The sequence below is a fragment of the Serinus canaria genome, chromosome 2 (assembly GCF_022539315.1).
Source record: "Serinus canaria isolate serCan28SL12 chromosome 2, serCan2020, whole genome shotgun sequence".
NCBI lineage: Eukaryota > Metazoa > Chordata > Aves > Passeriformes > Fringillidae > Serinus > Serinus canaria.
The window spans coordinates 48,092,564-48,153,511 of NC_066315.1; the positions used below are offsets into that span (position 1 = coordinate 48,092,564).

Sequence of the window (60,948 nt, forward strand, 5' to 3'; positions counted from 1 at the left end):
AAATGTATAGCAAAGTACTAGGCAACACCCTTGCTCTTTATCTTGGTGTGGCAGATGGCAGAAATTTTGAGTCTCTTTCCTAGTGCTCTAAGAGCTGGTGTGGTGGGGAATGGAGGAGTTTGCATACTTTATTTTGTAATTTTCATAACTACATTCGTACACCAGGGTTTCTGACTGTACACATACTCAGCATCAGTGTGAAATACTTAAAGGCCTAAACACCAAAGCAGTTGAATTGTTGGATTTGTAACCACCACAAATAAGTACTCTGAGAATTAGAACATTTATTTCAGTTTTCTGACATGGACTTCTGTAACTGTTTTCAGCCTGTCATCTGAGCATGGTATGTGCATGTGCACAGGTAGTGTGTGTTCATACCCTTTGCTGTGTTCATCCTGCCTTGTTGCAAGAGGATGGGTTACAGTGGCTTGCAAGCCTGTATGGTCGTTCTGTGTTGCTTGGTCTATGGAAATAGTTGCAATTTCTTTGGAAAGAGATTGGTAGGAGATTCTTCCTAGAGCCCATCTTCTGGTTAGGCCACACACAGACTTTCATGGTTTAAAGGTGTAGTTGCTAGTGATTTAAATAATGGTCATATCTAGACATTTAGAAATTACTTCCAATGGTCTTCTGAACAACTGGTTTTTAAACTGTCATATGTAAACCAGTGCTGAAACTTTGGCAAACAATTGACAGAATTCAACATTATGCAAATGTCAAAATTCTCAAATAAATAGTAGTGATACCCTAAAGTAGTATTCATTAGGTCTTGTGGAAGTAAATCCTTGCAATTCTCTCTTATGAAGGGGTTAGAAGATCTTCACTGAAGCTACATTACATGAGTCCAGTGCTATATATCTCTCTGTACTGTTCATTATAGAATTAGCTGGTCTTGTACTACATTAATAGTAGTCATGGGCAGGCTCTGTATATGTAGAAGAGCCCTTGAACACAGAGTATCTTGACAAGATGCTAAAGGTGAGTAATTGAGGTGCCTAATTTCTATGGAGAAAGTTGGTTACTCATGGTTTACAAAGCAAAAGAGCACTGAGCTGAAAGGTGCTGGTGATCTAAAATGGTGTTTCAGATGTCAGAAGATGTGCAGAAAGGGAACTGCTGAATATCACTGGAGCTTTGACTGGGGAAGTCTGGGTGAAGGAGTGTCTGAAGTGTGGAGCATGGAAACCTTTCAAGCACTTCCCTGTCAAAAGAATAGATCAGAGTTCTTCACTTTCACCAGGAGACAGAAAATTTTGCTTTGGGGGAATATGTGATGATGGATACTTATGTAACAGCTAAGTGGCTGGAATGCTTCTCTAGGCTGCTGAGACGGCCAGGTTTCAAACTCAGCCCTTCCAGGAGGATGCTCTGAGCCATCAGATGCCAGATTGTCTAGAAAACATTCACTGCAGCTGCTGCTGAAGGTGCCTAATTCAGGATATTTTGGAGCCAGAGAGAGGGTGGAAGTGGAACCCATTCAGGAAGAGAATAAATGCATTTGAGTTGCAGGTGTCAACACAGCAGTCCTACACGTGAAAGAGATCCACCAGATCTTGGAGAGGGACCTGTACCTCCAGTACTGGTGGTGCTTGATTTCCAGGGCAGGGTTCCAGTACCCTTTCTTTGATAAATGACTGCTGAATTCATTGTGCAGTGGAACAGTTTCAGTAGGAGAGGTAGAATTACCAGCAGCCCCCCACCCAGGCTCATCACTGTTGAGTGATAGGTGGATGTGGTGTTAAGCCTGGATTTCCTGTTTCCTGGGAAAACACTCTGATTCAGGAGCTAGTCAGCAGTAGGTGTTTTATGCAAGAACCTTTGGGTGTGCTTTACTGAACTGAAGAAGATGATGAGAAAGAGCTGGCTATTTTCTAGATCCTGGTTGGACTTGGGGGTAGGTGACATGCTGAACTACTGTGTTTGTCAAAATATGGCAGTTCTGGGCATATAATAGAGGTACTGGGTCAAACCAAGCATGATGCAGACCAGTATCTTGGGTTTGATACTAGCCATTTGCTAATCCCCCACATTTTCTTCTGAAGCCCTTTCCTTCCCCCAGTCAGCCTGCTGCTGTGGAGGGTCAAGGTCAAACTGACATTACCTTCCAGGTGAGGAATGCTGCCTCATTCCCATACTGATGGCCATCCCCATACTGATGAGGCTGCTCCTGCCCTTGTGTTCCTTAAATGCAGATTGCTCACATAACTCCATTAATTTTGGAATTGGGAGATCTTAGAGCAACTGGTGCTTTGCAATCTTGTATGATAGCCTTTCACTGGAGTAAGTTAGCAGTGCTATTGAATGTATTTGAACCATGATTATTGGGCAGATATAAAGCACTTAAATACTTAGTTTTAACAAATAATGCAGAACCATGTTTTCTACAGTCGCTAGATAGAACATGGTCAAGTTTCCCTAAAAGATGCACTTTGAGCATTTAACAAGGAACTCTTGGCTAGAGACCTGTATAAAGAACAGAAGCTGAAATAAATAAGTGCCAAAAACCAGTAACCAAGTTGCTCTGCTTGTCTCTGTAAATAACATGCCTGGATTACTCACTTTTCCTTGACCCTATCACTTTAAAGCCTCTGTTGTTCAAGCCAGTGTTACTCAGATAAGATTAAACAACAGCTAATAGGAATGAATTTCCTAATGTTACATTCACATTTTGTCACCATTCTTTACTTTTGCTGGAGGAGTCTGATGTTTAAAAAAGGAATAAACTTGTAATACAATGAATTGTACCTGTGAGCTGGGGTATTTTTAGCTCTGCAGCAGTCTGGTTGGAGTATGTTTTGCATTGTGAATTAAAATTGGGTTACTGTTTTTTACTGATCAGTAAATATTGACATGGAGTGGGGATTTTTTTTTATTTCCGCCACCTGCCTAAGGACATGAGTCCTTCTTTATGGCCTCACCTTGCCCACTTTGTGTTGCCTAGTTCATAAATTGCTAACTCCATCTGTTTTTAGCTGGAGCATCTTTGTGAAGTTCTTGTGGCTTGTGAATAGGCAAGAAAAACATGCTGAACTTCCCCCTTTTGAGGACCTAGGTTAGACAATCCCAGTCTGTCAGGAACTATAGCTCTCGTGAGCAGCTCTCAGGATTGATTGAATCTTGTCCAAGGCTGGGGTCATCACTTGGGACTAATCACCATTCCCCAAATGAAAAACATTTTCTTCTAGGTGTAATGAGTTTTTAATCAGAACTCATCTCCTAGTAATTTATCTGGGCCTCTAATTGGAAACAATGATGCATCTGCTTGTCTGACTGAAGCCTTTTGATTGAAATTGCTAGAGGACAATCTGAAGAAGTTGTGTCCTTATGGAAAAAGGGACACAATCTTAACAGGTTCAAACTTGTAATATGGACCTCCATTCCCATATTCCTTCTAACCAAATTAGGGTGAAAAAGAAGAGAAAATGTCTTTTCTGATGCTTATCTTCCAAATGTTGTCCCAAAATATGGTTCTTTGACCCATGCATGCATGACATCATTCCACATGCAGAGTTGAGGTATTTATTTATATTTCTGCACAAAAACGGGTGCTGGGTGGCAAATCCACAAAACCATCACAATGGCTATCAAAACCTTTCACTATTTATACATTTTAGGAAACAAAGGCATTAATGTTCACTTGCTTCAAGTTACACTATTCTCTTACTAATTAGTATTTTGTCTTCTATTGGTTGAGTCCCTCTCTTCTTATGCTGATTAGTCCACATGTTCAATTTTCTCTCCTGTCAGTGGGTTTCTTGAACTCAGTGGTCATGAACTCCCCCTGTCAGAATTACCTTTTCCCACTCAGAGCTGATTTCAGCAAAGTTGATTGAGTTGGCTTGTTAGTTTTTTCCTTATCGTAGGAGTTTTTCCAAATGTCCTTGTGGCCTGTAAATTCTGGATTCTTTTTTGTCTGTTATAGTAGTACATCCTTCTCCCCTGAGATCATTGAAATGTTCAAGCCCTAAATCTTAACAAGGCAATTCCACCAAAAAGTAACTTGCCTTTCTAATGCCTGTACGTCACTGTCACCCCCATTTTGCAATTTGTTCTGCAGAGATTACTAAAAAATTTACCTGAAAATGTGGAATAAGATTATCTGTCTACCTAGTTTGATTGATAGATAGACCACTATAAGTACTTGGGGGAAAAACAGTTCCTTTAACCATGATAACTGAAAAAAGTCTGAAATCATACAAACCTTTCTCTTTATGAAAACCACAATATCCAGAGTAAGAATGAAGTTGGAAGATTTTTGAAGTTAAGAGGTTTTACCTCAGTGATAAATTAGACAATGTCTCTCTTTTTTGTCTAATTTATTTTGTGTTTTCTCTTTCAGCAGAATCTCAAGTCCAGACCTTGGAATCTGGACTAAAATACTGTCTGAAAGCAGGTTTTGATATTCTGCTTAATTACACATGGTGGACAATTTTGTATTCCATGACCACAAACTTCCCCCCACTCCTCATATTGCCAGATCCACAATTTGGAATTGTTGCACAGTTGTGGACTCGAAGCCATAGGATTTCATTGCGTGTTTATTGAAATTTGATGTTTTCTTATATACCTTTTTTTCCTGAGTCTTTTCAACTGTCTTCAGCCAAACCTAGTTTTCCTCCCAATCCAGGAATACTTGATTTACCACTTTCTTTAAAAGAAACAGAAAATCTGAAGTGACCACTTCCTTCCAGGAGCCAGGTATTAAAGATAAATACCAATTTGCCATAAGACTCAGGATTAAACCTCAAAATCTGGAAATAATGAGGCATAAGACTGAATTGGACTGTTTGTGACAGGGAAGAGGGGAAGAAAAATAGTCTTTATTGTCGGATATCCTCTGTTTCTTTCCGTTCCTAGTAGGTAGGGTGGAGGTGATCAGCAGTTAACACCATGTGGGATTCTACAGCAGCTTTTTAGTCATCATCTAATAAAATGGGCTGTAGAAGCCTCTTCTTACACAGGGGATTAGCTAAGGAGCAATGTCATATTTCAAAATGAAGCACTTGGGCAGTGGGTGTGTGTGGAGGAGAGAGTGGGATCATGCTGTAAAAAGTGCTCACATTTTTAGCCAGACAGCAGTTCTGCAGCAAATAAAATCTCTCTCTCCAACAGATGGAGGAGAGGTGAGTGGGAGGGAAGTTTGGAAGCGCATTTTGTCATTTCTGTTCGCTCACTGCTTCGTCTGCAAGGAAGAGTGCATGAAATACCAGTTGATAAAAGGGTGGATTAAAAAGTGTAGCAGCATCAAGGCGGTAGAGGCGACTCTTCATGGAGCAGCTTCCATCTGGGACTGTCAAAATGCTTTACAAACACTGGACAGCTGAGCTTTGTGATATCCCAGTGGACAGGTATTGATCATTCCTATCTAGAGATGAAGAAATTCAGGAATGGAGAGTGCTGACAAGATTTAGGTGCAAAAGAATACTGGTTTGTAGGGCTGGACTTCATGCTACTGTCATCTTCAGCAGGCTTCCAGTGCAGGATGTCATGCCCTGTATGTTGTTCAGATTTTGATTAGCTGCCTGGATTAGCATGAACAATTCTGCCTGACCCAGCCTCCCCCTGGAATACATTGCAATTTACTTTCCATGATCAGGCTCAATTTACCTGTCATTTTCATTAGAACTGATGAGTTTAAAACTCTCCTGGAAAGCAAATGTACTCATCTGAAAATGGCAGGGAGAGAATCACGAAGTGAGAGTATCTGTACTGTTTCCACCTGCAAAATTTTACTTATTCCTCCCTCAACATTTGTTTTAAGTAGGGGGGAGGGGTAGAGAAAAATAATCTCTGGTAATTTGTTGCAATATAAATTAATTAGCTTTCCACATTTCCTTAAAAAAGCGCTTCTGTTATAAAACAAGGTCAAAACTGTGGTTACATGAAGATATATGCATTTGGGTGAAATGTTTAAACATGAGCTCAGAGAGAGCTGTAGGTTCTGCTGCCCCTGCACTGGAAGGAACTTTATTTGTACCCAGCATAATGCTTCCAAACACATCTTAATCTTATTTATACTTAGGTAAAAGTGGAATAAACCTGGTAAAATTCAGATTACTTTCATTGCCATAAAGAGAAAACAAGCAAAACCAGAGTCAGATTCTTCAGGTGCAAGGGCAGTCGGGTCTCAAAGTACAAGCTGAAGTGTACTTTCTGAACTACTCTGACTTTCTGACCTGTTCATCTAGTCAGAAATCAAAACAGGTATGTTCTCTTGCCAATTGGACTGGACATCAATACTATTGAATAGAAGGCTGCAGGACAATGAGCCTCTTGTTTGCTTTCTCAGGTTCTACAAAGTGTTTATTGCTGTGGCTGGGAAAGGTGTCTCTATACATAGGAGGATTTCCTAAGCTGATGTTCTCTAACTGCTGTTTTTCAGCCTTTGTGAGGTGATTCTGCCTCCATTGCACAGTGGCCTGGTGTTCTGGCTGATTGATTAGGTAACCAAAACATGGATTCATCCCCTGGGTTTATGGTTTTCAACTGTGGTATCTCAGATCACTCAGTCCTGCCTTGCTAAACTGAGGTAACAAAATACATTCTGCCAATGTCTGACTACATTTATCATATAATTCATCATCTGACTATATTTGTTATTGCAAAGTATTTATACCATTGCAAACTATATATATCTTCAGTGCTGACTCATAAAGCAAGGTATTTCACTGAGGCTGAAAGGGAAATGACCCCCCATCTTTTCCAGCTTATTTAATGTCATTTCATTTCTTCGTCGCTCTTTAGGGATCTCTGTCCTACTTTCTGTCACACATATTAGCCTTGGCTGATTGATATGACACGATAAAGAGCCTTGAGCAAAGCCAGCCTTATAAACATTGATATAGAATTATTTTGCTTCATGTATCAGAAAAATATCTTAAGCAGAATGAAAGAGCATTAACTGACCCATTTCCAGAATAAGTTATGAGTAGGTTAACAAAGAAACTAAAATGTATGTTTGCTGGTTTCTTTTTCTGCCTTGGTATGAAAAGACAGAATAAAACAACAGTGGCTTCAAAAAAAGGCATGCAACTGGGCCCACTGTCATGAATATTTTCTACTAAAATATTTAAAAAAGTGTTTACTGCTTATGTCCTGAATATTGCCATGAAAATGTATATTGCTGATTAGAGTTATTTACAAAATCCTTGTAAATCACACCAAGGAAAATGTATGTATTTGCTGTCAGTCACAGAAGTCCAGTCAGTGTAATAGGTGAAATCACTTCCCATGATTTGGTGCGTGGGATTTGCTGAAGGAATAAATTATATGCTTTTTTCTCCATGAAAAGCTTAATACAATACAAGGACCATCAGAACTTGACAAGTTGATTGGGTATTGAAACCTGGGTTGAAGAGAATTCACGACCTAATGACAAACCTTGAAGGGGAGGAGCTAACCTCCTCTGATTCTAGATGTCTTGAAGGACATATGACTACAAAGAAGTCCTTATTCAAATAGTTTTAACTTCAAAATACAATTCAATGAATGTGTTGTTATTATTCAAAGTATTCAATGTAATTATATTTATTTGCTTAAAGTAATTAAGTTTTTGCATATTATATATGATTGATATTTCCATCCAAATTAGCATTACCCAAATCATGAATAGAAAGGAATCCCCTTAGAAACAAAAAGAATTATCTGCCTTTTTCTAATAAAATACAGTTCTAATAGAATACAGTTCTAATAGAATAACAGTTATGTTACCTAATTGTCCTCAGGTGACTTTATGATGCTTGTATACCCAATCATCTGTTCTGTTCATGCTGGATATTAAGTTCTGCACCAGTTTAAGACAGGTTCTGAGAGCCTGTCTTAAAGTGGGGGAAAGAAGCACAGAGTTTGTTATCGGAAACTGCACTTGCTTGTCTGCATCCTGCTCCTGGACTGTATTGTCTGCAGCACAAACAGACAGCAGGACAGAGCTCTCCTTTGCTTTTTAGTTAGTTTTTTTTTAGTTAGCTGAGGCTAGCTGAAGTTCCCCAGACTGTGACTTTTGTTTTTCTTGGAACTAACCATCGCCGCTTTAGACTGAAAATCCAGAAAAACACCAGGAGCTCCCATCTGTGGCCCACGGGGCCCAGGATGTGGCATTTTCCAGTGTAGGAGGGGCTGATAAGAGACTGAGTGAACAGAGCTACACCCTGTGACAAGGTCTTCCTGAATTTGCCATCTCTTCAGAACAGCAAGAGGTTTTATTGTTTAATATTAATTTTTTCATGCTTGTGAATACTTTGCTTGTTAAATAAACAGGTTTTTGTCCACTTTTCTCAAAGGAGATTTTTTCCTCCCGAACTGGGTGGGGAAGGGACCTCTTGAATTTGCTTTCTAGAGGGACCCCTTCAGAAATTTCCTCCCTAAATTTGCCCTAAATCAGAACAGTAATATACTTTCTTCTAGTTACCAAAGAAAAGGTATCAAATTTAGTAAAAACGCCTCACTTACTTGCAAAATAGCATGCCTTAATAATTGCTAAAAGTGAGAATCAATCTTCAGAAAAATAACTAAGTATAACCAATGTGAGATAAGAATAAAACCACATTTTAAATCAGGATGTGTTCTTCGCTGAACTAAATCATGTTAAAATTAGCTTTTCCAGCCTTACCCATATGTTACCTTTCTCTTTGAGCTCTTGTAGGATTTCTGTGCTTTTGATGATAGCTGCATTTGTGAGGAATTTTTTTTTTTAATTTTAGGTTTTCTTTTTGGTATCAATTGAGTAATGAACAATTAATAGATGAACTCAAATGATGTGCCAATCTTAAATGTACATCTTTCTTTCCTTTTCAGTGAAAGTACATTAAGGCAAATGTGTTCAGTAAATGTGTTAGGCACTCAAATGCCTGGTGCTTGGTTCCACAATGAAATCCAAAATCTTCTGTTCAGAAACGTATACAATTCATGTAGAGAATAAAACTCTTCAGGATGCACTTCCAGTGCAGCCATTACACTTATTTTATGAGATCGGCTAAAATGTACAGCTGCCTCAAGCTAGTCATGTGGAAATAATGGAGAGGAAAATGAATCTCTGCCTGAAGGTGCTCTGGTGTCTACATGGGATTCATCTCCCTGAGACACTTCCTAGAGGTCCATCTTGAAGACAACAGCAAAATGGTGGGAGCATTTGTACACAAAATGGTAGCACAGAGAGCCTTTTCTCACCCAGAGTATTCAGATCATCACTATCTGCCACTCTGAGATCATAGCACAAAGCCAAACTGGAGGCAAGGTTCCCTCTTAAGCCTGGTCCTTCCATGTAAACAGTCATTAAGAGACTTCCTGGATGAGAAAGTCAGGGGGTCCAGGGACCAAGATCTTGCTGCCCAGGGTTGGGGTGACAAAGCTTGATCACCTCTCTGTGGTTATGAATTCTGCACTAAACACCTTCTGGATAAAACAAATTTGCTGACAGAACTTAGACATGGTTGAGGCAGGGGGATATGCCTAAGAGAGTGACTTTGGTTTGATGAACTTAAGTATCATTTCTGTGGCTTTCATCTCTTTCATAAATCTACTCCTTGGTCACTCCTCTGAGAGTTTAGAAATAAAAGAACCAGCTCTGCTTTGTTTCTCAGCACACGAATCCAAAGGGAAAATAATTGTTTCCCTTTGGATTTATGCCATGTCATCTAATATTCAGTGAATAAACAAAGCTGCGAGTCATGTGCAATCATCCCCAACCCACTGGAGTTATTAACAGCACCCACTCATGGACTTTTTAACAGAGATTCAGCTTTCCTTCAAATTCTCCCTTGGAAAAGGGGCCATAAAACATCCTAGGCTCAGACAGACTCTAATCTGAAAGAATTCTTATTGAAAACTTTCAGTATTTACCCCAGCATGATTCTCTCTAAATTGTCCTCCTTAGAGGTGCTTGCTGAACATTCAAAACTAATAAGCTGGTAATACTGCCTCCAGAAATATTCTATGCCCTTGCAATATAGTTGCTTGTATAACTAATACAGATATGGGATCGAAACCTTAATTTTTGTTCTAAATAAAATTAATTCACAAAACCACCTTAAGCCCCCCCTCCACCCACCCCACTCCCCCCCCAGTTTAAAATATAAAGCAAGAATTGTTTGGCATTCTGCTGCTCTTTTCCTTATCAGCTCACTGGGGAGGTAATTTTTTGCTACAATCTTGATTTTCAAGTGGAGTTTACATTCACCACAGGACATGAAACACTGACTAAAAAAAAAATAATGGATGTAGATTCCCTACCTCTTTCAGTGGAAAGGACAGGGGAACAGGCAGTCTGCACTTTTTTCAAAACATAATATTAAAAATGGTTCTGCACAGAGTGATTTCAGTTCCTCATCTCCACTTCTTAGGAATTTGTCACACATTGGACGGTATTGATGTATAACCAATGTGTGCATTGGCACATGTATGATCTATGTATGATCTGTATGAAGTAGGTGAAATTTACACATGGAATACCCATTTTCTCTTTAAAGAGTAGAGTCTCTGCATTTGTCCCTAAAATGAGGAAAATTATCCATGAAAGATTCTCTTCTGCACGGTTTAAGCAGACAGACTGGGAGTTTTTACATCTTTAGTTAAGGCTGACTCTCTCTTTTGTTCATATTTGATGGAAAATTCAGCAGATAATTCTAATTCCTCAGATACAAAGATGAAATATTGATCTACATCTGCAGTTTCAGACAAGTGTCTCATGTATGCCACATTTCAGCACCAGTAAGGGAAATGCATCCTTGGAGTGTGTTTCACAGTCCTTCAGCACAGGCATGGGAGGATAAAGCCTGGCTAACAACTCTGATCAAGTTTTCATTGTACACTTCACTCCTTTCTCTACAAAAAACATAAGATAGATGCTGTATTTGTATCTTGTTAAGTAAATAAAACACATAGCTGGTGAGATGTAGGACTTCTCATTCAGATTAGCTGGCACATACTATCCACAGGGCTTTACTGGTGATGTGAAGAAGTTGCCTGGGTAGCAGAGTATCGTACCCAGGCTCCCAGGCTGAGAGCAAGTACAGCACTGCAGGCCTGTTTCTAATAAACATAGAGGGATTAGAAAGTGATTGCTTGCTTTGAGCTGCTTCACTTCTGCTTCCTTGCTTGACAGAGATTTATGGATCATTTAAGGGAGGGAAAAGATATTTGCAGGGGACAATTTAGAAGTGAACTTCAACGTCTGGGGACTTTGCATGTTTTAGACAAACTACTGCTTAACTAGATGAAGTGGTGCAGACAACGGGTGCTCACTGCATTGCTGTGCCTTTGCTTGAACTGAGGTGGCACATGGGCTTTTGGGAAGTGATCTGCAGTGGATCTAAGATGGCTTTAGAGAGACTGAATTTTCTCAGATGGAAATTGCAACCTGTTTTTTTTTTCTCACCTTTTCACCATTAAAATGTCACGTCTCTTTTTCCTTGGTTTAGACAGAGAATGTCAGGAACACTGGAAAATTAGAAAAGTATAAATTAAAGGTTGTAACCATAACAATAAATATCTTTGTACACTTAGTGCTTCATCCATGTTTGCTGCCTGAGAAGACTGAAAAAGTGTTCATGTCAATGCACTATTCCTCATTATTCTGCATGTACAGAAGAATTCATCCCTTTTAGCAGGAGGAAGATTGTCGAGTCTCAGGAATTTTGGTAGAAATATGGTTTTCATCTCTTGCAAAATGGCTAATTTAACACTGTAACAGGTCATCTCTGCAATGGTGCACCTGCATGAACTGTGTCAGTTTGAATCTCCTGTCAAAGCAGGACATCCAAAATAGCATTGGGTACAGCAGTAGAGAATGGGCTGGAACCACAAATCTTAGGGAAGGAGGGACAGAAAATTTTAGCAGAACATCTTATGCCAAGTTCCGTTCCAAGAAATGTCTCTAAGATAGGGACAGCTCTGATCTGCCTGATCCAAGAGGTGGAATGAAGGACTGTGCCCACACCATTTGATGTGTGGCTCTTTATGTGTCTGAAGGATACATGGCAGAGGAAAGGCTATACTAGGCAGAGTCCTCTTATCTGAGTAAGCATGGTTTGGGATGCTCCTCAAGTTTTTCTCCACTTTAACCACATCATGAGGAGAGAGAAAGCCAGAAAAAAAATATCTTTCTGCCATGTGGCTGTGTGCCAAAGCACCATATCCCTCAAAAATCCTAATAACCCATTTAGCGGCCTGTTCCTGCCTTTTACATCTTTCTCCTTTACTTGGGTATGAGTATACTGTCAGCTACATAGAAGCATTTTTAGTAGTTCTGCTTTCTCTGGGGGTCATTAGAGCCAATGGAAAACCTCACACTTTCTCATGAATTTTCACCTTGTCCAGTTATGTGTATCTCTTGCACTCTTGTTTTGAAGGCTAAGTCAGGAAAGCAGTGAAATTATTGCATAAAGAGCTCAAAAGCTTATAAATAATGTATTACATCATATTGGCCTAGGAAGCAAAGAAAGTGCTATCAAAAAAAGGTGACAAGGCTTTTAAGATCCTTTTCTGCTGAGTCAAAATTAATGCAGTGTGTTCATTTTTACTGTGTTTTCCAAAGATTGACAGTGTGTCTATGGTCCCTATGCAAAAGCCAGCGAGATTTAAGTGAGTTTTTCTGTGATTAGGGGGAGTAATCAATCCTGGTTTCCTATGAATTGTCCTTTGCCTCCAGTCTGTTATCTCTTCCTTTATGCTTTCCCTGAATTTGAATAATGTCAGCCCTCCACTATGTGCTGTTGATGTAGCAGCTGTCAATGGTATCCCAGAAAATCAGGGCCAGGGCTAATGTGAGGCTGCCCATGGATGGTTACACATGTTCTACTGACAGTTGTCAGCAGCTGCATATGTGAAGAGCAGCTACATCCTGGTTGCTTTGCTCTTGTGAGGGAAAATAGTTTGACTCCCTGTGTGCTAGGCAGCTTAAAGTTTTCTCAAAATGTATACAAGGCATTTGTATTTCAAATGTCTACTCTCTTGTCAATTTTGGTAGAAATCAGTCAGTGCTGTCAAAATTATTGGGCAAAGAGGAGGAAAGAGACAAATGAGAATATGAAGAGAAAATCACAGCTTCTAAATTCAGGCCTGAAACAGTTAATGCCAGTATTGCATATTTGTCTGCTGCTTCTTTAACTGGTAATGCTGGTATTTTCAAGATACCCTTTCTCATTCAAGAGGGCCAAGCATTTTTTTATGGTAATGCAAATTCTCATATAGCTGTAGCTGAGGCTTCAAAAAAAATAGTTGTTAGATTGTGAGATTAATGAAATATAAAAAGTAACCAGAACAGCTTCTCCTGTTTTGGTTCTCCAGCATATTTCATATCTCATTCATCAAAGTCCAGAAGAAATAGCTAATTCTAACTGGGGCTCCCAAAAGTTATGGCAGCAGTGGCACCAGTTGTCCTAAGCATGCAGAGAAGGAACAGCTGGTGACTGTTTTTACACACAATCTTCCTCTAAATGTTAGAGGGTGCTTTGCAATGTGATATTTTTATTTAGACCTCAGGAATGCCAAGATGTCCTAGCTGAAAGTGGAGCCTGAAGGTACAATTTTTTGGATCTACAATGCTGTAGGAGACAGTCCTGTCCTCAGTTTCCCTCTATCCCTGTCCTCCAAAATATCACAGCTAATTAGGAAGAGGAAAGGCAGGCGCCACAAAATTAGGTGCCTTGTGCCAGGCTCCAGAGCAGATCAGTGTTGTGTGTGCTGAGAATAGAGCTCAGTCTCCTGGTGCCCAATGGCAATCTCTTCCCTGGATTCCCTGGCTGCATCTCAAGGTCCCAGCGAAAGCGCTGCATTCCTAATACGATGTTACAAAACTCAAAAGTTTTAAGGAAACATTATAAAAACTTCGTAAATATAGACAATTCTTCAAAACACTTGAAATACTCTGGGTACAGCTGAGCAGTATTCATTCACTTTAATGCAAGGTTGTGAAAATCTTTATTGAGACAAGGGGGTTGGGAAAGTAATTTGTTTTCAAGGATTCTGCTTCATTGCCTACTTTTCAGATACTCATGATTTGTCATTCAGCCGTGACTTCTCATGAAAATTACATTCCTAATAAGTACATTTGTGTTTACATTGTCATTAGCATAAATGTGTGAACACTCCATGCATTTACCATGCACAGGCTTGTCTTGTCTCTTGGCCTTGTCAAAGTGACAAGTTTTTTTCCCCAACACATTCTGTTCATTAATATACTTTTCTATTTTGTAGAAGGCTTCTTTCTTTGTTACTGACTTGGATCACAAATGGTCTTCATTTCCCTATTCTTCTGAACTAAATAGCCAAATGCAGGTTCCTGTGGATGTGAAAGGGGTTATGAATCATACAAACAAAAACATGTTAACATCTTGTGCGTGCTGTAATCCATTAGAAACTTTCCATGTGGCTTAACCTCATACTTTCTTCCTATTGTAAGTGACAATCATCGATTGTCACCCAGGACCCAGCTCATCAGACTGTCAGGACTGTATGTTGCAATGCATTAATTTAATTTCAGGTGCCACTTTACATTGTCACCTCTTAATATCACTGTGCTATGACAATAATGGATTGAATAACTGGGATTGCAAGGCAGTCTTTTGGGCGTTAGTGTAATAAAAGGGAAGGTAAACTACATGCTCTAAATTCTTCTCCCTGTTGAGTATGAAGCCCTTTGCAGGGACTTTATATTTCCATATAGAGGGAGAGACCTGCCTCTCTTCAGTCTGATCCTATCTTTCCAGATGGTTTGACCTGCCTAATGTGATTGCTTAGGAGTCCCACTGAGGTCTCTGTCCATGAGATTATCACCTGTGTAGGCTTTCCCCATGAATTCTCCTTGGGGAGAAGTTTCAAAAGGCCGAATCCCTGTGTCCCTGGATTCCCTCCATGTCATGTGGGCTTTTTATGGTGAGATGGAGAAGGCCATCAGGAACGCCATTGTGGCTGACTTTGCAAAACTTGGGCAAGAAAAATAAGTTTTGTCCTGGGTAAGAAATGCAAAAGTGATGCTGCAAGCAAGCAGAAAGTAGAGGTGATAGTGCCCTGTTTGCTGTCTGAAATTTTAATTACAGTGGAATGTATTCAAGAGTGATAAGGAAAATTTGGATCCTTTATCCATTTTTCCTAAGAATCATAAGCATTATTAATCAGACTGGAGCTCTCACAAAAGACAATTTTCAGGTATTCTTAAGGAAAGCATAGAAGATGTTTCTTAAAATGATGCTAAAGTCCACATTTTGTATTATTTGGGAAGTTTCTCAGATAAAATCTACAGATAAAATCTTCAAATTCTTTCTTTTCCCACCAACCACAGGCATTGCTTGAGTGAGAAGTCCTTATTTCAAAAGAGAAATGAGCAAGAATTTAAGGAAGATCTACAGCTATATTACTTTGAAGACTGACTGCAGTACCTTGGCTCCTCCTTTTTGCATTTATGAACATGACAGGTTGTGGCCACATTTCCCAAAGATGCAGCAAAGGCTGGGCAACTTGAGTCCTGCTCACCCACTCATGAAAAACAGAAACACATTCCTTGTTCCAGCCTTTTAATTTAGTGCAGAAATGAGGAATTGAATTTATTCATTAAGCCCAGCTCCTGAGCATGGGGAGAGAAACATATATAGCCCCTCAGTTTACCTGAAGAGGTGCCCTGAAAATCAGTGATGCCTCTCTTGCCTTTCCCAGTACAGCCCCTTTGCTCTGGTGTCACTCACAAATGACCTTGGGGTAAAAGATAATGTCAGATTGGTATTCCCATTTCTGGTTTACTGGTCTTTTTTTTCCCAGCCATCTCTATTTTTCTGGTAGTGTTCCATTTCTACAGTAACAATGCAGACATAATTAGTAAGTATGAACTGCCTGCTTCCAAACACTATGAATTGTGTCATTTAAAAATGTATCAGTACAAACACTGTCTCACACTGTTTGCAGATAAATTTTCTGTTGCCTGAGCCATCAGTGGCAGTAAAAACCAGTGTCTCCAAGAAGTTAAGGTTCCCCTTCACTTTACATGAGGCATGAAATAAGCTGATATGTAGCAAATAGAAGTATTCACAGCAGGAAGCAGGTTCAAAACTTCATAGCAAGGAAGGGAGAGTAACTTCTAAGCAAGGAGAGGAGTGTATTTTTAAAGCTATACTGTCAGCCAGGGGATATAGCTTCTAAAACATCCAAAGACAGCTTACATATGTATGTAAATACCTAGGTTATCAAATATTGTAATAACAATGGCAAATATTGAGGCACTTGAAGTCAGGCAGTTGAGGTTTGGATTCTATTTCTGTGACTTTCTATGTGACCCTCATTGAGTGTTTCCATGTTTGAAATGTCTTGCTTTTAATATTCATTTAAGATACCTAAATACAGTTTATGCACCTTCACTGTTTTTCTCCAGCTCTAGGTTTTGATCAGGTCATCTATTAATGAAGTTCCTAAGAGCCTTATTGTGCATTGTGCAAGGTTTCGCTGAATGTTGATGACCTTTGCAATACCTGAATGAAAGACATCATTAAATGTATAATATAAATAAAATATAAAATGTCTCCTTAGAGAAGTGTCCTAATGATAAGCATGCCATTCTTCGAGTCTCAATAGAAGTCATAATTCTGTATGTATTGCTTAGCACAGGTAAAGCTGAAATCTGGAGTGTCAGGGGATGTCAGGCGGTCACAATTTCTACTCATTTGATACCAATGAGTGTCTCTTTAATACATAAACACTTTCCAAAACAAGTAATGGAGAATTATCCTACATCATCAAAACACTGCCATTTATAATACACCTATTATCAATGCCCTTTTCCATTGCAGTTTCTAATTATCTGAATTTGACACTGATTAAGTATTTTCATGACTTAGAAGCTGAAATAAGGGAATATGTTAGAGGAAGATAACAGACCTTACTTTGGTGAGAATACAATGCTCTTTTCTAAATATGCCCTTTAAATAAAAAGTTAATTCTGGAAAGAAGTAGTCAATTATGTTCATTATCTTCTTTCTTGGTTAGGTAATAAGTTGCCAAAGTCTGGTTTTCACTTTGGATATCTGCTGGCCTGTGACTGAGGAAGCTTTGGGTCCTGAGTTTTTTATTTGATCTTGTGAGTTTGTTCAGTGCTGTTGTTATGTAAATGCCTGTAATATCACTGTTCTGGAAAAATTATACATTGTCTTGATTCCACTCTGGTATTAGAATTTGGTTTCTATTGGGAACTCTTTCCTTCATGACATTTAGGGAGGAGCATGGATATAAACTGATTTTTTCTTTTAGATTTATTTTTGAGGATGGAGGGTAAATCCTGTGTTGTTCATATATAGCTTGGCATTTGTTTTTTGTGATTTAAATAATGCCTGTCATTTTTTGGTATTTTACTGATAGCTTTTGATTTCTTATTGAAGAGGTCTGAAATATTAGCTTATGGAGCTCTAACAGCAGCAGACTGTTAGCTACCATCAGCTTCATTTAGATTAATTCCTTCATCTTTTGCCCCTTGTATTTCATATACTCAAGCCATAGAAGATGAGATAAAAATGTGATTTAGAGAGAACTCAGTATTATTTTTAGTCCTCTGTAAAGGTCAGGGTTTTTTTTGTGTCTTTCATTCTTATATTAAATGCACTGGGTTTCATTTTTTTTTTAAAGGAGCCATATTAACTGCTGTCTTATTTACAATCTAGGTATTTTTTGCAAATATGAAATAATCCCTGATAGTTCTGCCAGAAGCAGCCGTGTCAGGTTGCCTGTCACTGCATTTCAGCCTCTGTATTTCAGCCTCTTGTCAGTGGAAGCTGCTTTACACCACATGTGACAAAGCCAAGCAACCATTGGCTCTTGGGTGTTTGGAATATCCCAGTGCCATGGTATATTCATATTAGTCTGGAAATAATGCAGATACTTTTCTTTCTAAATGAAGGAAAAATTACATTAAGCAGTGGGCTCTGAGACTTCAAGACTAATTTGCCACCTCAGGGACTATTAGCAAGTTGGAAAACCACTTGTGTATGAATGACTCTCACATAAAAATGATAGACTAACATTTTTGTTATTGAAACTACATTATGAAACTTATATTTCCATGCTGATTTATTCAATATCCTAGATTAGATTTCTGGACATTTGGAAGACAGCTCTCATCTGACTTTGTAAATAAACTGATTAAGTTTAAAGTAGCTGATTTTTTCTTGTCACAAAGCAATTGTAATTTCTTTTAAATTATGAAAAACAGTGACAAATAAATATATACAGTAGCTCTTGCTACTTCTTCCTCACTTTGCATGGTGTGTGTAGGTGATTTATTACTTTCAAAGCAATGTATTGTGATAGCAGAAGAGATGATCCTATCTGGGGTATAACCAGATGATGCTATCTGGTTAATAGGTCCACCATGAAAAAAATGGGATTTATTTTTAGTGATATATTTTTAAGAATACAACAAGAAACAAACAAAATGCAATTTCCAAGCATGATCACCTAGAGAGAATAATTCCTCAAGAAGATCAGGTGGAAATTTTGTTTTACATATCTCCTTTAATTTAAGTACAGCCCTTGAAAGAGAACAGGTGCCAGCTGAATCCTGGTTCTCAAGGGATGAGAAAAGGGAGACAAAGAGGTGGTTTCTAAGGCAGAAAAAATTTGCTGATTTTAGGACAAGGCCAAAAGAAAGCAGGATTTCTTACATAAAGTGAATGAACATCCCATTTCCAAGGGTGTATTAACATATCTGTTATCAGTAATAGCCATCTGTAGATACTATGTATGAACTTGGTGTGTAAAACACAGAGACATGTATTTGGCAACTTCCTGCTGATTTGTCTGTGAAATTCAACTTTCTTACAGGTTAAAAAGGCATCATTGAAAAGCAAATCTTGTGATTCTTGATTATACCTATTAAGAAATGGCAAGGAAGTAGCAGATAGTTTAACAGAGGAATGGAGTGGTTAAGGTCACTGGCCGGTTAAAAAGTGGATTAAAGGAAAAACCACTTCGCTAACTGATGAAGGCAGAGATGACAATTTTCCAGAGGCAAGTAGAAATGAGGTGTCTTCAGAAGTCAGTATTCACTCTTCAACTGTTTTTCATTTTAAGATAAGAAATGAGGGTACCCCTGATCTAGTGTTTATTTTTGGGTCATGTTGCATTCTTATTTTGGAAGCAAACGGCAGAGTGATACTTAGCTGTTCTTAGGATTTTGCATCCATCAACAGCGAATCCCTTTAACTGATGTTGTTATTGACTTTCACATTGAAAAGGTCACACACAGAAAAGTGGAATGACCTGGTGGAGGAGTCCCAGAGACAGGAACTGAACACAGTCACTGATTTCTTAAGACGGGGTTAATAATTGAGACGCCAACAACTGCAGAAATCAGTTGTAACACTGCTTAAAGGACCAGGTGAAAGATGGGGAATAGCAGAAGACACCTGCCATTGCCTTTACTGCAGCCAGGATTTAACATGAGCATGGCGTGTGTCAGAAGAGGTGTCAGAAGAGGTTTGTGTTGTGACACAACACAAACTGCACATGTGAAAATGACTGAAAAGCAACACCTTAGTTATGCTCCTCCAGGCAGCTCTAATCCTGAAGATCTTTTGTTCAAAACTAAAATGATAATGATGATTGCAGGGCTGTAGCAAGCAACAAGCTCTAGATAAAGGAGTAAGGCAAAAATAAGAAAATAAATATGGGATTTGAAAGTTTTTGAGGTTTTAAACAAATATGAAGATTTCAAAAGATGGTGAAGTTATGCTAACTTTTTGGTATTATAATGTGCTGCAGGGTTTTGACAACCTGAGTTTTGACTTGTTTAAAAGACAGCTTTTGTCTGTGCTTTTATTTTACATAGTTTCACTCACCAAATACTAATTTCTAGCCAAATACTAATTCTCCATGCCAAAGAGTGAGTAAATATATTTCAGCTTTTTACCCATTTCTTTATAACCACAGTGAAAGACATTTCAGAGAAATATTGTTCAAGATCTACTTTTACAAAGGTGTTTGTGTTAGACTCTGTTGCCCTCAAAATGATGAAATACCCTGGAAGTAAAATCATAGAAGACAAGCTATTAAACAGGGCAGCTTGACAATACTTTCAGTAAATGGCAAAAATAAGAGTATAAGAAAAATGTTTAGCATGTTCTGCTTTGTCCTGTTCAAACAGTTTGAGGCCAGAATGACATAACACATCTTTTAGATATCTTGGGCCACTAAATTTTGCATGTAAGTCCAACTTCTTCTTCCCAACTTTGTTGGGATACTGTATTTACCAGTTATTCATACAGGATTTACATATTATTTTCCACAGAGACATCTTGTGTTATTAGGAGATTTCCAAATAATAAAATACAGCTTCCCTCCACAATTTGTGTCAGTGATTATTCACTCCCATCAATAACATTTCTTATTTGAATTTACCCACCTTCAACTTCCAGACATTGACTTTCTTATCCATTTTAACTACAAAGTTGAAGGGTAGTTTGTGGTATTTTCCCCTATGAAGGCATATATGTGCTATTATCAGGTTGCATCTCCTTTTGTAGCATGGTATGGGGACCAAGCTCTATTTACACAACCCTTAAATCAGCTTTGTGGCTCATCACTTCACTTGCATATTTTTCAGGTGTGCTGGCCTTGTGGCCAGCATCCCATGGGCAGTCTGGATGAAATGAACTCCTTTCTCATATTTTACGTAGATGTTGGGCAAGCAGTTATTTATGCATCCAGTGTGCACTTTATTTACATTGCTTAGTGCTTGTCTTTTTCAATCCAAGCAAAATTGAAGTTGTGTTAGGGGAGGTTTAGGTTGGGTATAAGAAAAAGGCTCTTGCCCCAGAGGGTGGTTGGGCACTGAACAGGCTCCCCCGGGAAGTGGTCATAGCACCAGCCTGGCAGAGCTCAAGAGCATTTGGACAATGCTCTCAGGCACATGGTGTGACTCTTGGGGATGGTGATATGCAGGGCCAGGAGTTGGACTTGATGATACCTGAAGTTCCCCCCCAACTCAGCATAGTCTGTGATTCTGTGAATGATTTACCAAGTCTACTTGGCATCTACAGGGCGACAATAAAAGCGTTTTCACTCGTGAGCGGGCTGGGAGCAATGCCCCGCATCCTACCACCTGGGGACACCCGCGGGAATACACGGAGCCCCCCGGGTACGTAACCAACACCCGCGCCCGGCCGGCGGGCGTCCGGCTGGGGGGCAGACGAGGACACCCCGGCGGCTGGGGCCGAGCCGGGCGCTGGGGAAAGGCGGGAGGCGGGCGGGCGCTGAGGCGGCGGGGCGGTGCCGCCGGCGGGGCAGCCCCGGGGAGGGCGGGCAGCCCGGGAAGGGGTGCGGGGGTGTGACCGACGATGGGGCCGGTGCGCGGCGCCGCCTCCCCTCCTTCCCTCCCGCTCACTTCCTGACTGTCCTCGCAGGCGGGAGGCGGCGCAGAGGGAGCGTGCGGTGCTGTGCGGGCATCCCCTGGCCGGAGCGGAGCCGAGCCCCCGCACCATGCCGGCCGCCGCGCCGCCCCCGCTCCACCCCGCGGCGGGCGCCTGCTGCCACTGCCCGGGTGAGTGCCCCTTGCCTCAGCCCCTTCCCCTTCACTCGGCCCTTTCCCCGCGGGCACCCGCCGCGTCGCCCCAGCAGGACCCTGCTCCGTCAGGCCGCCAGCTGGGGCTCGTTTCGGGAGGAGGGGGCGAGCTGGCGGCGCGGCGCCCCGGCTGAGGGGGACGCGGGGCGGAGGCTGCGAAAGTTCCTGCCCAGGTCCTTGCGGGGAGCGGGGAAATATTTCGCGGGCGTTTGGGCTGGAAAATAGGGCTGGAGACTGACGGAGGAAGGAATGTACGAAGCCTCTCGGCCTGAGGGCTTTGGGAGGGGAGAGAGGTCCCCGAAGGTCCGGAGCTGGGGTGGTTATTTTACCGTGCTCCTTTAATTGCCTGCATTTTCAATTGAAGAGGCCCCTTTGCTCCCACAGTTTTGTGTTGTAGGAGAGACTAGCGAAGTGGACTCGCTGGGAAGTGGATTGCTTTGGGAAGCAGAGCAAGGGGCTGCCGCAGCGCGGAGAGCCGGTCCCTGGCGCTGGGAGCGGGTCACGCCGCCCCTGCCCCTGCCCGAGGCTGAGCGGCACCGCGGCAGCCCGTCGGTACCGGGGCAAGCTTTGGAGGCTGAGTGCGAACTCAGCGTTTGCCGCTCGGAAAGGCAGGCACGGTGTCATCTGTGCTTCCGTGGAAATTGAGGATTTGAAGTAACTTGCACTCTTAATAGTCGGCATGAGAGTACTTCGCTGGGAGCAATTGCTTGTGGGCTGCTCAGAGCGTACTGATGGCTCTGCAAAGAAAAGTGAATCGAGTGCAGTGTAAGGGTTTTCAACCATTGCACAACTGTGTGTTAAAACACACTTGAGGCTGATGAATCTTCCCGCAGCTGGGGAATCACAACGGCTGCAGGTATACGGGTTACAGGCGGGGGCTCAGAGTGGGAAGGGCTCTTCTGTCTGATGGAGGTGCTGTGACGTGTGGTAGCCAGACCTCTATTGGGAAGAATGCTGGCTGTGCCTTTGCATCCCCTGGTTTCTGTAGTTATATTAGTTGTGTTTGCTTCTGTTTAACAGCTGAGCAGATATTTATTCGAGAACTACTGCATAACTTTTCCCTGTGCAGCATTATTTTCTGCCTTCCTCAGGGTACATTCAGTATGCAATGTCAGCAGGACTGGACGGGCCACTGGTTTGAGCTAATGGAGCAGTTTTCATGTTGAGAGACACAATATTTGAGAAGAGCCCCATAAACTGAAACTTTTCCTTCACTGAGTACTAAAAGGTGTCCTTTTTCAAAAAAGGACAAACCCAAAGCCCACAAAAAATCCCAATGCCTCGCAATAGTGTAAAAAGTTTCTAGCTCCTTCCTCTGAGCATTAAGATTGAAACCCATCCTGTGTGAGGGTATAAACTGAGAGTTTATCCTTGAACCTGATAATTTGTTATGCATGCTTTTGATATTAACTTTATTGGGACGTGAAAACGTGCATATATGCAACATAAATTGTCTTCCCACCTCCTTGTTTTCTTTTCTTCTAGTCCCTCTTGTTTTGTCTTGATGCTTCTTGTGGTTTTTTTTCCTATGACCTGAATGCAGTTTTGACACTTTGAAATGTTGATAACTCAGCAGACTCCCAAAGCAGTCAGGAAGTGAAATGAAGCTTACAAAACATATTACAGCTGCTTTATGTAGTAGAAGTGCAGTTATTATAGCAACTCATGCTCTTCTCAAGAGGTAACTGAATTTTATATCTCAGGATGCCACCCTTCAGCTCTCCCGATAAAACTGATCCTGCTGAGTGAATCCCTTTCTTGTAGTATAATGGGTGTGGATCTTCTGAAATAGCATGACCTTTTCCATGAAAATTTTTGTAGGCTGTTCAGGCGCATCAGCTGGGAGTTAGCTTCTGATAAATCTCCATCTGTGGCTTATTATCCTGAATTGGTTAATTGCACTTAAACTGTCAGCAAAGATAAGATAGCTTGGTTTAATTCAAGTTACTGGCAGCTGTTCAAACCCCTGAATTTGAGCGATGCTTAAGTTACCTTGTCTAGATTGGGTGTTTAATAATACTCAAGTTTATTACCTTGGGCGTGCTAGCCTGACTTTTGAATGTCTCTTTATCTGGTAGTGTCACTACAAGCTTTGTATCTGTTTTCACTGCTGCTTTTTCTGGTCATGTTCCGCAAAGCGTCACGATTTTGGCACCAGCTGGACTTACAGTGTTTGGTGACTAAGGGAAGTTGTGTGGGATTCATTTCCCCATTTCCAGGATTACCTAGCTTGGTTTGTTTTCTGCAGAAACAACTATAGTTTTGTAAAAATAAGGGAGGTTTGTGGTCCTTCCTTCTCTTTCAACAGCTCTAGGGCGATTTGAGTTGGTTTCTGTCACTGATTTTCTCATTTCCTTTAAGTTAATGATTCCTTGACATTTAACAACATTTGAAATTAGTGTTACATAGTTTCTAATTTTATTTACAAGAAAATCTTTCTTGTAAATATAATTAGAATCACAACAGTATGGTGATTTCAGCTGTCTCAGATCTCACTGAAGCTAATGTGAAACTTTTAATTAGCTTCAATGCAATTTGGATCAAAGCTGAAAATATGGTAGTTGAAGAGGTGAATGTGACATTTCTCTTCATAACAGTATACTGTTTTCCATGTTTTTCTCAATTTCAGGGTATGGGCTCTGTCCTTTTGGAGTGTTCACTAGATTCTAGAAACAATGAGGAAAGAGTGGGAGTTACTGCCTTGATTGATTCTGATGTAAATTTGGAGTTTTGGTAATGCTTGCACATTGTCCATCTTACCTAGCAATAGTTGGCTTTCACTGCAAATGAAAGTCAGGCATGTTTACCATCTTCTCTCTGTTGCTAGCATTGTTTACACAGTCTAATTATTGTAAGAATGCAAAACAATTATGCCACATATTCGTGGAGGAAGCTCTCAGCAGACCTTTTGAAAATACCATCTCCCACTCCATCAATAGTGCTAGCCTGCACATATTCTCCAGGTTTTAGTTTTCTCATCACTCCAAATAATGTAGTTAATGGAAATGCTGGGAAATGTCTGGTGATGTGAAAATCATGATCTGCTTGTCATCATGCTTTTGAGTCTAATTAGCGCTGGCTTACAGTTTTCCTTGAGAAACCCGTCTTCCTTTTTAAGTCCTGTGAAACAATTGGTTTTGCAATGTTGCCTTCAGTATATGAATCTTCTGAAAAAGTGGTTCTGTAATAATGGGGCTGGCAATTCTGCTTTTGTATGTGAGTTAACATCTCTTAAATGTGCTATATTTACAAAGAAAACTTCTGTGTGATTTCCCCTTTTGCAAACCAGATGGAGAATCAGATTCTGGCAGGTCTTTCCTTTAGTTATGCAACGAGGTTATTGGTAGTAAAGGATCTGGAAGCTTAATTAAACTCTCAGTGACACCTCTGCAGGCTCTTATTTTCACTGGGTTTGCTCAGTTGCATCTGATTAGTCATCAAGTTGAGATTTAGGAAGCAATGCGAATAATGTCTCCCTCAAGAAGAAACAGAATCCTGCTCCTTTGACTGAGACATTGTTGGCTAACAGGACTAAAAAGCAGTTGAAAGCTTACTTTGTAATGAAACATGAATAATTAATTTGAAATATATGATACTTCAGGAGTCAAGAACATCAACAGTCAAGAGCTCCCTGTACAGTGAGCCATAAGAAGCGCATGGAGGGCTTTGCCAGATGGATTCTGGCAAATGCCACAGTTGTGTAAGATGTTTTTGTTTCCCTCTGTCAGTTCTATCCCTCTCCTGAATGATCCTTTATGCAAAGTCTGAGGCTGCAGAGGTGACTTCCCTGGTTACTGGGGCAGACCTTAAAGCAGGAAAACTGCAGAAAGCAGCCATGGCTGTTCCCAATAAAATACACAGCCTGTCATCTTTGAAAGAAATTAAATAAATGAGCAGTTTCATAATATTCTTTTTTTGGTTTTATGCAGCTTAAACCAAGCCTCACACCTCCAAAGGCACTGATTCATTTCACGTGCAGTCTTACATTTCACATAGCTCTTTACAGATTATGCATCTGTATACTTCTCTACAAGACTTCTCTTTATGCTTGCTTTTTAATTTGCTACCCTTAAAATGTCAGAAAGAAGATAATGAAAGTGGGGTGCTGCTCCAAAAAAAAAAAAAAAAAGTAAATATGATGGCACTTGTGAGTCATTACCAGTCTCCATGAAATCTTTACCTTCATCTGTTGCTCTGGGTGTGATTCAGCTCAATTTAACACTAACACATGGCAGTAACCATCTGTGTTTGCTGTAAATATTTTATTTTTTAATTACAAATGGCTTGATTTAGAAAACCTGCAGCAGTACAGTGGGGTGGTTGTGGGCCTGCAGGGGAAGAAGATAAGCACCAGGGAAGATAATTTTTGCCCAAGCACAGTTGCAGTGTTGGAAGGAGGAGTGTAACACAGAGAGCAGCCCAGGCTGCCCTGCAGCAGTCCAGTCCCTGATGCTCCCTTCTTGGAGGAGCTGGACAGGAGAACACCTGCACAGACTGCAAAGGGCCTCTGAACATTTAGTGAAGGAGAAGGAGGTGGGGGGGAGTAAGGCAAAGCCAACTCTAAGTTTATCTTTGAGGAGAAATAAGGAAAGGTGGTTGCTAAATGTCACTGATCCATCGTGATTCTCATACAGTAAATATGGTCACATGTCGTGGCATGCTGAGCCTCCCACAAGTGTTTTGCTGTGGGATGACACTCACACTGGGGCTGAGGGTGTCACAGAGGCACCATCCATTCTCAGAATTGAAAAGTCCAGAGCTCCCTTAGCCACAAGAGAGGGTTTTCCAATGTGGGCATCCCTCAGGCTCCCTCTCTCTACTGAAGTCCAGCCAGCTGCAAAGTTTTTCCATCAGACTGTCACTCTAGACAGTCCTTCTCATCTTAGGAAATTCTTTGCTGCAACATCTACCTGATTTTAGCTGCTCTGGTGCTCTTTGTCCTGTAGGGTCTCCCATTAACTCTGTGGTCTGTGTCCCAAAAAGGGAGTGAGATAAATGGCCTGACTACTCTCTGAGTAGTCTCACTTCTTTCTTTCTAGCATGAGAGACTGGGGAAGAAGGAGAACAGACACTTATGGGACTGAAAGATTTGGGGATCTCTGGTTTGCAGTTTGCATAACACAAAGTATGTTTGTTCTTAAAATAAAAAGCAGATGTGCTGAAGATGAGGTGTACAATGCAAAGTTTTAAGTCTTCTTGCTTGCCCTCATGAGGCCGCAGAGTGGGTCCAGAGGTGCATATCTCCCATGGTCCTGCAGTCCAGCTGTAGCTGCTAAGAACATTTTCTTTCTTTGCAGCTGATACTTTGGAAACTCACCTAATGGGAACAGACACATTTAGCTAGGAGAAACTTTAGTTCTGTTGGTGGCGTGTGGGACAGAAGGAACCCAACTTGACATACAGCTGAGTTTGCAGGGCTGACAGTTAAAGGAAAAATAATATTGCATGCGAATTTAAGCATGCTTGATGTGAAATTGTGAAAGATAAAGAACTTGGAATCCCATAATACTAATTTTATATGATCTTTTAGGGCTAAGACTGTATATTTATGAGACAGGGATATTATTCTGATTTTTTTTTTCTTTTTGTATGTGAACCCAAATTAGTTTTTCTTCAGTGAACTTAGAGCCCTGTCTGAACTGCTGAGTGATTTTCATTTTCTACAAATTGGGTTAGACTGGGTCAGTGATTGATCTCCCCTATACTGGTGCATATCAGACATGGAAGTGCTGGCGTTAGTATGACTGGAAAGGCCCATTAGGGTAGCAGAAAGGATGTTTTAGAAATTAAACTTATCCCTCTCTCACCCCCCCCCCTTTTTTTTTCATTGTTTTAGTATTAAAATTGTTTTTGAACGAATCCAGATGATAAATGATATTTAACATGGTTTTGTTTTCCTTCTGCTTTAGTAGTGAATGCAGATAGGAATTAGTGCTAATACCATTATGAGTTTGGTTGTGGGTTTTTTTGTTTTTATTTTTTTTGTTTGTTTGTTTTGTTTTCAAATTCAGTTAATGTAGTTGAATAAAATACACTTTGGTCGTCTAAAAAGCTTTTTTTTAAAAATTTTATTCTGTTACTGTGTTGTGCTTCTTTTGTTTTGTTTTGTAAACCATGGTTATAATACCATATGCTTTACAATAATATTTTATTGCCTAGTATAGTTTATAACTGCCTTACCATCAAATGTATTCTGAGCATGTAAGGCTTATTTGATGTATTTCTTCAATGTATTTAAAAATTTATTTCTATGAGGCCAGGTAGGTAAAATCTAATATTATGCAGGTTACAAAGTCAAGCTTTTATGACTATTGATTAGAACTGCTGCTCCCCCAACTTGTGTTCCTGTGCATTAAGATATATGCATTACTACATTATCAGATGCTGCTTTTTTTTTTTTTATCCCCAGGGACTCTGTCTCCATCAGTGTATGTGATGGACAAAGCTTTCCTAATGAGCCTCTACTCTACTGTTTACCCTGGCTCTTCATGCTTCCTGCTGTGTGTTTTTTGAGCCCTGCTGTTAATACACGCTTATTAGCTTCTGGGCTTTTCTGTCATGGTTGTTTCTAGAGTAACAAATATGAATCAGCAAATCTGTGATACCTCCAAAGGGAAGGCTTGTACTACATTCAGTGGCAGCCAAGATGCAGAAAATAAAGTCAAAAGTACTTTAATCTTGGCAAGAAAGCAACTTGAGATGCCCAGGTCCTGAATTTTGGGATGACTTTATCTATGTGTTGTGTTATATTATCTTGTGGTCTGAAGTACCTCTTCCAGTATATGCCCTTGCTGATGTGAGCACTGAGCAGGTTTGTGGACCAGGTCTCAGAATGTTGTTTTGGCTACCAGACTCTGATTCTCTCTGGAAAGTATAGATTAGGTCGATTGCTTTGAAACTCAACAGAATTGTTTGAGACAAAATCCAGTTCTTCAGGGCTGCAGTGCCTTAAGCAGAGAAACTGATCTTCCTCTATTTTTTCACAAACTTTTCAGCTCTCCTGGTTACATATATTTCTCTACAACACAGTCCTTAATCCAGTTTACCTGAAAAAGAGGGTCCAATGTACCCTGGGGTGGGCATAAGAAAAACTGTGTATGTATCTAAACTGTCTTGTATGCAGGGAGGAAGTGAATTCACAAAAGAAATTATTTGGGTTGGAAGTCAGTCCTAGATCATCTAAGTTCCAAGCCCTCTGCTACAGCCCGGGGAACCTTATACCTTATATCTCTCCTCTTTCATTCCCCCTTGTCCTATCACTCATGCCCTTGTAAAAATCTTTCTACAGCTCTCTCCTAGGTCCCTTTAGGTACTAAAAGGCCATTCTGAGGTATTCCCAGAGCTGCTGCCTTCTCCAGACTGCACAACCCCACCTGTGTCTTCACAGGAGGGGTACTCCAGCCCTTTGATCAACATCATGCCCTCCACTGGAGTTGCTCCAGCAGGTCCACATCCTTCATGTGGTCAAGGGCCCCAGAGCTGTGTGCAGCGCTCCAGGTCTCATGAGAATGGAAAAGTAGGGGAGAACTACCTCCCTTAACTTGCTGGCCTCTCTGCTTTTGATGCGATGCAGGAGGTGAATGATAACTCTTAATTTTCTCCTGTCTCACTGAGGACCTTGCTAATGTTCTCTTAATGTATTCCTGTCTTTCTGTATATGTAGTTTTTCCTGTTATTTAAAAAAATATAAATCAACGTAAGCTAATATGGCAAGTGACAACTAAAGCAGGTAGATGTTCTTTATTGAGAATTGCAGAGGAGCAGACCATGTGAGGATAGTTCTATGGCTGACTTCCAGTCCCATCTCTTTGTCTAAGTTTGCCATTCTACCTGACTTCTTGATCCACTCTTATTCTCGTGTTTTACTGCTTCCCTATTACAGTCTCCATCTGCTTCAACTGTGTCAGTAAAGGCCAGGGGAATTGCTACCAGCAGGTATAAAAGTTTATACGAACTGCTGTGTGTCAGACAGTACCTGACTATAGCGCAATTGGCTTCCTTCTCTGCAGTCTGTCACAATTCCTCTTTGCTCTTATCCTCGCAGTCCAGTTCTTCACTAGGTTTCCTTTTCCATTTTCAATTCCATACCTCTGAGCTGAGTGAGCATTTGGAGCTTGCTCAGGCTGGGACTAACAGCAACTGTCCAACTAACAGCGACAGTAACAAGACATTTGACACTGTCTTGATCCAGCCCTTGTGAAATTTGACTTTCTTTTTTCTACTCAGGGTTTTATCTGGTCAAAACTGATGCAGTGTGTCTGCCTGCAGTGTTGTTGCTGAAATAACCACCAGTCCTGACTCAAACAAAATCTCTGTCCTAAAATGATATAAAACATGGCAGGGGAGGAAAGAGAGGGTATGGCTCTTTAGAGAGAGAGAAGTTCACCAGTAGTGTTTCCAACAGTGGGGCTGTAGATAATGTAAAATTTACTTGCTGTAAAAGGATGCCTGTGATCATGTTTTGTTTTTGTGCATCTGATCTAGTGAACTAAGACTTGCCATGTTACTGCTTCAGTCTTGGGCACTAACAGTGTGCACTAGCCCTGGAAGTTGCAACTTTAAATAATTTACAGCAAGGAGAGGAGATAAAGATGGCAGATTTCTAGAGGACTTGGATTGCATCCTGGAGCCGGCTGCTGATGCACACTGGTAACCTGTGTGAGCTATGTACTCAGCTGCTCCGAATTCAGTGCCAGAGGCATTCTTCATACTCAAGTACTTGAAGATACTTGTTGGTACTGTGAAATGAATCAAATGTTTTCTGTACCAAGTAAGATCATTCTCTTTTTTCCCCCCTATGGTCTTTGTTTTACATGCCTTCAGCAGGAATTTTCTTAAGGAAGAAACAGGCATTTGTACTGCTGTCCTTTCTCTGCCCACTTAAACAGTGTTTTGTTTATCCTGTATTGAGACCAGTGTATCAAAATAGCTCCCAAGATACATGGTTTCTGTCATGTGCAAGTTTAGTTGCTGCTAATATTTTGGGGCATTTTCATAATTGCTTTGTAAGTTGAAGCCTTCTAAAAAAATTGGAGGGCTCAGATAGCACCGTCTTATTTGCAGGAATTCCATGCCTAGATCCTTTTTCACTGCTGCCTTCTGTTTTGTGTTGTAAAACTCCTTGTAGAAATTTAATTCCCGTTCAACCTGTGACTTTATAGCAGAATGGTGAACCATTCAGTTAATTACTGAAACAGTGATCCCCAACAGGAGAGCCAAGAAGAATGCAAGCTGAGGGGCAGTATTTTAATTAATGAACAAAAGCTTATGGACTGGCCAGGGGAAAGGATAAGTTCTGAAAGACAAATGGCAGCAATACATATTTAGTTACAGTGGGTGACCTCTGGCAAATCCTGTTACTCTGCGGTTTTAGCTGATGTAGCCAGGCAATTCCTTAAGATATAGATGTTGATGCTCTGTATACACAAGTTCGGAGCTTAAGTCTTCAGAATTCATTTAATTTTACTCCATGTCCAGAATATGCTCCAAAACACTCCAAGGAAATGTCTTCTAGAGGAATTTTTGTGATTTCTCCCCGTGTTTTCCCACCCTCCCCACCCCCACAGTGGGATGGACTGAGATGATCACAAATGATTTGTACATTTTAAAAATGAGTCACAGAAGCTGTGCTCCCTGGAGTGGGACACATTTTCTCAGTAAGGGAGCATCTGTGCTTTGGTCATAGGTGCTAAATTTCTTGTTTCTGCTGTTTGAGCCCCCAAATCCCAGTTTGTTCCATCCTTCATGTTTCTCTAGAGAGTTGGTGTCAGTGTTTGCCCTACAAGACCATCACGTCTTCATCGTATGGAGCTCTGTATTGCTCCATGTGTTCTAGTTTTTGTTTTCCTGTGCCCGTGTGCACAGTTTAGGTGGTGTGCAGGGTGCCCTTGACCAGCTGTGCTGCCTTGGCCCCGCCCGTCCACAGCAGCAGCCTCAGCATCTTCCTTGGCCATGCTGCACCACTGATAATCCATAACACACTAGAATATATGGATAGATATGTATACACATAAAACCAGACACACTCATCAATCAATCTTAAAATTTCTAAGGAATAATTATATTTAATAATCATTAGCTCTCAGGAGGACAGCAAAAGAAAAAGCACATTTTATTCACAGAGGTATAATTTGCCAGTGCTTGAACTCACTGAAGTGTGTTTCTCATACCACCTCCCTCTTCCTCCTTCTCCCACTTGTATATAAATATGGAAACAAGATTTTGAAGCAATATAAATTGTAGCTATAGGATTTGGGTATGTGTGTGACCTTTGAAGGCTTTCTAGAAATGCTTGTTACCACTTTAGGCATATGCACTTTCCTGACAGATTGAGGCTTGCTTCTTGTGTATCAGTTAAATATAGCATAACTGGAAAATAACAGAAATTATGACTGAAATATTTGTAACAGGCAACTGAAGTGAATTTTTAATTGTATGTAATATGTAGTCATTGTGACCACCACTTTGACAAAATTTGACACTTCCCCTTTTCTTGCAAAATATTAGAAGATTCTGTCATAAAATGATTTAAGCAGTTATTGCCTTTCTCATAATAGAAGAATATGCAATTGTACTCTTATAAGGAACATTGTTACTTGTGGCTTTTGTCAAAGTGTTTTTGGCTAGGAATCAAATTAGTTTAGAAAGAACAAAGCATTCCTGTATTGTTCTTAATAATGACATAAAACTGCTCTTTTTCCATTAGTTACAGAATTAAAAAATAAGCTCGTCTTCTCCTTAACGCTTAGCCAATTTAGTGAAGAAAGGAAACATAATTGATGCCTGGGTAATTGAAACAATCAACACTACAGCCAAGCACTTAAAATCAATGGTTTATTGAAAGATATGATAATAGCAGCATAACAGGAAAGAACATAATCTGTGGGAAAAGTCATTATTGGTGCACCACTCTTTTTATGTTATACCAAGATTATAAGCAGTAAAAATGTCACTCACAGTTCCCGTAAGCAAGATTAAGCTTTGATGACAGTGGGTATGCAAGAACCTGGAAATGTTGATTAAATTCAGAGCTTCCTCAGTTCCTGGTAACTAACATGTTGTGGAGTTGATTTAGATTTCAGAGAACTGTTATTACAGCTGATTTTTTTTCCCTCCATTCACAGCAAGGTTTATTCTGGGTGGAATGTAAATATGTGAATGTTGAGAAATCACTAGCACATACGTAGTCATCTTTTGATAACAAGAGATCATCCTTAAAAAGCAGAATGAAGACAGAAATAACCTGTACAACCACCAAGCATTAGTCACACGTAGCTCTTATATAATGCTTACGTCTTCAGTCAGCATGCTGGCAGCTGGGCTTCTTTGTAATATTTGTTTGCAGAAGAAACACCTATCTCATTTGTCAGGGGAAGAAAATGAAGCCAAGAGTTAAGGGACATGCTGGTGGGCACACAGTGCTTAGCTGGTGAGAATATTACAACCAAGAAGCGTCCATCATCCTGCATCAAGCAGAGGCAACAGCAGAGTGGATTCTATAGTTGTGTCTTTTCCTGTGCTTTCCACACTCAGACCCTAGCCTATTGGGTATTTCTTGAAGCAGAGCAACAGGATGCTCTGCTGCAGCACTTCTGCAGTTTTTCCTTTTGTTTGTTGTTCTAGGAAAAGCGTTGTATTTCTTCTTCACTCTATTATGCCTTGATGGAAAGGACAAATAAAAATATTATTTATATTTAAATAAAAAAATAATATTCCAGCGTGGAATACCCAAAATGGCTTCTCACACTTGAAACCCAAAATGTGGTAGGCATGAGCCTAACACCAAGAGAAACGCTGATACGTGCAGATTTTCCTTTGAGGATTTGGCCACTGCACCGTGACTATGAAATCACAGTAATTGTGAAAATGGACCTGATTTTCTGGGGATAAACCATTGGTGTACAGAAATTTCCTTGTAATGATTCATTAACCATCCTTTTGTCCTGGCCATGTTAGCTTGTATATATTGAATGTTTGTTCCCAGCTGAAGAGCAAGGCTGTTAAATGGAGGTGGAAACACTCTGCAATCTCATTCTGAAAGTACATTTCTTGAGGCTGAAAATAAATGCATTGTAAGCAGGTTTTAATCCTAGCAAGTACAGCAGCTCAGAATACTTTTGGGGGACATGAGCTTATTGTTGATAGGTAGGGAATTGTGTTATAGCTTGGTTTGTCCATAACCATATGTTATGTTTTCAGTTCTTCTGTTTTGCAATTATGTGTAACAAATGGTGCCGTTTTCTTTGATGTTCTAAGATGAAATGTCGCTGTCCCCAGAGAATTCTCAGAACTTTGTATGACTTCACATAATTTTTAGACTAAAAAAATCAACCCAAAATATTGAAAACCATGACTCCAATTATCAAACCAAAATAAGATGGCAAAAGACTAAATTGCATTGCTATTAGATGACCTATAAAATTACAGTAAAAATTATAGCAAAAGTAAGTTTTTTTAAAAAGAATTTATTTAACTTGTTATAGAAGGTCCAGGGAAAATGTAGAGGAGATAGTTATTTATAAAAATGTAAGGTTGCATATAGAGTGCCATCTGGTAGTAATTTTAAAACACAAGTAATTAGTTTATCTTACTTCATGGAGTGTAATTCTGCAACTTGTCGCCACAGGGTTTACAGAGGCCAAAATTGCAATTGGGTTCAGAAAGGAATTGAGTGAGTTTATGGGAGATGTATTAATAAAAGAATACTAAACAATCTGGATGCAATTCTGCTATTCTTTGAGGATTTCTAAAAGATGTGAGGATTTAGAAGAAATATCTATTTTGGTTCAATATTATTATTTTTTTAATGACATTCCCCTGTTACAAAATGAATTTAGATTTTCTCACAAACTGACAATGTCAGAGTTACCTCTATGTGGAGATACTCCTTAGTGGTAGTTAAAAGTTCTTTATAAACCTTGAAGTCACATACATACTCTTACTCTCTGAGGTCACATGCACTGACATATAGAAAACTGTTGCTGCAAGAGGTCTGATGATGCAAAATGATAAATATTCCTGCTTTTTGTTTGCCTTAGGACACCAAGGCTTATTGGACCATTCGCCACGCAACGCAGGCTCAAAAGTAAAAGAGAGGAAACTGCATGGGACTTGTCCTCCTGTTGGTCGTGGAAACTATGAAAAACCATGTTTGGGTGAAAGCAGCCACAGGTCCTCATTTTTCAGTCCCCACAATGGTTTTCACACGATACATTCAGAGCACAGTCCTGTGAAGCCAAGGATAATTACAGTGGTGAAACCCGGGGGACGCACGCTCCGGAGGATAACCTTGCTTCTCAACAGGAGATCAGTCCAGACCTTTGAGCAGCTGATGGCTGACATTTCAGAAGCTCTGGGATTTCCTCGTTGGAAGAATGACCGTGTGAGAAAGCTGTACAATCTGAGAGGCAGAGAGATCCGAAGTGTTTCTGAGTTCTTCAGGGAAGGGGATGCATTCATTGCTATGGGGAAGGAGCCCCTCACTTTGAAGGACCTGGAGGTGGTATTACAAGAACTTTATCCTGAAAATCCTTATGCTGCCACTGCTGCCATTCAGACAAATGAGGAGCAGTCCCAAAAACTGAAGAGCAGGCTGTATGACAAGGCCTCAAAAGTAGACAGTAGCTTTGATGAGACAGAAATGACCAAGAACTGCAGCGATGGCTTGTCTTCCCAGCTGGTAGCTGGACATGAAGGAAAAAGTCAAGCCAAGACAAAACAAGAGGAAAAAATGAGAACCAAAAAAAAGTGGACTAGAGAGAGCTGGGGTGGTGAGCATGGAGTGAAACCTTCTAGGAAAACACGGGAAAGTGAAAGGTACCTTAAGCATGAGAGGAGTTCTGAGGAAGGCTTAGAAGAGAGTTCTGAGGGGGTGCTGAGGTGTGAGAAATGCGAACAGGAAAGGCAGGCCAGAGAAAAGTTGCGGAGGGAAAGGCAGGCTGAGGCCTCATTTGAGAATAGAGACTTGAACACAGGCATGTGTCAGAGGTACCTTGTAGAAAGAAATACAAAAGTCAGGAACAACAGAAAGTCTCCTGACACATGTCTGGAGGGTGAGGAAGTTGGCTGGAAAGATAATTGCGGTAGGAGGATGTGGAAGCCGCTACATAGGATTGTTAATGAAGGGCTGGAGAAGCAAAAAAGGAACACTGAGAAAGAAAGCGATGTGGAGAAGCATGAAAACCATGGGAAGGAAGTAGTAAAAATCAGGAAGAATGCTGTAGAAGGGCTCCAGCTATCTCATGAAGTGAAGGAGGATAATGGAAGTAGCTGTGTAATGAACCAAAGTGGATGGCTAAAGAAAGACACTCTGAGAGATGCTGAGAAAATGTCTAAAACACATAGAGAGGGCAGAGAGGGACAAAGGGCTAAAGAGGAAACTGCCAGGAGAGAGGGGAATGGCACATGTAGAGAGAGTGACATGACTCGACGAGAAAAAACAGGGGAGCGCAGAGTGAATAAAGAAGACAACAAAACTCAGGGATTGGAAAGCACAAGCCGTAGGCACGCCATTAAAAGCAGAACTGACGTGGAAAAACACTATGAGATTGGCAGAACTATTGGGGATGGGAACTTTGCTGTGGTGAAGGAATGTCGCCACTGTGATTCCAATCAGATCTATGCAATGAAAATTGTTGATAAATCCAAGCTGATGGGGAAGGAGGACATGATGGAAAGTGAAATCCTCATTATTCGGAGTCTCTCTCATCCCAATATAGTAAGCTTAATTGAGGTGTATGAGACAGAAGCTGAGATCTACTTAATCTTAGAGTATGTCCCAGGAGGGGACTTATTTGATGCAATCATAGAAAGTGTGAAGTTCACAGAGCATGATGCTGCTGTCATGATCACTGACCTGTGTGAAGCCCTGGTTTATATTCACAGCAAGAATATTGTCCACAGGGACCTCAAACCAGAGAATCTCTTGGTAAGTATTGTCAAACATTTGCATTTGTGCAGGAATTGAATTTATTTTTCTTCCAATTACAATTCTTTGAATTGTTTTAAGCAAATCCCATACAGAAATAATGTACTGTGGCAGGACTGTTTGAAAAAATGGGTACAAGTTTGGAGTGAAATTACAATTGCAGTTTGTTTTACATAGATCTGCTGTGCATTGCAAATAGCAGTGGTTGTAGAAAGGAATTAAAGTAAAAATCATCAGATGTTCAGGTAGTGGGCATTTTTATTTTTCAGAAATCAAACCTGTTACTTAGCGTCTGACTTTTAGGCGTCCAAGGATGAATCATAAAACATCTTCCTTTCAGACTAAAGGTTATTAAAATTGCTAAATTATCTTATTTATTTGTTGGACTTTATGTCCACTGCATTTGTATGTCTTGCAGACTAGTGTGCTAGTCCTCTAATATAGTGATTTCTATCTTGTGACAATTTCTTTGCTTAGAAGCAGAGATATTATGCAGTTGATTGAAATAATCCGACAGTAAAATGTTTTGGTGAATACAGCATTAAAGTCAGCTCAAATAGTAACTTCATGCCAAAGAGAAAAATTCTTGTTTCCATCACATTTCTGAGGCTGTATTCTTTGCATCCAGCACTGAAGTCAATAGAGTTATTGACATGTGTGAATATGCATAGAAATATTTGTAGTATTGACACGTCACAATTGTAGAACTTCACATTGTAGACTGTAACAGTAAACAACTCTCCCTTGCTAAGTGTGTGTTACACTTTTGTATTAGGGTTCCAAATTTCCTGATGAACAGATAAATAACAAGTATTTGCCAGTCTTTAATAAATTGGATTTTATCAGCTTTTTGGAAGTTCAAGGTTGGCCAAACAAACAAACAAAAAAAAAATAGATTTAGTCTTATGGGCCATTCAGTGCTTTTAAGAAAATTAATTTTGCACAGGGATCAATGTGAATTTCTGGAGAAAAGCAGCAGTGTAGCCGCAAGGATAATGCAGAGGCTGCACAAGGCTAGGCTGGAACAGTTTGCTCCCAAATCTTTAAACTAAGCAATAGCATCTTTATTAGGTCCTGCTATGAATCCTGCTTAGTTTAATGAAAATCTTTGGTGTGTAATGTAAATCTTCGTGTGTGATCTCTGTGTAAATTAAGGAATGAATGCAACTCTGAATGCAGTGGATGCAACTGGCTGGTTTGCAGGAAGAAGTGGGCTTGTGGGTCCTGACTTTGTGTTTCATTTGCACAAAGTTGAACGAAACTTCACATAGAACTGCATGGCTTTTTCCAGAAGCTGATTTTCCATTATGAAAATCCTGCTCTTTCCTATTTGCTGAAAATAAGCTAGTGCTCAGTGAAACACCTGAGATCTGATGCTTAATTTTCCTCCCTAATACATAATAATTACAGTGATGTAGATAAGCAAAGAAGGGCAAGATAAAGGTCTGCTCCGATTGTTTTCACATTTAGTTCACATAACTGCAAAACAGAGAATGCTGGGCAGTGGCAGCATTGTGTAGCTCTGAAATAATCATGTTGCCCCTTCTGAAAGTCAGAATACAATTTTCAAGGACAGAGCAGCTCCCAGACTGTAGGTATTTTGTTGTACAAGAACAGTGTTACCTAAACACTGCAGGAAATAAAATTTTACCTGTTCTAGTTTCAACTTTCTGTTAATTTTTTGTGCGCACCAGTATTAGATACCATGTACACAAAGTACACTTTAGAAAAGCAAGTCTATTCAACCATGCTCCTGATAGTATTGAATAGGTCAGCTGTTATCTAATAAGTATTCCTATGAAGACAGGCCATTTGAGCAAGATTCTGGGGTTTCTGTCTTTTTAGTGTGCAGCCTCTGTCTCCTTAGAGTGCCTGGGGCAGCAAAGTTGGAGGGAGAGCTGCCACTAATCTTTCCATCAGCCAGTGCTGAACAGTAACAAACAGCATTGAAGCAATTTCATGGGTTCATTGACTGTTGGTGGAGCCGGAGCATCAGGAGATGAAGCAAAGTGCTTCAGGTTCCAGCATCCTGCAGAGATGTCCCTGTTTGTGGGATACCTCTTTTTACACTGAGGATGTTTAAATCTGAATTAGTCTACCTAGACTTTGTACACAAAGGTCAAAATATAAACATGTACTTTTAGGCTGTTGGCTTTTTTGTCCTACTTTGGGTCATCTTTTGGTCAGGTGATCTTCTAATCTTTATCTACTGTTTTTCCCCTTCAAGAAAATGGGAAGGGGAAGAGTAAGGATCCTTGGTCTATTTTACTAAGGAAACGTGTATGTCTATTCTGAACCTGCTTTGTGTGAGAATCTAACCCTGTTCCTAATGGCTTTTAAACATATTGGCTAATTGTCATAAGAGATGACAAGCAACAATCTGGGAAAAAGTATTTAATGAAAATAAGTTTCATGAAAATAAGCCATTAGGGAAAGAAGGAAAACAGTTTCTGTCCTCACAGAGGAAAAGATAGAAATACACTTTGATGTCTAGTAACTTGTAAAATTATTGGCACAAGAGAAAGTTGGAAACCTGATGTAGCTATTACTTCACTGCACTTCAGTTTCTCTTCTGGAACTGTTCTCTAGTTATAAACTTCTGTGCCAGGCCACCATCATCCTTTCTGCTTTTTCCCCTCCCTCTTTCACTACTGTGTCTGCCCACATTGATCAGGCTCCTCACAGCATAGCTGAGAGGCAGAAGGGTGGTGACTTGCGCTACAAAAACAAAATCTGTTTGACAGCTGGTGTGAAGACAGCTGCTACGACTCCCTCCCATCTGCTAACAGAATCACCTCATCTAGGACTAGGTGTTCAGCAAGAAAACCTTTGCTGCCAAGGATGGGCAATGTGGTGTGTTTGGTCTCACAAGTGAAGTCAGTCACTTCTTTCATGCTACCTCATGGAGCAAGATTTTCTGGCAAGGTTTTTAGTTAAGGGACTGTTTAATTCTACAGCTGCTGGCTTTTCTTCACTTGTGAGTGAGAAATTAATGCCCAAAATGTGGAGTTGTTTTTCCATGTTGTAGCTGTAAAAGACATAAAGTCACCCCTTTTTAGGGGTAAGGGAGAGGGCTGCATTTGTCATTGTGTACTCATCTCATTGTACATTTCCCTCGCATGCTAATGTGCTAGTTCTTCAACAGTCAACTCATAAATGTTATAGCTTTTTATGCATTTGAGGTTGCCCCCCTGCTTCTTTTTCTGTCTCTCAAGTTTTCGTATATGTGTGAGAACTTCAAGTATAGCCTTTCTGCCCTTGAACTTTGTGACACTATTTACATATATACAAAGAACTGTCCATTTTCCAACACTATTTACATTTATACAAAGCACTGCCAGTTTCCTGAGTGCATGTGAGTCAAACTCCTGTTTAACTGCTTACCTGTCATAACTTTCAGAATTTTCTGTAAGATTTTTCATAGAGATTCTTCTAGCTAGCAGCAAGGGATGTCTGAAACTCAAATATGTAAGCAGTAATTTTTCTTAAGCTCTGTTTCCCCTATATAAAATGTCACATGGGTTAACTGGCTTTCATGATGACCATAAGAAGAATCTGCACTGCTATATACATGTGCATACAGAGAACTATTAATGTCTTAAATCATTATTTAAGCACACTGATGGATTTCACAAGGTAAATATGAAATCAAAGAAGGCCATTAATTATTGGGAGTCATCCACAGACAGGACAGAAGGAGACAGATACTTTTTTTTTTCCCTTTGAAGATGAATTTGCCCTTATATTATAATCTTCTGGTTGTATGGCTGGCATAGCTAGAAATCCTCAGGCAATATTCTAGTATTCTGACATGTCATCTATATTTGAGTAAGTAGAATGCAATTGACTTGACTGCCTTTAGTCCAAGGCCACCAGATGCTGTATTTCTATGGCCTAAGTTGGCTGTCTATAGCAAGTGTATGAAGTGTACTGGTCCTTCTTACCTCAATTTAGTCTATAGGCAGGCAGCACTATTTTTGCTTTGTTCTCACAATTGCATGGAATACATACTGTGGATGTCAGAGGTTTGATTTCTCTTGAGCAGGTTGTGCATTTCTGTAATACTTCTATGAGGAAGTAGCCTGGCCTTGGGAATGATGAAAAAGAATTTGAGAAGCTTTTGTTTCTACAGTGAAGCATACTTGCATACTCAAGATGATGCCAGCTGATGGAAAGGTAGACCAGACAGTAGGAAGTTGGGGATGAAGGGAATTCTCTGAGCTGACTGAGTTGTTCTGAGCACAGTGTTAGTGAAGCTGCTGAGAAGTTCTGGGGTGAGAGTTTCAGGCTTGCTGACAGGCTACATGCTGTCTCTGAAGTGATTGTCACAAAGTTGTGAAAATTTACCCACTGTGCCTGCTGTTCTTACCTGCTCACTTGTTAAGTAAAGTGGCAGCTCAGTGGTTTTGTCCTGAAAGAACAGATGGTGCTGTGTTGCCACCTTGTGCTGTAAGGGGAGATTAGGCGTCTGGCATCTTGAGAAAAGAAAAAGTGCAACAGTGCATTTTACAAAGCAAAATCCTGAAGATTTTGGGATTAAGACTATTGTGTTCTCCGCCCTTCCCACCACCCTGCTGTTTTCTAAAAGTATATATAAATAGTTTCAGTATCGTTTGTCTTAGTACAGTAGCATGCAGGGTAGTTGAAATTCCATGTGACATGCTTTTCTTATATAATTAAAAAAAATATACATATAGAATAGGAAAATACATTCATGCTCATATTTTTGTATTGCATATAAAATTGAGCATTTCAATTGTGAATTTTTGTAACATCTTACTACTATTACCCCTATTGGTAGAATATAAATTCTATAGATAGATGTTGTTCTACAAAACAAGTGTTATTTTTATAATTTTTTCTGTCATTTTTGTCAGTTTGTGTCCACAGTGTATGATAGCAAAAGATTGTCACATAATTGCCTAATAAAATAGAGAAAATGGCTGTGGCATTTTAGCTGCTTCTTGCAGAAGTTTTGACTGCATGGTTGTAGTAAAATTTGAAAGTTTATTTTTTCAAGTAAAAATATTTTTACATGGAAGAGCAGAGAAAAAAAAAAAAAGGCCAAAATACTTTGCTTAATCAAAACTAGAAGAGTGCACAAGGGCACTGCTGGTTCATGGAAAACTTCTTGTCCCCCAGGACCCCCAGCTCCTTCTCTGCAGAGCTGCTTTCCAGCTGGTCAGCTCCCAGTCTGTACTGATGCATGGGTTATTCCTGCCCAGGTTTTGCGGCCTGCACTTGTCTTTGTTAAATTTCAAAAGGTTTTACCCTGCCTGTCTCTCAGGTCTGTTGAGATCCTTCTAAATGGCCACAAAACATTCTGGGGCATCCGTCACTCCTCCTAGTTTTGTGCATTAAAAAAAAAAAAAAAAAAAGGTTAAAAGGGAGTAGTAGGCTTTACTGTATTATTTTGTAATGCAATCCTTTTTTGTCTCTTAAAAAGAAGAAAAAAAACCCCACCAAAGTTGGAGCTGAACCCATTTTGCTTAATCAAAATTGGATGCGTACTTACAGTTTCCATAAAGATGATTAACGGTGATTAGTCAACTGTAAAGTATAAGAGCAAATGCTGTCACATCCGTGTCTTTAGTTATCTGGTAATAGAGACCATCCTGAATTTAGAAAGCCATGATGGCTTTCTTAATTCAGGATGGTGAAATATGAGATATTAAAGCACGGAGTATACCTGTTACATTATATTCCAGTTTGTCCATTCAAAACCAGGTTTACTTGCCTTTTTTGTAGACATTTTAGCTGCTGATCTGTTCCCCATAATTCCAGGGACAAACAATTTTTCATTTAAAGGAAATTAATGACTTTTTTTACTTCTCAAAGAATATTTGAGTGTCAGTCACTAGTAGTAAGCATACTGATTTATTTAATTATACTGCTTCATTGCTTATGACTTTGCCATTGAATATGGAATCTTAGAATGGCTTGAGTTGGAAGAGATCTTTAAAGGTCATCTGGCCCAAGCCCTTGTAATGAGCAGGGACATCTTAACTACAGCAGATTGCTCAGAGCCCTGTCCAGCCTGACTTGGAGTGTTCTCAGGGATAGAGTACCTACCACTTCTGTGGGCATCCTATTCTGGTGTTTTGCTACCCTCATCATAAAATACTTCTTTTTAGTATCTAGTCCAAATCTACTCTCCTTCAGTTTAAAGTTACTGCCCCTTGTCTTATTGCTGCAGGCCCTGCTAAAAAGCCTGTCCCCATCTTACTTTTAAGCCCCGTTTAGTTATTGAAAGGCCACAGTAAGGTCTGTCTGGAATGTTATTTTCTTCAGGCTGAACAACCACAACTCTTGCAGCCTTTCCTCACAGGAGGGATGCTCCATCCCTCTTTACTGGCCTTCCCCTGGTTTCACTGCAACAGGTCCGTGTCTTTCCTGTGCTGGGACCCCAGAGCTGGACTCCTGTTGAGGTCTCACCAGAGCAGAGCAGAGGGACAGAATCCCCTCCCTTGCCTTGCTGGCCACACTGCTTTGAATGCAGCCCAGGATATGGTTGGCTTTCTGGACTGCAGCTGCCCATTGCCAGCTCATTCCAGTTTTTCATCCACCAGCTACCCAAAATTGCTCTTCTCAGGGCTGTTCTCAATCCATAACCCAGTCTGTATTGATACCAGGGATTGCCCCAGCTCAGGTGTAGGATCCTGCACTTGTCCTTGCTGAACGTCACAAGGCTCAACCTTCTTGAGCTTGTTCAGGTGCTTGTTCAGGATGACATCCCATCCTCCAGACATGTCAAACTCATCACTCAGCCTGGTGTTGCTTGCCAGCTGGCTGAGGGAGTGCTCAATCCCACTGTCTATGTCATTAACATTGCATTTCTTAAAATTACCCTTCATTAACTGCATATAAAGTATCACTAAAGACCAGTGCATACAAAATTAGAATTGGAGAAGGTGTTTTGACTACTTGCCAGGTGGATGTAGGAGATGGGAACTGCTGAAAAGGCCCAAATAGAAGGTCATTCTGCATGAACCTATTTCTATATCTCTTGCTGTGTGATGACCATTAATAACCTAGTTTCAGGGCAGCAGGTAGAGTTGCAGAGTAATTTGAAAAGAACATAAAGCTTTTATTGGTTTCTATTTTGTTGTTAGACCACTATGATGGAGATGCACTTTCCATGTGTCCTGGTTTTAGCTGGTGCAGTGCTGTATTTTAGATTTAGTATGAGATTAACATTGATAACTGATGTTTTGGTTGTTGCTCAGCACTGCTTATCCTAAGTCAAGGAATTCTCAGTGCCCCATGTTCTGCCAGGTAGCAGGTGTACCAAAAGTTGGGAGGGAGCATGGCCAGGGCAGCTGACCCAAAAGCATATTCCATGCCATGGAACATTATGCTCAGTAAATAAACTGAGGAGAGTTGGCCAGGAGTTGCTGGGTTGTGCTGGGGGATGGGCTGGGCATCAGTGGGCAGTGAGCAATTGTATTGTGCAGCATTTGTTTTTCTTGGGTTTTATTCCTTTCTCTTGCTCTCTTTCCCTGTCCCCCCTTTTCATTATTATTATTTGTTGATATTCCTACTGTTATTATTATACTTTAATAAATTATTATTATTATACTTTAATAATTTCAGTTGTTAATTTTTTCTTATATCAACCCACTGCTTTTTGGGTTCTCCTTCCCATCCCACTGTGGGCAGATGGGGGATGAGCAACTAAGTACCACATGAGCAGTCATGTGGTACTTAGTTGCTATCTGGAGCTAAAAAACAAAATCAGTAGTTTACATGGGCTCATTGCATTGAAGTCCACAGCACTCTTCTTTACTTTCCCAGGGAAAAAGAACAGTTTATTTTCTCAAGAGGAAATAATAGTATTTAATTGACTCTCGGTTATTTTTTTTGTTCCTTCTATTAATTTCTTGGGAATTGCAGTGCGCCAGAGTTTGTAGAGCAAAGTTTTCTTTTTTCCATAATTGCTTATCCTCTTAAATAAATGCACCCTCTTCGTGTATGGGGAAAAGAGCCATGTGCTGAAGACTGCTTCCATTATTAGTACTATTATTAGAACTTCCTCCTGTTTAATTTTCCGCTTCCTTTATATTTTGTTGTTTTAAAATGCATCTGGACTAAACATATATATGTATTTTGATTTGGATATAGGTTCAGCACAATGCAGATAAATCTACTACACTGAAACTGGCAGACTTCGGCCTTGCTAAGCAGGTTACAAAACCCATATTTACTGTCTGTGGAACACCAACGTATGTTGCTCCTGAAATACTTGCTGAGAAGGGTGAGTGTATGTATTTTTAATTTCTCTTAAATCCTTCAATTATGCTGAACTTTCTAATAATGGAAGTAGTCCAGAATGTTTCAACCTACTGAAATGTCTTTTCAGGGTAGGAGGTTGGCTAGCAATGCAATTTGGGAAGGGAAACCTCTTAGTTTTTAACAAACACGAGCATGACATCAGTTATATTTGCATTATTAGTGTCTGTGCTAATATATCACTGACTTCCAAGCAGATAAGCCATAAAATATCATAGATAATAATAGCTGAAGGGGGGCAGATTACCAAAACTTGATGTTAAAACACAAGAGTAGCCAGCCCCATTTCATTACTGTAATCCAAACAACTTTCCAAATCCCCGATGATGCAGAATCATTGTGAATGTATACATTAAAATTATTTAACATTTCAAAACATGTTTTGCATCAAAATGAATTTTGAAGATTTCATCTCCAAAAAGATTCAGACCTGGAAGAAGTGAGTTTTGTTGGTGACTCAAACAAATCTATTTCTGGCTTTTGTTCTGTGGAGCTGGGTTGCACATCTCCAGTTATATCCAATTTCAATGGAAACTTGGAACTCTTAGTTCTTTTTTGAAGGGAATCTGAGGATGACTATTTTAGAAATACGTGCCCTGTTTTCTCAATAAGTCTCCAGTTGAAACTGGCCTTGTGAGACAGTGTTTGTGAAAGATGTTTTGGAAAAGAGAGACTGTGAGAGCTGTAGCTAACAGGCAGCTTGTAAGCATGGTGTACCAGCCACTCATTCTTTTGCTCACCTCATCTCTTTGAGGAACTGAGCAGAGATTGTGTTTCTTTTTCATTCTGTTTCCAAGAAACAGTTGCCTTGCAGTTGTGAGTTTTCTTTCTAAAGCAAGAGATGGTTTGTCCCTTCTTCCTTAGGCTATGGCCTCGAAGTAGACATGTGGGCAGCTGGTGTGATCCTTTACATCCTGCTCTGCGGTTTTCCCCCTTTCCGCAGTCAGGACCGTGATCAAGAGGAGCTGTTTCAGATCATACAGCTGGGTCACTACGAGTTCCTATCCCCTTACTGGGACAATATTTCTGCAGGTAAGATTCTGTACTTGCAGTAGATCTGAGAAGTGGCAGTCTTATTCCCCTTTTTCAGGGCAGTGAGCTTGATCATCTTGGGGTGTTTTATGGGTCTCTCCTGTGAGAATCTGTGCTTTAAATGTGAATTTAGTGCTCTGGTACTATCAACGGCTATCAAAAGTTCAGAGTGCTTTAATGAAGTCCTCAATTCCTCCCTTTGTAAGCAAAAGCAAGGATTTTTCTCATCTTGTTTATGTGTCTCTGCAGAAAAAGGTGTCAAAATAATCTCAAGGGCTATGTTAGATTGCAAAGATGTTATAAAAAATCTCAAAAGCTGAGAATGAAATCCTTGCCCTGCAGAACCCACTGTCAATTTCCTATTGACAATGGGGTCAGCACATAGTAGTTTTTTCTTTCTCACAGGCTAGTTCAGTGTCTTTTGTGCACTCTTCAAAATCAGAAACTCTAGAACTCCTTTAATCCCTGTACTGTCTTTTAAAGAACTTGTTCCACTGCATTTTACAACATTTATGCCTCATAAGAGATAAGATATCCAGTGCATATTCCTATGAATGTGAACACTTAGCCCGATGCCTCCAGCTCACTTTTGAGATTAAATTCCCTTCACTTTCTCCCCTGTTTCTGAAGGGGAGAATGACATCAGTCATGGAGATTTAATACTTTCTGTCACTAACTCTAACTGCAAGTTGTTAGAATAACTCCTGGGGATAGTTACAAAAACCATGGTAAAACCAATGAAAAAAGTAAGAAGGGCATTTTGTGTGGGTATAACTGTCACTATACAGAATGGGTAAGGTTGGAAGTGATCACGGTAGGTGATGTGTTTCAAACACCCTGCTCATGCTAGAGCACATTGCACAGGATTGCACATCCTAGAGCATGTTGTGCACCACTGTGCTTCACCCCTCTCTCCTTTGCTTTCTTCCATAATAGCAGCAAAAGACCTCATCACCAGGCTGTTGATAGTGGATCCCCAGAAGCGCTACACAGCACGTCAGGTACTTCAGCACCCCTGGATCAGAACAGCCGGGAAAACTAACAGCAGGAATCTGCAGAGGGAAGTGACAATAAACATCGAGCGCCATTTCCGGGCCCAGCGCCGAAAGGAAGTTGTTGATGAGGGCACATGAAATCTTTCAAGCTCATTTTGTCTTCTTTTTTATTGATTAACAAATTATTTATGTTTTCTTTTCTAAATTAATTGGGAATTTAATGTGTAGCTGTTGGTGGCTATTGCCATGCCTTTTTTTTGATTCTGAGATTCTGAAGGACTGAGATCAAATTCACATTCACCTCTTCTGATGTTATTTGGCAGTCTTTCTGTTGAAAGCAGTTGGGACTAGATAAATTCTAGAAGGTGTCTATTCTTTTTCTTTAAGTACTGATTTGGGCTTTTACATCTTTTACAAATGTTTGCTTCTGTGACTTACACTAGTGGTGAGTCTTCTCTCATCCTTTTTGTATTATATTCTCCAGGAGTTTTGTGTTTGTAATGTTTTCAAAATAGCTGTCTGCAAACACGTCTTACGCTAATTCTTTAAAGAGTCTTTTCACTAATTCCTTCTAGCCACAGAGAAGGAAGAATAAAAAGTAAATAAAATGTTTAGCTGTAGGATATATTAAATAAATAGCCAGATACTGTATTTATTAGGTTGTGAGGGAATACAAACCCTTATTGACTAAATCTGATGTTTTATATCATCTCCCTTGGCAACATCTTTCATTGGTTTTCCAGGGTAATAGATGGTGCGATGTTCCTGTTACAAGAAGGTAGTGCTGTGTACTGTGTAGGTTTCATTTGTTTTTAGAAGGTGGAAGATATGGATGATACCTTTTCAAGATTCAAATAATAACAAGTTTCAAAGAGGTTTTCTTCCTCCTCTGGGCAGTAGGAAGTTAAGCAGTTCTAAGGGCGCTTTGCTTTTTATACCAGAATCATAATTATGGAGTGGTATCTGTCATTTTTCAATGTTGAGTTTTTTCCCCTCTTGGAGATACGCATGTGCATCTGTGACTTTTCCATGCTGATGGAGAAGAAAAAGCTTGGAAATTGTGACCAAAGTTAACCCTTGCCTTGACAGTTTCCCTTTCATCAACATACTTTTTCAGTGTAGTTTAGCGATTGTTTTGTTTGGTTGGTTGGGTTTTTCCATTTCTTGCCCTCGCTGTGACCTTTTTTCCTTGCTTCCATGAGAATAGGCAATGGGATGAAATGAAATGAAAATCCCAGCTTGAGGAAAAACAACTTGTTGCCTGTGGAAAGCTCTCCCAGGGGAAGCCTCAGATGCTCTATTGCATGTGGTTTTTAATATTTTTATTGGATGCAGTTTTAAAGAAATCCTGTGGGGGAAAATTACAGCCCAGAGAGAGGGGCATGACCTAGACCAGCTTTTGAATCTCAGAACTTTTGATTAATTAATTAAATACAAAAAGCACTTGAGTTTTCCATTTTATAATTCTTTGTCCTCAAGTTCTAAGTGCTAGCAAATAATATTGGTGTTAGAATGTCAGTGGTGTTGGCACTGAATACACAGCCTATTGAAATGAAGGAGGGTGTTTTACACTTGGAGAGCTGCTGCTCTGCCTATGTATTTCATAGTGAGGAATGTCAGAAGCATTTCAGAATCAGTGGAACATTTTCACAACTATATGAACCAGAATGTTATTTTTTGGTGAGTGCTAATATTTTGTGTGAACTTGCTGAATAACCAAAAAGTGTAGAGTGCTGTCATCATGTTTCTGTTTCTTCTTGTGACTGTTTTTCTGCAAGAATTATGTATAAAAGTAGAGATCACTTGATTTTTAAAGGAGAATTGCACTTTAAATTGAATTAGCTTATTTCTAATACTTACTGGAATAAGACTTGCTGTGGAGTTCAAGAATTGGTGAAACAAACCAATGAAATCTTTACTGTATGCCCAAGTAGTAGCTCTGTGATATGTCATACTTCTGCTTTGGAGTCTGAGTCGGGAAGACTTTTTCTTTTCCTGAAAACAAGAATAGATTTAAGTCCTTCCCTGAGTTAAGGGAACCTAATGTAACCTAATATTATAAAAGCATTACATCATATTTGAGTACTAGTAATAATGTATCCTCTGTTAATTTAAGTCTATTTTGGATAGGAAACTGTGGAAAAATAGCTTCTGATGTGCAATACTAAATTTTGTAATTATCTTATTTTTAATATAGTTGTTTAGGAATAAAGTCTGAAGTGACAAAAAGTATTTAATCAACAATGAATCTGAAAGTTTGGAGGTTGTGTTACAAGTTGCCTTTTGCACCTTTAAGAACCTGTCTGCAGCCTTATTCATAGTGCAGAAGATGGATAATTTGCTTGTAACAATTATAAAAATAATTATTTTTTCAATGATTTTGTTTTTCTTTCACGTTCTCTGTGTTCCAGACAGGCTAAACATGGACTGTGCCAGGTGGTCACTGCATGGCACCTGTAAGTACAGATGCTGCTGTGGCAATGCTGAGGCACAGGTTTGTCACTGTTGCTACAAGATGTGTAGCATTAGGCCCTCCCTCCTTCAGGTTGGAGGCTGAAAAAGCTTCCAGGTGCTTCTCAGGGTTTTTACTTCTTTCTTTCTCTCCTACTTCATTATTCCTTTTCTCTTCTTGCTTCCAGTGTTCTTGCTCTGCCTCTGTACTGTCCAAGGGAGTCCAGGTCCCCAAACATTAGGGTTTGATTTACTTGTAGCAATGAAATCCTATATGGTTTTGGAGGGCTCAGCCTCAAGCTTTGCTTGCTGATGTAGAAAGTAATATTAGGCAGGACTAAGACAAAAAAATGGTGAAAATCCCCTGTCATCTCCTCCAGCCTTTTGTCAGGCTTTTCTTTTAGCTCTGTGTGACGTTCCAATGCAGACCTGATCTTTATGCTCTGTAAGAGGGTTTCCTATATATGAATCATGTTCACACTCTGTGTTTGAGGATTATCACTGTTCTTCCTTTCCTGAGGTTTTTCTAATGTATATTGTCTCCTTGGTTTCTGGAGTCATCTTCCCCTTAATATTTTCTTTTCTTGATTGGTTCCTTTCTCTACAGTATGTCTGAGGAAGCTCAAAGCTGGGGGAGATTATAGAGTCAGAGCAAATTCTTGCTGATTGGCAGAAAGAAGAAATATCCCTTCTTGCCCCCTTCCTTAAGTCTTTGTGGATTAGATTCTCATATGGCTTTATATTCCACTGAAAATAAAACAAGTTTTGGTGTCTTGGTGTCTTTAAATACTAACAATGAAGAGAGTCTGAATATATCACCAGGAAAAACAACCCTCCCCCCAAGATCTAAGTGAAAAATATTAATTAATAATATTGCAGACTTCAACAGGAAAGTTCTACTTCCAGAGAATTTACTGGGTCTAAGGCAAAAGAAGGCAAGAACCTCTTTGTTTGCTGCAAGCTTTAGCAAATAGCTGAGTAGGAATCCTCTCAAAAGGTATTGTTTGGTTCCTAAGTCATAATGGAGATCCTGATCAAGTTCTAGTTATTGCAGGATTATTTCTTTGCTGTCTGTTATTGACTATTCAAAAAATACTCTCCTTTTAGAAACCAGAGACTCTCCAACATCTTTAACCATTGACTTGGCTCTTCTTTAGTTGGCTGCAGCCTTTAAGCATGAATGCATATTTTCATGTCTTCAGACTTGAAGCAAGCACAAAGATCCAGTCATATAGAATTGGGTCATCAGTGTTTCATTTTGTAGTAAAACACATGCCTAATAGACAGAGTTGCTTCTTTAGCTTTTCGGCTGCCTGACGATAAAGTGGTCCCTGGATATCCCCTCCATTTGCCACCAAGGTCAGCTTCTTCACTTTCCCATATGATATTACATTTCATTGGCCCTAAATCTCACCTACATATTTTCTATCATCTGTCATCTGCCTCCTTTCATTGGCCTCTTATCCCTTTGGATCACTCCCATTATTGAAACACGGTGAAATCTTCACATGTTAATATGTTTTTCTTCAGGAAATTATAGGAAATTCTGGCATTAAAAATGGGAATGAGCAAAAAATTTTGGAAGTGTTTAGGCATGTGAAACTGAGCAAAAGACTGGTGCTTCACACTGTATGGTGCATAACTTCCTGATAATGAACAATGGGAATTTGGTCATTGCTCATATATTTAGTCTCCTAATATTTAAAAATGTGTGCCCAGGAGACCTGTGATTGAAGCTTGGCAGTACAGCAGAGACTGTTTCCTCTGAGACACAGACTTTTATTCAGGGACCTCCTTAATCTAAGATTGTTTAACAGCTGTGTGGAATAGCTGGACTCAAACACCATCAAACTGGCCACCTCGCTTCTGACTGGAATTATAGGTGGATTTCCTACATCTCTGTTACTGCAATTTTTGGCTGTAGGGTGATGGATGGATAGTGGGATGTTATCCCCTGAGCTTAGGCTGCTTGGGGTTTGGTCCTCTTGTTAAACTGAACTTTAGGAGTCAACTGCTTGCCTTTTTTGGCAAGTACCCAGATTTGGGGAGGTATTCAATCTGCTTGAAATTATAGTAAATTTGCTGTGCTTATAAAGTGATTTTCCCAAAGACACATACGTATCACTCTTAAATATTTTTCCTATAATTTCTTATGTCACCTGGATTTCTTTTAATTTAAGCACTGTAAGGAAAATGCTTTTTTATGTTTCTGGGCATGCATTTTTCTGTCTTTTTTAAGTCCACGAGTAATACTTCACTGTTAACATTCTTGTTCCTGAAAGGAATTATGGGCACTTTAACTAGGCTGACAGTGTATAATGGCACTGTTTGTTCTACAATATGGTTTATTTGTAACTTGGCTGAAGGTGTAATTTTCTAAATTGAAATACATTGTAGACTTCAGCAGAAAAGTTGTTATTCCTTCCCCTGTACCGCCAATAAAAATAAATTATACAGTAAACATAATGTTTTAGTTCTTTCCAATAAATTGGGAAACAATTGTGTGGCCAAATATTTTGATTTTTTTTTTTAACCTTCTGACAATGTATCTATTTGGAAATGCTTGTTTTAAAAGGTTTGCAATTTCAGTAAGTATTGTGTATACCTTCATTTACAAGTAGCAGAACCCGTTTTAATGCTGCAGTCCTTTGAATACTTACAGCTGTGTTTTTCTTTGCTGCTGCATGTAATCCCATTAAAACTAACACAAATCTTTTCAGAACTGGAGCTGAGATTTATCCTACCACCATTTTTTGCGCCATATTGTCTTGTTCATATATGCTGTGTTCTTAGAGCCATCATGACAAGCAGACTTAGCTTCAGTTATGCTTGATGCACACAGGACTGATTTCTCCCATCATTTAATCTTTTTCTGTAAAATTCAAGTTTGTTTAGAAAAAGGTTTGCTTTCTTTGTGGAAACAGGCATTCTATTTGAAATTGAGTTGCTTGCAAATAGTGACTTTTTCGAAGGAGACTGTTTCTTAGTAGCCTGTGTATGTTTCAGTTCTGTTATTAAAAATGGAACGCCTGCAACATCTCCTGAAGCAGTGGAAATAAAACCGTGTCTAGGATATTGATGGTGTTTCTGAAGAAGCTACGTTCTCTGCATGTAAGCATGTGTGACAAAGTGGCTGCCAGTGAGAAAATTTTATGGCATATTGGTCCTTAAAGACATCACAGCCTCTTCATTACTCTAAGAATAACAGTAAACTCTTTGGAATGACTGACTTTTATGATAATCACACAAATTTATTGCACTTCATTTTAACAATTTGTATAGGCAGCTAATTAAATCTGATTTAATGCTTTGCTGTTAGGAGTGGGATTCAGATGTGTTTTTCAGAAGTAGTTGAAGGCAGAGTCCAGGAGTGCAAGAAATTTGTGTGATTATCATAAAAATCAGATGTTGTATTCCTGGAGATTTTTTTCTTTTTAAATTAGAACTGTTTTGACAAAGTAGCAATTGGAAAATCAGAAAAAGTAAAGCTAACAACCTTAAAGTGTCATTGGAAATATATTTTGTTTTCCAAATTCAGAAACTGATATGAAGAGCTGGAAGCATTTTAAAAACCAGAGAAATACAGGAATTATTCCCAAAGGGTTTCAGCAATTAAAGAAATAAGCATATTTGGTGCAGTAAGAATATGAAGTACCTTGGTAGGGCTGAGCAAGTGCTGCAACTGAAGCTGTGTGAGATTGCTAGATTGGCTAAGGAGTGTAGGTCTGAAAAAGGGGTGCTCCTTATAACCACTGGAAAAATGCATTGAATCATATAAAAGATTAATCCTGCATTGTCATTGCTGTCTTTTTAAAGCTTTCTAAATTTCAGTGACAAGCATTGTACTGTAAGAAGGCATTTCCCATGAAGAATTGCAGCATAAAACATTTTAGATAGTGTTTAACATAAAGGATTTCAGCAATGAAGATAATTTGCCTAGAAAATGGAAGTGTGTGATTGTTAACTGCTATGGTAAATTGTCAAGAAAACCTTATTGCTGGATTTTCAAGAGGAGTTCAATTCTGTGAACATAAGCATTTGCAACTACCCAGCTTGCAATGTTGAGAGTTTCAATGATATTGCACTGCTATAGCATAAAAATGTATTATTTAACAGCTCAGAAGAAACTTTTGTGCCTAGTGTAAGGATGGAACTAAATGGGTCGAATACATCTTAATAATTTCAGCTTGCCTGGAAACATACTGGCCAAAATATTGTTCACATGGTGAGTGATGATGAGAAATGTATTATTGGCCAGTGTTTCCAATGGAAGCATAAAATTGTTCTTGAAAATGGGAGCATGTTGGCTGTTTGGCTAAAAGCCAGCATGTGTTCTGTTAAGGTATTATTTCTTCAAATAAAGAAAGAGGGAGAGACACCATATTAAATAGCCCCTCGTGATTTGAAGCAAGCAAGATTCTGAAAGAAAGGAGTGGAAAATAAAACAGGAGGAAAAGCTGAAGGAAAACATAACTTTTTTCTAAAATGTTTTATTTTCTGAAGTAAATCAATGCTCTAGAAAAATCTACCAGAGCTTCATGAGTGAAATAAAATATGTCTACCTTTGTTGGTGTGTGACATTCCTGTGGTGGTTCCCCAGTTACTTCTGTGTGCCTGGGAATAGCTGATTCTAAGCAGATACTATGGCAACCACTGGATTATCTCACCTGGATCATAATTTTCTAATGACAGGATAGGAGAAGAATCCCTTAAAAGAAATGAGAGCAAAACTGCTCCACCATGTAAGTAAATTTGAGCAATTATTCATCTGCAGGAGAATTTTATGCAAGTTTATTTTTACATGCTTTCATAACTCACACAGTTAATGTTGAAGGGACATAAGTTAGAGGTGGATGTTAGAATGTGACAGTAATAAACTCCTAACAGCTGAAGCCTTACATGAATTATTGGCTGATAACTGGTAAATTTACAAAATCAGAATATTCCAAAACCTGTGTTTAGGTGCAGACTTACCTGGGGAAAGGCAAAAGGCTGTATCAGGAAAACTGGTACAAAGGTGTTCAGATAGATCCCTTAATGACCAGGAAAAACAATTGGTTCTCTAAACTTCAGAAGAAACCACTGATGCGTGTGTGATGGTTGCTGAAAATGAACCTGTATTTCTTTTATGATAGAATATTTATTTTAGTATTTTTTTTAAGCTTTGATGGTGGGAATCTTAAAAGACAAACATGGGTTTTAGATTATCGTTTCCTGTGAAACAATTGTACAATTTATGCTTTTGCCTTGAAAATGCCACCTTTGTTTAGAATATTTTCTGCTACTTGCTAATCCAGGTTTTAAGGAAAACAAACATTTAGTGTTGTATTTCTGTGACACTAAACTTAGTTCCTTTGTCCTTGCCAGTAGCAAAGATTCCTTCATGAGCATCTTCAAAAATTTATGTTTTGAAATTAAAGCATTTGCTGGTGTTTCTGAGGGTGTTCCTCTGTTTAAATTGATTCAAGCTGGTGATGGAGACTTTTTTCCCTTAGTTGGAAATAACGATTGCTTGAGGCTTTTCAGGTTTACAGCTTGTGTGTGTGCACACGTGTTTTAGTAGTATAAATGTGAATTCTGTGCGTGCCCTCTTTTGTGTTGGTTCTTGGGGCTATCTGCCGGCATTACTACTTCTTCTCACAGCAGAAAAAATCCTCAGCAATTATTCAAAGTGTGCTGGCAAAGATAGTGTCTTCAGGTCATTGTTTTAATGAATCATTGATGGGACTGCTATGAATTCTACCAAAACCTAAACAGCCTTCATCAGGGGGACTTTGGATGAACTTTTGGACAGATCCTGTATATTGTATTTTCTGGGAATGCCCTGATGAAGGCAGGAATTATGCATCTGACTCCATGTTCTCAGAAGGTTAATTTATTACTTTATGATTCTATATTATATTAAAGAATACTATACTAAACTATACTAAAGAATACAGAAATTTTACTTACTGAATGCTAAAAAGATAATAATAAAAGCTCTTGACTCTTTCCAGAGTCTCAACACATCTTGGCCCTGATTGGCCAAAGAGCCAAAACAACTCACACCAATGAAACAATCACCTGTGGGTAAACAATCTCCAAACACATTTCACATGAGCAAAACAGAGGAGAAGCAAATGAGATAAGAATTGTTTTCTTTTCCTCTGAGGCTTCTCAGCATCCCAGGAGAAAAATGCTGGGCAAAGGGATTTTTCAGAGAATGTGAATGCCTCACCTGTACAAGGGATTCTGGGAGGAGAACAGACAAAGAATTCAGCAGCTTCATTCTGGCAAGGTAAAGTACCAGGACTGACTGTTGTTCAATTTGTTTTCAATATCAAATGGGCTGACGGAGAAAGGATAAGGATGGGACAGCTTTGTATTTTAGATGGACACCTCCTTATTGGCATGGTTCAGTGGTTGGATTCTGAGGATTTATTTTAATGCCAGTCCAAACTATATTTTGTGAGTCCGAAACTTAAAATTTTCAGTTGCATACACATTTGCAATTAGAGTAAGACAGTTCTGTGTGGGCTGAAAAAACTACTTATTTTCATTGGTATATTAATTAGTATACTTAGTTATATTACTGATTTTCAGGTGTAGTCTTTTTTTGTGAAGCATACAACTTGCAAAATGGAATCTGTATTTAACCCCATATAATCAGAGAAATTTAGGTTTTCAGGGTGACACTTTATGTATGCTTCTTTTAAAAGAGATCTTTTGTATTGCTGAGTTGTGTGGAGGTTTTCTGTAAATGTGAAGATTTCCTAGGTGTGTGTTAGCAAGCCATAATACCAGTGCTGCTTTTGGGCAGCCTCAAAGGCCTCCACAAACTTGAGCTCTTGTTTATTTATTAGGAGTGAGTGCCTTGATGCCTTAGTGAATGACACTTTAAAAGCACAGACAACCTGAATTTCCTCCTGGAAAGAGTGCTGCAGAACAGGATGCAGAACAACTGGGATCTAGAATGCACTCATGCCCTGTCTGTTGATCTGATGTTGGTGTGGTTCCAGTGTGGGGGAAAGTCCTGGTGTGAGGTCTGGAGGTCAGGAGCTGCTGCCATCCTGCAGAGAAATGAGAGAGGCTTCGGGAGCACAGAGCAGCAGAGAAGTTTAAGTTAGAGCAAAGCCCTGCTAGACATCACTGTCCTCTCCTGCAGCTGTGGTCCCCAGTGGCATTGGGTCAAGGTTCCTCTTTCCATCCTTGTTTTTGCCATGTCCAAATTTGAAGCCTCCATTACCAGGAACACAGAGCATAACAAAGCAGGTAAAGCATGTGTTCAAAGCTCTTCACAAACATTAACTAATTAGGCCTCAGCAAGTCCTTATGAGGCAGGTATTTCTTCCAGCTGAGTGTTTGTGTCTGCAATCAAGAAAATGCTAGACTTAATCCTCCTGTCAATCAGCCTAATTGATTTAACTGTCTAATTGGGTAGATTCCCTCAAGTAAGTTCTGTTTAAGAAAGGTTAGCCTGGGGAAGACAATTACGGAGGGAGAAAAACATTGCAAGAGGAAATCCTCAGCCAAGGAAAGGCAACTGTCAGTGGTGGTTTTAAAAGCAGCTGGGGAGACAGGAGCTATTTTTTCATTGCTGCAAAGTATTTTCAAAGAGGCTCGAATAACCTAGAATTAAACAGTCAGTCTTTGTAAATGGGTTGGTTTCAAAAGGAGGAATTCAAAGAGAAAATCCCTTGTAGCAGCAATGAGTCACAGAACCAAGGAGAGCAGTGAGGCACTGAGGGATGCTACTCTGTGCACAAGTTCCCACTCTCACATCTGCACGTTGTCTAGAGAATGACAGCTCCCCTCTGCACCTTGCAGGAGGCTGGCATTTTGAAACTAGATGATTTTTAGAGGTCCCTTCTGACCCAAACCATTCTATGATTCTAACAACACTTCTTACTGTGGTGCTGTTAGTTAGTGTCTAAATGTGCTGCAGGCCCACATGGGGGTGTGGAGAGGGGAAAAAGTTGCAACTGGGAAACCCTCAGGCTCAAAGAGGTGTTGTGCAGTGGTCTCCTTTTGTGCTATGGTCTCCTCCAGGCATTTTCTGTGACACTTCAGGGGACTAGAAAGTGTTTTAGGGAGTCACACCTCTATCTTCTGCCAAGGTAAGATTCCTGCAGCATTCCTTATGGCCACTGGCAAGCCTGATCTTCAAAAGCTTAAGGAAAAGGATCCTGTCCTCAGTTATCAACAATGGCTTGTGTTGATCAAGGCAGCAGTGGGACTGCTGTCTATGCTGGAATTCATATTTTACCTTCCTTCACTGTCTGTTCCTCATTACAGAGCTGTGTGTAAGCTACAAACACTTTCCAGATCTGGTCTTTCCTCCTATTTCTCACCAGTCTCATTCCTTTCTGTGTGGTTTCAGCACAAGCAAACCTTTATTGCTGCTGGAGAAATACTTCTGAGAACTGAGTTTTAGTGGTACTTTATACGAAAATTTTAGCTACTTTTCTTAGATGAGTGCTATAAGGTTTAAGAATAAAGAGGTCTAACAAAGACTGTTTAAAATACCTTCTGTGGAGCAGCATCCAGAGACTTCCTTTGTTGTGGCAGGGGATGTATAAGTAGAATCTAAAAAGCAGCTTAGAAATGAAGTAATTAAAAAAAATCCGATGCCATTCTTCAAAATTTCACTACTGAAAGCAATTCTTGCAGAAATCCATAGTGAAAGTAGACAGCAGGTAATTTTTTGCAAGTGCTGCAGAGAAACCTTCTTCTTGCCTGCACTCCTTCTTGTAATCTGCAAACAGCTTTGAAAGAGATATGGCTGTAGTTTCAAGCTGATAAGGACTGCAATATGAAATTCATTTCAGATGGAAAGAAAAAATTTGAAAGAGGATGTCTACAATAGGACATGACCCATGAAGCTGTATTAACAGGTGAAAAATGTAGCTTTGCCTATTGTAACATCAAGAATCTTTATGTCAAAGTAAAATCCAAAAATGTTACTGTGTTTTAAACACAGATGTAGCTTTTGTATTCACCCATTTCTTATGAACAAAGGAAGGGTAGTTAAACAAAAATAATTGAATACATTTCCAAAGAAGTTTAAGCTTAAGACAGATAATTTAGATAATGTTCATCAAACATCTGGTAAACCTGGAAAAAAGTATGTACATATGCAATATCACTCTAGATTTCTAATTAGTGTGGGCTTCAATTTCCAGTGTTTTTCAATAAAATTGGGCCCTTGCAATTTTAGGAAATTAAAGTGACACTACATTTTGTTACACAACAGTCTTCATGCATATGTACTTATCTCATTTTTTCCAGTGATGCTGACTTGTCCCTGAAAATATACCACTCACACTACACAACAATTGAGAAGACTTTTCTATTAAAATGATAAAGGTTTACAGTGCTGTGGGGTCTTGAAGTGTCTCTGGAAGTGAAGAGCCTTTTTGGAAATTCTGTCTTTACTAAAGCAGCTTTGATATTTTAGCAAGAAAACACCTCTCATGATGCAGCTGTATTTAGACAAAGTGACATGCAGAAGAGAAGCAGGACAAGTATATGCTGGATGTATTCATCCCACATTTGGAGTATTTGTCATAGCCACGGCTGTGTGACCTGCCAGCTGGTCTGTCTGCAGAGGACACAAAGTGCTCTTCCTAAACTCATGAGGAAAATGAAAGTAGAAAGGACAGGAAAGCAAAAAGAAATGAGAGCAGGAAGAGAGGTGAAGGATTGTTCAGCTGACAGGAGGATTTTGACCTGTGAGCTAAAGTGCCTTGGGTGACCAATCCTACACATTGGGCTGTACTGCCAGGCTGGGCCCACAGGCTTTTGGTGTAGGCTGCTCATTCCCAAATTAGACATGTCTGAACTCTTGCCTCCTTCTTGCTCACGTTGTTGTGAGCTCTTTCTATTTGTTGATACTTCAGGTAGCTGGTGAGTTCACTGGCCTGCTTGATAAGGTCTCTAGTGCCAGGCAGAACATGACTTTTTTCAACACTCTTTAATTTTCCCTCTGATCCATTCAGCTCTTATATAAAACCTTCAGAACAGGGTACTAAAAGGTACCTTTCTTATCCTTTGCACATGGGCCTTGAGGCATAGGTACTGGGAATTATTTGTTATATGGACATGCTCCGTTTTCTTCTAAACAGAAGTGTACATGTTCTTCCCAAAGATTCCCATTAACAGCCAATAACCCTTGTATAAATTGTTTCCCACAGGGCTGTCTTCCTTGCCAGAACTGAAATATTTAATGCATTCCTGCTCCAGGCAGCAGGAGCATGCACACAGAAATCCCACAGTGCTCAGGGAGGTCTTCTCTGGTGAGCATGCCCCAGGGAACTGCACAACTGCAGCCAAAGCCTGTGAGCAGTATATGGAAAATTACTCATGAACACATGTTAAATCATCCCTTTTAGGCCTCAGTATCATCAAGGCTTCACAAAAACTTGATGTGACCCTGTTAGACACACTGTGTAGAAGTAAACTGATAGTGAAGGGAAGGTAGGAAAGGGGAGGTGGTGGCCCATCATTGCCCAGGTCAGCAATCCCAGAGCTGTCGTGGCTTGCTGAGAGTGCAGGGAGCTGCGCAGGGAGCAGGGACAGCTGCTGTGCAATGCAGCACCTTTGGGGTGCTGGTACTTGTTCCCCACGAGCAGCAGGGCTGCTGTCTGGGGAGGTGCTGGAGGAGGAGCAGGTAAGTGCCAGCCATAGTAGGACCATGGCTTGCTCTCTCAAAGCCTCTGCAGCTCTGCACATTCACCTGGTCCCAGCAAAACCCACCCTGTGACTCTTCTTAAAGATACCTGTAATGCAGGATTTTTTAATTTGCTCTTATACTGGCTGGGTTTCATTCAATAAGTGCACCAGGGTTTATACCCACCTAATCCATACAGCTCTGTGCACAGCTACAGGCTTCTGATTTTTCCTTCCCCTTCAAATGTTCCAGTTTTATCACGGTTTCTGAGGTAGAGAGCCGTGGCCGGGAAGGCCACCGGGTGGTGCTCTTGGCACAGAAATAGGGAGCCCGGGATAAATGCTCTCCACTCGGCATTGAGCTCCGCGCAAAGATTTGGGCTTGGCTGAAGCAAAAATTTACAAATGAACTTCGACACCAACAGCTGTTCCTCTCCAGGATGCACAAAAGTTTCCCGATTTTGAAATTAGTCCAGGAAAAACATTTTAAATATAGACATCTTCTTACTATGTCTCCCAAAGTGGAAAAAACCCCACAAGTTTTGAAATGGGAATCTTCTAGACACCCCCAAAGCAAAGAGTGTGGTCCAGAGCATGGCTCTGATGATGCCTTGGATTGTGCACAAGAGAGGTCTGGGAGATCAGTTGTGCTAGCATAGCTTTTGTCTTGTGTACCATAGCTGCCATGGGCAGTGGGTGTGGAAATTTGGTGTTTTTGTTTTAAATCTCCCCAGGGGAAAACTGCAAAGATGTCTTCCTTCTGCCTGCTTCCCTGGGAAAGCTCTCTAGTTTTCTGGTCCCAAGGGTCTGCCCTGGGGGAGCTCCCAGCAGGGATGACTCAGCTGTCCCAACAGCCATTGCTCAGTTACAGCCCTTGGCTGCCTTTGTGGGAGCTGGGCTGACACCTTGAACAAAGGTAGTCTTCTCTACTTTTCCTACTGAGAGTTCTTTAAGTCTTCCCTGCTGGAAAACTCTACATCCCTTTTTTTTGTTCTGGAATGGCTTCCCATTGCAAACCATGTCTGTAGCAGTCACCATTTGGCAGCAAATGGCACCCTGTGTTTTTCACAATTTGAAGA

General features: G+C 39.9%; 1 protein-coding gene across 1 annotated transcript; it reads left to right on the forward strand.

Annotated features, from left to right (window-relative positions):
• Positions 1-21,342: 21,342 nt before the first annotated feature.
• On the forward strand, positions 21,343-55,090 carry DCLK3 (doublecortin like kinase 3). Its single transcript, XM_030233127.2, has 5 exons — positions 21,343-21,508; positions 34,567-36,455; positions 44,577-44,709; positions 45,609-45,776; positions 46,713-55,090. The coding sequence occupies exons 1-5, from the start codon at positions 21,448-21,450 to the stop codon at positions 46,907-46,909; spliced, it is 2,448 nt and encodes an 815-aa protein (XP_030088987.1). The 5' UTR covers positions 21,343-21,447; the 3' UTR covers positions 46,910-55,090.
• The last annotated feature ends 5,858 nt before the right edge of the window (positions 55,091-60,948 follow it).

Excerpts from the sequence above, each read along its gene's own strand:
- DCLK3 (XM_030233127.2), top strand. The coding sequence starts at position 21,448 with ATGCCGGCCGCCGCGCCGCCCCCGCTCCACCCCGCGGCGGGCGCCTGC. Across the intron at positions 36,456-44,576 it reads TCAAACCAGAGAATCTCTTG|GTTCAGCACAATGCAGATAA; the intron begins GTAAGTATTGTC and ends ATTTGGATATAG. Across the intron at positions 44,710-45,608 it reads TGAAATACTTGCTGAGAAGG|GCTATGGCCTCGAAGTAGAC; the intron begins GTGAGTGTATGT and ends CTTCTTCCTTAG.